At 41.8% G+C, this 58,369-nt stretch overlaps 1 protein-coding gene across 2 annotated transcripts; it reads right to left on the bottom strand.

Moving 5' to 3' along the window:
- Window positions 1-22,215: 22,215 nt before the first annotated feature.
- On the bottom strand, window positions 22,216-51,947 carry senp6a (SUMO specific peptidase 6a). 2 transcript variants are annotated; one of them, XM_085381685.1, is made up of 23 exons: window positions 51,809-51,947; window positions 46,193-46,286; window positions 44,250-44,313; window positions 42,981-43,087; window positions 41,422-41,565; window positions 38,780-38,850; window positions 37,858-37,949; window positions 36,247-36,643; window positions 34,585-34,829; window positions 34,352-34,492; window positions 31,683-31,716; window positions 29,643-29,831; window positions 29,350-29,543; window positions 27,868-28,067; window positions 27,589-27,705; window positions 27,356-27,478; window positions 27,174-27,266; window positions 26,740-27,071; window positions 26,359-26,447; window positions 26,187-26,275; window positions 26,010-26,078; window positions 23,080-23,230; window positions 22,216-22,978 (listed from the first exon to the last, which is right to left on the bottom strand). In XM_085381685.1, exons 1-23 carry the CDS (start codon window positions 51,837-51,839, stop codon window positions 22,742-22,744), a joined length of 3,303 nt encoding a protein of 1,100 aa, XP_085237811.1. In that variant the 5' UTR covers window positions 51,840-51,947; the 3' UTR covers window positions 22,216-22,741. The 2 variants fall into 2 exon arrangements, with proteins under 2 accessions (XP_085237811.1, XP_085237812.1); XM_085381686.1 differs by lacking the exon at window positions 46,193-46,286 and having other exon boundaries at window positions 51,809-51,946.
- Window positions 51,948-58,369: the final 6,422 nt, after the last annotated feature.

Below are 58,369 nucleotides of genomic sequence, written 5' to 3'. Positions count from 1 at the left end.
CTCAGAAAGCACCCAACCGAAGAAGTGGTTTAAGCATCTGACCGGGATGCCTCCCTAAGGTGCCACCCCAAAGTGGCCTCTTCAACCAGACCAAGGCCCCTGCCATGACACCCTGGAGAGAGTATATCTTTTGGCTGGCAAGGAAAGGCCTCGACTCCTAGAAATTAAGAAAATTCATTTACTGTGTGAAAGATCTCTCTCCTCACCCCAGCAATGATTCATTGGTCACACAGGTGTAGTAGGAGCTCCACCCGAGCCGTGCAGTAGTGTCCCGGCAGGTAAATAAAGCTCGCTAACCAAGCTCACACACCCACACATGAAGGAGATGCTTTAGGTTTATGCTGCACTGGAGGCTGTACGCTGGCTATTTGGGGCTGGTTTCTCGATTTTTAATCTCAGTTTTGGAGAAGTCGGGTTTAGCGTTACATGATTTGAAGTGTAAAATCAAAAATGCTTTCTCAGTCCCTCCCTCACAAATAAAGAGAACAATGAATACATTTAAAGATCAATCTAAAAACCATGCTCTGAAACATCTGCACATAGTGTGTCGTAAGCCACCTTACAGTAGCGTTAAAGTCGGTCTTTTATTCGGTGGAGTGGTCAGAAATGAGTGGCTGAGCTCGCGCTGCAGCAGCTGTGGCTCTGAGGACGCCGCTCTTCACGGCAGCAGAGGAAGCACTGTTCGAATCGACCTGCGGTCGTATGTGTGCCGACCCACTCTGCGCCGAGCCGACAAACAGCTGATTGTTGGATCTGCGTCGTTGCTAACTGAGAGCTCGCTGTCAGGACCGCTCGGCCAGGTCACGTGGTGAGCGCAGAGCCTGCGATGAATTCAGAGAACCCCCCGAGGGCAGACTGACAACAACAGAGGGGAGGAGATACAACTACACCATGATAGATTCTTTATTTGAAACTTCCAGGGAAGATGCTGGAAATCTGTGGATACAAACAGCCAAAATGAAAACCTTTCCTACTGAAGAGCCAATAACATTCCCTGTGAGGTATTCTTCAAAGCACAGTGAACCACATATGAAGCAAATATTATGGAAGTGTGCACATAAAGTTGAACAGCCATTGTTTAGCTTCATTTGACCTTGTATACTGTGGTAAAGAGAAAGCTGAGAGTCAAGGTGAAACTGTTGATTTAGCAGCCCATCTACGTCCCCACCCTCGCCCATGAGCTGTGGGTAGTTACAGGAAGCGTACAGTCATGAATCTGCATCAGCTCTGAACAGGACGACTCCTGGACATGTCCTCTGTGAGGCGTTTCATCCATCCCCAACTGGGAGGAGATGCTGGACATGCTGGAGAGATTATGTCTCTCAGCTGGTTTGGGAACACCTACACCACAGAAGAGCTGGAGGTGGAGGCTGAGGAGAGGGAGGTCTGTTTAGACTGCTGCCCCATCGACCAGCAATGAAGGGAAACTACTGCTAATTATCCAGTTGCACCGTTTAAAGAGTCGTGATAAAAAACAATCCAAACAGCTTTTAGACATCAGCAGCAGAGCTCCGTACTATGAAACAAGCAGGGCTGTTAGAGGCTTTAACATAAAAGCCCCGATCACCTAGAGACTGCTAAACAGTATGGCTCAGCATTTACTCCAATAGAGTTAGGTTTTTAATATAAACTCAGAAACTCAAGTCTCCATAATAAATACTTTCTTATAGGTAGCAGTACTTTTATTAATTAAACTGAGTTTTATGTGGGCCAGTAAAAGTCTGACCCACCGGCTTATATGGACATGGACAAAGGTTAATCAGCATAAGCCACCATAATAGACAATATGTGTATATTTTTAGGCTGGCAGAATTGTGAAAGCGATTCAAGCGAACATTAGATTATGGTTATTCCTACACGCCGTTTTCTCCATGACATGAAGTAAGGGCTCCTGATTACTAACTTTTTCAGCTCGTCCTGTTGCCATTTTCCTCTCTGGGAGATGATTAACACCAGCTGATGGGCTCGGGCTGTTCTCTAACTGTGCAGAAAATGATGCCGTGTTTCGCCCTCTCACAGCGCCGCTGAACTTTGCACAGCTGATAACGGCCTTCGTCGGGGTGTCTTTACGGGCAGCCGTGAGGGTTTTCTGCTAACGAGCATCACATTTCCTCCTCCATAAAACTGCAGCACGACATCGCTTCTGAGGACGTGATGCAACATTATCAGCTCACTCACATCTTCTTATGTATTTTTAAGGCTGCTGATTAGTAAGAGCAACAAAGCGTGGGAGCAGTTTTACAGAGATAGTTTAGACTGGTCTGTGGGGTTAGACCAGTCTTAACTTAGCTCATAGATTAATGTGATGCAGGATAGTCTGTTTCACATAACAAGGATTAGATCATTGTTAGTCTAAAAACAATTAGATGCTCAAAGCACTTTCACACTCATTCACTGTTGATCTATGTCTTAGTGCTTTTGTCTCCCATTCACACACACATACACTCTCTGATTTTCAGTGTCCTTCCCAGGGATATCTAAATGACCCACTTCTGGCAACTTTGAAAACCTGTCGTGCATTGCTTCTGTGTAATAGTATCACTAAAGGAGTTTTTAAATGGTTATTGAACTGATTTTTAGTCTCTTTGGGCAATCAATCCTTTTGTCCCCCCCACAGAGGGTCTCAGAAAATATACTATAACGTAGTCAAATCAGTCACCTACACCTGATGGTGATATGACCTCTTCCTGTACATCAGAGACTTAAATTGGTGCAATTTTGCAATTGAGACCACAACATAATTAATGACACTGATGCTCATTGAAAAAGCTAAACAAAAAACAGTTCTGTCTTTGGACTGTTTGCAATATTTATTTGGTATTGGCAATATTTAATTTAATGTGGGTAACACAGGTATGAGGGCTCAAAGATGTACAAAACTTTGAGCCTGAAGTAGCCGAGGTTAAATCAGCTAATCAGGTGAAAGACCTTCGCTGATTTTTCTATTATTCAGTGGTTAAAAGGAAACCAAACAATCATTCGTGCACAGCCATCTTTCCACTTTCTGCTGCCTAAATCAAACACCAAAGCTATCTCACACTAACTGATCAAACCAATCCGGATGTGATCTAAACTTTCTTCTTGTGTTAAGTTTTGTTTATTTAAAAAGTCACACATGAAAGTTACCCAGCATTCTTTGAAGCAGTTCACCGGCTGCAGCCGCACCCACAAGAAACATTGGTCTGAAAAGGGCGTGTCAGCAGGTGAGTCCTTTCAGAAAGTAACGTGACCTTCCCTGACACACACACACACACACACACACACACACACACACACACACACGTACTTCTGTACTTTCAATTTCTTAATCCCAAGCCAAACCTTAAAACAATGTCTGAAAACCTCTTCTGAAGCGGTCCTCACCGACCACACAAAAGTTCTCACTATAGGCAATTAAAACTGAACCGAGTCCTCACAAAGGTGGTAATATAGGTCAACACACACACACACACACACATACAAACCTGTGTGTGTGTGTGTGTGTTTCTGCAGTTTACATTTCTTAAACCAAATCAAACATTTAAACAGTCTGAAACAGTCTTTTGAAATAGTCCTTACTGCAGTGGATTAAAACTGAACCAGGTCCTCACAAAGTTGGTAACCCCACGCACACACACACACAACTTTGCACTTCTTAATCTCAAATCAAACCTTAAAACAAGGTGTGAGACAATCCCTTGAAGTGGTCCTCAGTCTGCAGAAAGGTCCTGACTACAGACAATTAAACTGAAACTTGTCCTCACAAAGGTGGTGATACACACACACAAACACACAGAAACTATTCAGTTTAGTGAATAAAAACTAGTATTTGTATTGGTTCACATACAGTACTTTTATCTGATCCTGTGCTCTGCCTCTACACTGTGACATAAATTAGAGACACACCCCTAATAGACTGCTGCTGTAGTACAGCACGCTCAGGCAGTGAACTTTATTGTTCAAGAAGTAAATCCTCTTCCTCAGTAAAAATATCTTAAATTAGCAAATTCAACCATCCAAAAATGTTCAGGAATATCAGGAATACTCTGTTATCCTATTTTTAAAACTCAGAAACATTACAGTTGGTCTCAAAGAGCATATCTGTCCCTTGCATGACCTGCTCGGACGCTGCTTCTTTGCAATTTCAGCCGACGTCTGGGCTTTCTGAAGTGCTGATCTTTTATGAACAGTTTGTAATCCAGATTAAAGATTGACAGGAGTCATCCTCCTCAAGTTGAAGTCTAACCCCAATAAAAAGTGTCACAAGAAGCTAAAAGGTGGTACATTAGTCAAAGAGCCGACTCGCTCTGAGCAGTGACAGCCCTGAAAATACTAAAGCCAATCCGCACTGATCAACAACCACTGATCAGCAACCACTGATCAGCGGGCTATCATAGTCATTGTGCAAGTGTACTCTTTATAAGGTTGTGGAAACCTGCAATCAGCTGAGACTGAAGAAGTCACTTGGATGATGAAACATTTCTCCCACTGAAAATGCTTCGTCCAGATGAACAAAATCAACTTTTTGGATGTTACCAAATAGATTAGCAGCATCCATCAAATCCAACCCTCTATTGTCATTTTTGGCTCTAAGAAGATGGCCATGGCCAAACTAGGCTGAAGTCACCTGGACAAGTGACTAAATGTTTCTTCCAGTAAAAATGTTATTTCCAGATAAACAGAATCAACTTTCCACAAATGTCCACAATCCAAAACGTGATGTCAGGGTAGTTTAGTCCACATGTTAAAAGAAGGCCATCTGGATTCTAACTGATAAGTGACTTACCTCAAATGATTCACTGCATTTGGCCTGGTTTTAACTACCCTTGATCTATCCTAAGCTCAATGGGATGGTACTTTGCTCAGGGGTACCTCAGGGTAGCTGTTCTAGTAGTCTTAGTTGCCTTTACTTCACCAAACCTGCTAAAAACTTTTTTTATTGTTTTAAATCCTAATTAAGAACAACATAAACATGGAAACTGCAGCCCGACTCAAAATGTCAATAGCAGTATCTTATCATGGAAGTCTCTGTAGTCATGAAACCCACAACTGGAGCACTCTTTGACTTCCAGAAATTGTCCCAACAGATAAAATACTCTAAGTGACTCTTGAGTGTGCTTCCTGTCACTCTGAAACACTTCTATGACCTGTCCAGCAGTCTTTTCCTCCATGCTGTCACTTCCTGACTGCAGATTATTGAATGGGGCTGACAGACGGTGATATCAGGCAAACGACTCACATTTAAAAAAAAATAAAAGGACAGGAAGTGCCCGGCTCCACAGAGACTCTGAGACAACGAGGACCAAAAGACAAGAGCTGCATCAGCTTATTTAGCCAAGAGCATCCTGGAACATAAACACACATACTCATATGTGTTCACATTAAGAAAAAAAACCCCACCTGAAAACTGTTTTTTCCTGAGTGTGGACGACGTACAGTTACATAACACATCTCATAGCAACAAAGTGTGGAGGGCCATTGGAGAGCTGGCTGTGCACCCGTATCGGCTAAATATAACGAGCAGGAAACAGAGAGGAATAAAGGCTGTGACGCCGTTACCAGTACTAAACTGGGCCCGAACCATGGGACCCCGCTTGACTCTGGCCCCGAACTTTGAGTCTGCCACTTGTGCCCAGCTACAACTGGAACTATTGGTGGAATAATTGATCAGCTGGTCAACACAAAATTAATCTGATCTCTCAGAAATAAATGTTTAGTGGCCTTCAAACCACAATGATGAAATTTTCCAATCAGCCACAGTGAGTCCAACAACAGCCAGCTGTAGTATTTTCCAACAGTACTTCACTCTCTATGTTAACAACCCAAAAATTAACAACTTGTATTAAATATGGGTTTACAAAATGTAAAATATGAATAAAAAAATTACAGGTTTGTGTGCTACTGTCATCTCAACATGCCACAGGAGCTTGTGCGTGCTATTAGCTTACTGTGAGTCATTGTTATATTCAGAATTGACATCATGTAAAAAACAAACAAAAAACCCCATAAAGTCAACATCACGTACACTGATGCGTGCCTAAACCTAAACTCCAGGGCCCGTATCCCTAAAGATTCTGAGAATCCTCTCAGAGAGCTCCTAAATTAACCTAAAAATTCCTTGCCAGGAGTTTTAGCTTAGAAGTGATTCCAGAACATTTTCAGTGAACTCTGAGCAAGGAATGGATGGAAAATCCTATCTTAGTGAGGAGGTGTGGTTGACCCCATTGCTAGGTATGAGTCATCATTTCAAAAGCCGTGATTGGTTGATCCTACAAGTTTGATGGAAATGAGCTTTTGGTGATAATGAGCAAAGGATGTACCCTCAAATCAATAAACATATTATATACTCTAATCTTATGCTGACTGTAATTGTAAATAATATTTCACATTCAAGAAAATATCTGGAAAATGAATAGTAAGCTGTAGGGGTTATAGCCATTAGAATCTAAAATATGTGAAAACTTAAACTCATTACACCCTGTTCAAATAATGATTCGTGTCTTATTTGCTCATATTAATATCCTAGCTGGCATATTTTGTACTTTCACTCCCATATGGACCCCGTTGAAAACAAGATGGCCTATCTCAAGAGGCTGTCCTTAATGAAGTAGAAATCACAACGGTCTTAACGAGGGTAACACGACTCAGCTTTTAGCAATGTCTGTGATTGAAGACCCAAGTCATCACTGCTGCATTGTTGCATTTTCCCGGTTGCCAAATACCTCGGGGTTGTGATTACTTTCGTCTCCGGTGTAATAGCGTTGTGGCGTCGAGTTGGTGAAGTAATTGCATCTCTAAGGAGATCCACCACAAACATGATTCCTGCACGATCCAATCTGTAGCATCTCAATAATTCCCTGTCATCCAGTGTTTGCAGGACATCTCTCCTGCCTCTTCTGTTGGCCATTTTGTGCAGCTGCTTAGGGGAACTCCTAAGCCACTAAAAGTCCTCTTCCCTGCTCTTAGCAGATCTCGCCTTAGGAGCCCTTTTAAGCGCTAGGAATCTTGAGGAATAGCTTTTATATTAACTGGGATTGTCGTGTCACTTTTAGGGGAAATTCTAAGAAAACGTCATGACTCTGAGAATTTTCTTAGAATTTGGCTGCTAGGAGCCACTTTTTGCACAAAGATTCTTTAGGGATACGGGCCCAGGTTTTTAATTAAATTCAGTTTATTGTGGCTAACAATTTCTCCATGTTAGACTATGAAAGACTAGCAGAGCTCTTGCTTTCTCCTGAAACCAGGATCTGCCCCAGATAAATCAGCAACCTAATTCACTCACGAAGGTCAATTTGTCCATGCTATAGATAAGATAACATCAAGCTGGACGTCGGGTTAGCTCACTGGAATGAGCAGGCGACCATATCCCACACGGCTGAGAGCAGCCGGCCCGGGTTCAAGTCCTTTGCCACTTGTCTTCCCCTCTTTCTTTCCTCCACTTTCCTGTCAGGCTTCACTGTCCCTGTCAAAAATAAAGCCACAAAAAGGCCCAAAAAATTTTTTTTTTTTATATATCTCTCTATATCTATATCTCTCTAGAGATAGAGAGATAGAGATAGAGAGATATAGAGAGAGATCGAGAGATATATATATATATAGAGATAGAGAGATATAGAGAGAGATCGAGAGATATATATATATATAGAGATAGAGAGATAGAGAGAGAGATCGAGAGATATATATATATAGGGGCAGGGATAGCTCAGTAGGTAAAGTGGTCGCCCCATGATCGGAAGGTCGGCGGTTCGAATCCACTTAACGGCTACCCTGAGGTACCCCTGAGCAAGGTACCGTCCCTACACACTGCTCAGTGGGCTGCCCACTGCTTCACTGAGTGAATGGGTCAAATGCAGAGAAAAACAAGTAATTTCCCCATGGGGATCAATAAAGTATCCATTATTATTATTATTATTATATATATAGAGAGAGATCGAGATATATATATATCTATATATCTCTCTCTCTCTATATATATATATCTATATATCTCTCTCTCTCTATATATATATATATCTATATATCTCTCTCTCTCTCTATATATATATATATATATATATATATATATATATATATATATATATATATCTCTATCTATATCTCTCTATCTCTATCTATCTATCTATATCTCTATCTATCTATCTATCTATATATATATATATAAAATAAAACAAAAGATGACATCAACCAACTTTAACAATAAGAAACACTCAACAAATTTGCATTTACTCAGAAATGTTGGCTAAAATTCGACCATAAACCTTATTTGAAACCAATCGGTTCTCGTAAAACTCCAGGAGATTGGTTTAACGAGCCGACCTAAACCACGTCATTATTTTCTGACATAGGAGATTGCGCAGTTTCTCTGTGTCAATGGGCAAGCTAGCATTAGCTAAAAAAACCCCAACCAAAAAAAAACAAAAAAAAAAACCCAAATGCAGGTCCTTACATAAATGTAACGCCCTCCCATTACTGCCCCAGTTTGGCCCCAACACTGGCCATACTTCTGTTTGACCTCCACAGGCAACACCAGGTAAAACAGACTCCCTTCAAGCTAATCTTGGCTAACAAAATAAAAAACAGCTGCACCAATGTTTTTTATTTTTCTGTTTTCGTCCTTGTTATAAATTTATTTCTATGGTTTCTTATTTAAATCTGTCCACAGGATTCAATAAGAGGCAAACGAGGCCTCATCTTTAAATTCTGTGACACTAACCAAAAGACCTCAGAGGAGATTCGTGGATGTGGTGAAGTAGGACATGCAAAGGGTTAAACAGCGTGAAACAGAAGCAGATGGTCCACTGTGGTAACCCCTAAAGGGAGCAGTCAAAAGAGGAAGACAAAAAAAAAAAAAAACAAACGAAAAAAAGCTTCACATTCACTCAGATGCAGCTTTAAAGTTTACATTACATCCGAAAACAGACCCAAAAGCAGCAGTTAGAAGTACAAGGTCCAGCACTGTGAAACCCTGGCAACAGCGAGCGCCAGTATTCCTGAGTCATTTAGATATTTAAGTGCTAAAGAGAGGCGGATTAATTCAGGTCAAAGTCCTCCTGGAGTGGAGCCACACAAACCTCATGAGCAGTGTGAAAAACCAGAGCAAGGAAACGCCGCATCAGAGGAAGAAACAGTGCACACATACACCTCTGCTCTCCGTGCTCAAGTCAACAGCAATACTCTTGAGTACTGACGGCAAGAAGAAAAACGTGCTCAGCTTTTTACAATCCATCGCTTTCAACAGATTCCTTTAAAGCTTAATAATATCCGACAACACCAGCTGTGTGCTTAAAACACAGTAACATGTCAAAGCAGCCAGCCTCCCTGGAAAAATACCCAGAATTCAAACATCAGAGCTGCCTGTCAGAGCGGAGAAAAGGCCTCCGTTACCAGAAAGGCCTTCGTATTCAAAGGTCACCATCAGCAGACAAATGGCTGCCCTCGCTGTTGCTGTGGTTACAGCCCCCACTACCATAATGGCGTGCTGATGGCCCGGGTGCATTTGCATGTTGACACATGACACAGCGTTTCAGTCACAGCTGAGCCACGGAGAGAGAGGAAGGAAGAGAGCGACTGAGAGTACAGGCGATTAAAGCCGACGGCAGCCGCTAAAAATAAACATGTCTAAAATAAACTAAAAATTAAAAATAGTTTGTCCTGACATAAAAGTACAACATGGAGCGTCGGCACCATCCTCCGACACTCTGCGAGGAAACAGAATAAATTGTTTTTAGCTTTAATCCTGCAGAAAATCGCCAATCATTGAGCAGTATTCACTGCAAATGAGCTAATAAAGGCAGTTTTAATGATATTTAACGCTTTAATTTGAGTTTTACATCTCTGTCACCTTGTTTGTTCATGTTTCAACAAGTAAACATGAACTCTTGTCACCATTCTTTATTTATCACAACCTGCCTTTTATTTTTACTTCTCACCCTATTTGGTATTTTAATACTCTGTTAAATTTACTGGTTTATATCGATTCAATATCTCCTGTACACATTTTTTTTTAGTTTAAAAAACAAACAAACAAACAAACAAAAAAAAAACATCATTTATTTGTGAGGCTTTTATTGTGAAATGTTTAAAACAGAGTTTGTCCTTCCCACTGTTGCCAAGAGTTTGCTCAAAGGTGAGTCAGATAAAGCTGACTAACATATATATTAACTTGTGATTAAACTGGTTTAGAAATTAGCCACAGCTCTGGTTCTTAAACGCACCTCACTACATTTCATTACTCGAAAAAACAAAAATAAAAAATGAGCATGTGATTACCTTTTTTGTGTTTTCAGAATTTACATATCTTGCTTTCTGATTCCATGTGAGTTCAAAGAGCCCCCTACATAACACATGGTGCACCCACTTTGATTGGGTGTCATCATCAGCACCACAGATATGAGTCAGGAGGGACCTTCTGCACCTCCAACAGATCAGAACCAACGGGAATAAAGAAGATCAGGTCAAAAAGGAGCCAGTCCACTACTGGAGCTAACATGCAATGGATAATGTTGTATTTACTGTATGTAATGACCAAGAAAATACAAACAACACTTAAAACCCATTTTTTTGGTCAAATTAGAGACCTGGCATATGTAGGAAACGGCAATAGAGTCATTTTATTTGTTCATGCATGAAATATAATCATTATTTTTTAAGTTCTCTCTTTCTCTTATATTTTATATAACCACACTACAGACGGACAAGCGCCTGTTTTATGCTTGTGGTTAGCAACAACGACGGTAAAACCCTCGTGTGTCCGCTTGTTTATGTTCCACATAAACCTTTCACAATAAAGCTCAAGATGCTGTTGAGACTTTTCAAAATAAACTGAATCACGTGAAAGAGCAGATTATTTACGGATGAGAAGTAAAAAAAGAGCCGCCAGGTGCTAAAAAAATAAACCTTAGACTCAAACATTAGAACAGGCTTTTCCCCGCAGCACGCCGTGTAATAAATACTGGCAAAGAAAACGGCGGCCTTTACAACTTATGTCTAAAAATGTGTAGTTTCATGCATCAGTTAAAAACTCAACTCCAGGTACATGACGCGCAGCTGGAAACACTTCCCGCAAGTCAAGCTGCCCAAGATTCACAGAATTTACAGAAAATGTTACATTTTTGTGATTTATATCGTTATCGGACAATAGAATTCTTATATCGGGATATGAGATTTTGGTCATATCGCACAGCCCTATATTTTGAACTAAACCAGAATTTCCTTTTAAAATTACACAAAGAAGAGCAGGCAAATGTTGAAGCTTTTGAAGTTTTTGGAGTCGGAAGGAAATCTGACCCAACTGCAGGAAACAACCTAAAAAGCAAAGGTTCATGGGTATATCAAGAGACAGATGCTGACATCTGATAGCCAGCTGTTATGTTTGAAAAAGAAAAAAAAGAAAGAAGATCTTTTCTCATTTTGTCTGCTTTGCTAGAGTCGGTACAAGAATTGGGAGCCATTTGTTCTGTTTATTTTGCATTACTGAATTCATCTTATCTACTTTAGCTCTCAGCTTTAGGGTTCTTATCTTAAAAGATCCAGAAACGGGGTTGTTGTTAGCTCCGAGGAAAACAAGTCCACGAGGCTTCTGTTTACAAGTCCACGAGGCTTCTGTTTACAACTCCTGCTTCGCTTGTGTGATTCATCAAAACACATAACAGTCACATAACAGCACGTTTTAGGTCCCACAGAGACTCAAAAAAAAAAAAAAAAACCAACAAAAAAACAAACAAAAAACAACCCAACCCTGGGGCAAGGCAGACGGCGTGTAAGCCGACACTCTTCATCATCATCAACAAGCGATGTGGTCTGCTCGGTGTGGCGTGACTAATTCAGCTCATATTCCCTTTATTACAAAGGCTGATGGAAGGTAGTGGAGTCCCACCACTGCCGCTACCACCACCATTAATATATCTCCATCAGAAACAAGATATGCATGAACTCTGCTGCTCCATCATCATCAGCTGCTGCTGCAGGCTGAAGAGGTTTGTCATGGTTCGGGAAGTCCTGTTTGTATGTAACGTGGCTTTTGGAGTGTTATCTGAGCCAATCAGTGAGCAGGTCCGGAGTCAGGATATGTGCCCGCCGCACAGTATAAACAGCAGACACAGTAGAGACAGTAGACACAGGGTCTTCCACAGAGTTCGATCATATTTTTAGCACCTAATCTCTCTGAAAGGAATAAGTAAAAAAATGCACAGTTTTCTGACAAACAGCTAACTTTGAACGACCTCGCCTGTCAGAAACACTATGAACTACAAACTGCTTTATTCTCAATTCCTCCAACTCTTTAACTGGAATCCTCCCTTTGCTGGATCTGGCAGTGCAATAAAGAAACTGAAGCATTAATGAAATAAAGTGAACAGCACGTGGAGCACAGGTGAAGTTCAATACTGTCAGACCAACTATGACAAGAGAGGCTTGAGACTAAATGACATCGCAAATCGCCACAACAGCGACCTGACCACCCCGTCTGGTGGGAAACGAGATGGAACCGACCGGGGCGAGCCAGGGTTGACCAGCTGTGCTTTAAAAATGAGACCACAGGAATAAAAAAATAAAAATGTCAAAGTAAATATGCTTTTCCAGCCAAAGAAAGTCTAATTGTGGGAAACTAACAATCAGCTTTGTTGCATTATAAAAGCAACCCATCACTTTGAGGTGATGGCATCAGCGCTCTCACCTCCAATTCACCTCGAATGCGGTGATGTCAAGCACTGTCACACTGAATTGCAGGTGCGTTGCTTTGCTCACATTGCCACAAATTTCAGCAATTTTAAAAGCATGTTTCGATTATTGGGTGCTGTGATCAGCGGGTTCACACAGCACTGAGATACAGGCAGCGTACCAGCATGGTCATAGTTTAACCTCGCCTGTTATCGTGCTCATTTTGACTGATTCCTGAGGCTTTTCTTACTTAGGTAAGTGGCAGGTACATCTCTAGTCAGCATCCTTAGACGAGTAAGGTTATAGTTATTATAGTGAAGCAACTGTCCAAACATGAGTTCTGACTGTGCCTCAAACTTCTAAGCATGAAATAAGCTGTCGGATTTGTAAAATACACAGAGCTGAGGTGATGACGAGGCAAAAAGAACAGAGCAGAAAAAGAAAAGAAAGCAACCGAAACAAAAACCGAACAGAAATTACAGCCATGCTGGAGTTTGACCAAACACAATCTGAAGTAAGACGAGGTGAGGTAAGACTTTTATATAAGCTCAGAGTGTAGAAATTCCCTCCGTTCCCTACAACATTTAAGGAAGGAAGTACCTCAAATTTCTATAGGAAAAATAAATGGAACTTTACATAATAGCTTCCCGTAACACTTAGGTTATCTTAAAGGTCTGATTGGTGGTAAATCTGCACAACTTTTCAACATATGTGCACCGTTTACCAACAGCTGTTAAAAAGTTCAAAGCGCCCAAATGGTGACGCGTCAGCCTGTGTTCTTACTTCATTACACTCGAGGCTAATACATCCTCAGATTCTGCACGTTCTAAACATTTCAGGATATTCCAGGGATTCCTGGACTGGGCAAAGGACAACTTCATTCCTTCCTATCCTCCCACCTCTCCAACTGCTTCCTCCACAGGGTGACAATGCAAGGAAAACACAACACAGCACGAGAGGTGTTTACTGACAGAAATTACACCCAGCATGAACATTTAAACCCAGTCTGCCGCCGAAGCCGTATCATGTCCTGAATCCTCGGCCTCCTCGTGTCTACGAGAGAACTTAAAGTGGATAAAGATGCACATAAACAGCTTATCGCGAATAAGACACTTGACCAAGAGCCATAGCACAGAGGATGGAAGCTCTGTAGCCAGAAATCAACTTTATCCAGACAGACTCTTTCTACTTAAGAGCAAGGGCTGAAGGGAGCAACATGTCATCCAACTAATCCAATAACCAGGCATAACTTTATTTACACAGCACCTTAGGAAGAACACAGATAACAAAGCACTTTGACAGACAAGCAAAAGCAGAAATTCAAACGGAAAGCTGAACAGGGACAGACAAGCTGTGAACAATTAGAAAAAAGAAGAAGCAGAACTATACAGCTTTTCTGATGTTTGGCTCAATGGTTATGGCAGACTGCGTCTGAACAAAAAACAAAATCTCTTTAAGTTGTATTGGGCTGCTTTAGAATGCGTAATCAGGTCACAGTTTAAGAAATGTCCTTTGTCACTGAGAATATAGTTAACATGCATATTCAAACTGCAGAAAGATCGTCATCTTCAATGGTCTTCAACCCACAAAAAGAGAGAATACTGCGTGATCCATGTTCTGTAGTCTCAATATGAGTTTCTGCCATCAGGCAGACAATTCAGACTCAGCAGTGCAAACTGATCTTTCTATCAGGTTGAACAATGCCTTTCTTCTGGCCAAGAATATATTGATACAACCACAGGTTGCACTGCAAAGCAATTCCAGACTGAGTGATGTCTCCTTCTTGTTTGTTTAGTATTTAAATCTGTCTGTTGGTGCTGTGTGTCCATATGTGTTCAGGGTTGTAGCTTTGGAGTCCAAGTCAGACTTCCCCATGGGGACAAAACAGTATCCATCTACCAATCATTAAACAATTTACCTACCTACTAACTTAATGATCCATCCATCCTCCAACCAACCGAACCATCTATCTGCCTACCTGCCAAGCTATCCATCTACACCCACATACCTGCTAACCTATCGTCTACCTACCCAGCTATCTACATATACATCTATCTATAAATTCCAGCCTATCCATCTATCTACTTATGTACCCCATCTACAACCTACCAATCTACCTACATACCAACGTATCTATCCATCTATCAGCCTACCTATCTACATATGTACCCGTCTACCTACTTACCCACCCATCAAAATGTTTCCTAGATTTGTGGATGCTAAGGGGCCTGGGACAGTTTCAGAACACTTGTATATAACTTCTGATTTTGAGGTTGTTAATTGAAGAACATTTTGTGCCATCCAGCTGTTGATATTGGTTATACATCTAAAAAAGAAGCTAGTCTTCCACTGGACATGTTTAAAAGCAGGAGGTGGTCAAGAGGACCTTGATCCATGACCTTCCTGCATTTTCCTGAAGGGAAGAGCAACTCACTTTACAACAAGTGTCATTTCCTGTTGTGACATAATGAAATTATACAGCAATCTGGCCATAAAAGAAAAGTCAAAGTCCCTTCGAAAATCAGGAGGTTCCTGCTGAAGAGGCCTCCACCCAAACTAAAGGCATACTATAACCTCAGAGCTCTATTATAAAAGGACCTGAGGCGTTGAAAACTTCATACATGAACAAATATGCAATGTGGGGCATCACAAATCGAATAAAATATGAGTAATTCACACAGTTTTCTGCATTTGGGGTCATAATCATTTCCACAACAGTGATTTCAAAGCAGCTCTAGGCCAACAACAACGAGCTCAGGAAACGCACAATAAAAGCTGAGTACTCTTATATAATCATGCAACACAGATAAAACCAGAGCAAAGCCTGGGCTCGTTCCCTCTCTGCATCCTGACTTTCCTGAAGATGCCACATTATCTTCCATCACCGCTCAAGCAATAATATCACAAAGACCGAGCCCACCGCCCACTCTGCCTTTTTTTTTCTTATGCAAAGCATTTCCATTGATGATTCCTCCCAGGCTCAGGAGCAGTGTGCTGAGTGTGCATTGTGCAGGCCGCAGCCCTGCTCGTGTTGTGAGATGTGACATATCGGTGCTGCAACACCACAGCCTCCCGTGTCATGTACGCACCACTGAACCTGCATCTCAACTGCCAGCCTCTTTCCCCTTTTACCTCCCTCTAACCTAACAAGGCTTGTGATAAATGTTCTAACGCGATCTCACGCCGGGCCGAACCTCGTTCAAAACAGGTGACATGTTGAATCGCCTTGCCTTTCACGCACGCACACTGGATATGAACAATGAGTCATCGTTTTTTATAATCCGAGAGACACCTGTTTTCATTCGGCAGGTGTATAAAATTTCCACGAAAATAATCCAACTTTTTGATCTTGCTGTTTCATCTTCTTACACTGAGTCCTGCCACCAGAACCCCTCCATCGGGTGGTAATGGCAGCGCATTAAAAAGTTGGAAGCTGTATTGAAATAAAGTGGGGCACAGCAGTTGTTGTGTAAGCCGAATTTAAGAGAGGGTCCTAATTATTCGAAATATGCATTGGAGACTGTAATTTTCGTACATCCCTCCTTTGGTCGTTACAGACACTTTAAATGGCCAGGTTTTTGAAGGTAGTGTGGCATCAACTCTTATCAACAAAGCTACACAAACCCAAGCATATTAACTCATTGTAAAAAAAAAAAAAAAAAATTAAAATAAAGATGGTGGATGCTGTTAGGGGAAAACTGCGCTAAATTCCAGTGGACTCGGTAGTTCCTCCCCCAGCTTTTAGCCCAGTGTCAACGGTTTTCGTCCCCGGTGTCTGGACTGCCTCCCCGGGTTGCTTGTTGCTAGCACCGGGACGCTGCGTCTCCTGTAGCCCGTCAGCTAGCTAACATCCCAGGCTTGTAAAGATAAAACCTCCCCGGTGCACGCCAGTACGACCTACCTGCTCTCAGAGGAAACTCCCGGGACTCCTCAGCTTGTTTTACAGAAGCAGGGTTTTAAAAAAAGAAATTTCCAGAAAAAGGAGCGCTCGTACTAGCCGCACAGTGCCGGTTGTCTCCAGATGATCCGCTCCGGCAACCTGGCCCACGCTCTCCCCGCCCAGCAGCCTCCGACTCCCGCAGCAATCCTGGGAAACTGGCCCCGTGACGTCACTGGCTGTGCCAATAATCTCCGGCGGAGGGGTCCGTCCTGCAGGGGCCGCTGTCCGGAGAGGAGGGCTTTATCATAGTTTCATTTTTTATGCTAAAAAGAAAAGCAAAATATTCAACAATTTCTGTCCCCCACTCCCCATTAATTTGAAAATAAACACTAAGACACACATTTATTGTGTAAACTTTGTAAAAAATAAATAAACAAATAAAAAAAGAAATCTATGGAAAAACATTTCTAAAATAAGTTATAAATCCACTTTTTCCTTCTTTTGTTTGGTTTTTGTCACATTTAATCTACAAATACAAGTAATATATATATATATATATATATATATATATATATATTACTTAACGTGGCTGAATGCATAACTTGTGCAATCCTGTTACTCTAATTTTAACCCGGTTCCCATATCATTTTTAATAAAATAATCACAAATGTGTCTCTTAGATTGAGGGGGGGCAAATCTGCTGACTTTGTAAAAGTTTAAATTTGAGCAAAGATTTGCAAATAAATGCTAAAAATTAACAAAAAAAATGTGTAACCGTTGAAAAATTGTTAAATGTAATTTTTATTAAATTTTATCTGAAATTGAATATTTAATACGAGGATGACCTTCAGCCCAGTGGCCAAGAGTTTATTAAAGAACATTTTTTAAATCTGGTGCATTTATAACAGGGTTTCACACAGCAACTAAAATATCTCATAAAAAGTCTGACTTAGGAAATGAAAATGTTTTTGGTGCTGTATTATTTATTTTTTGCAAATACATAACAGAAAATTAAAAAACTATATTATAAATTATAAAACCCCTTGCGTTTTAAACAAGAGTGTGAAAAACATAAGATCCCAGGAAGGAATCAAAGTTCTGAGCAGGAAGTCTGCTGTTGTTTGTGTACATTGTAAAAAAGAAGTGGACTGAACACGGAGCCCTGAGGGTCCCCCAGCCTGTATTTAAAGATGGATTTAGCCACCGTGACATCACTCACTGGTCTGGTTTCTACTGGTCGTATAACTCCAAATGAGAGGTCCAGCTCAGTGTTTTAAATTAGCTACAGTGAGGTGCAGCATCCAAATGGATGGCTCATAATAATTATTCATCCTTGTTAGAGATTTTATGAAGAGGGAAAACTACTCATTGTACTAACTAATTACTGTGGAAAGTAAAAATTACAGTGATTTAGTACTCACTAAAATGAGTTCAGAAAATTCATAATTATTCATTTCATAAATCACGACACGCTGCTCCCCTGTACATAAGCTGCCTTTACAAGTTTAAAGTATAGCTATTGGTAGTACTGGCCTGATATTTACTTGGTACTAGATCAAAACCCAAATTTGCAGTACAGCACAGCACTGGTGACTCTGGTCCAGCTTTTACGCTCTCTGTGAGGATGCACTCGCCTTTAGAATCAGCCTCATGTGGCCGTTAGAGGAACTGCAGTTTTTCGCTTCATTGTTTCTGGCATGTTCCCAGGAAGCTCATTTTCATGAGTAAAATCACTCTCCAAACTGGGACTCACAGAAGCATCTGAGACAAATCAGGAAAATCAGCAGAAGCTCTGACACGAATAAATCTGAAGTCCCACAGAGGCTGTAGAAAAATCATCTCCACTCTTTACACGTTCAGATGTGTGTGTGAGGAAGGATTAATAGGGATAATGTCAAAGACGACAACAATGGTGCTAATCTGTCTGCTGCCACACTCACAGCACACGACTCTCGGATGGAATACAGTAAAATACAGATGATCATTAATTAATCAGGTCATATCAATGAAGCTGTAAGCACCAGGTGAGATGCAGATGTTGCCTCAGCTGTCACAGGTGGTTGAGATGCTTGTGGAGTTTGTGCTTTGGTTTGCTGAGAGGACTCTTCTCGTCGCTCGAGTCAAAGTTGGTCTGTGATTTAAAGATGAGCCAAAATCTTCTGTGACGCGTTTTCTTTGTTCTGGACTGAATTTCTCACTATATCAATAAAAGAATAATTGAATAAAAACGGAGAAAAACTGACAATGTTACACAAAAAAGAAAAAAAAAAAGAAATATACGAAATAGTGTTTTTATTTCTAAACACTGGTCACAAAAAATCTTACATTTGTGTCTCTTCAGCGGTTCTCACAAAATGTTTTCATCTTTTTCGTGGTTATTTTTGCCTCATCGTATTTCACGTCGTTTTATTTTTGTAATCATTTTCCGTAGTTTGGTGATTTCTTTGTGCTCGGTTTGTGTTGTTTTGCAGTCAGTGCATAGATTGCTTTGTTGTTGTTGTTTTGTGTCTTCGAATTGTTTCATGACGTTTCCATATGTTTGTTTTTATGTTTGTTTTAATCCTTTTAGTAGTGTGTCTGTTTTTATATGTTTTTGTGGTGATGCGTTTTAATCGTTTGTTTCACATAGGAGTGTTTTGTCGTCGTCGTTGTTGTTTTTGCTATCATTTTTGTGTCTTTTGGTAATTTTTGTGTGTGTTGCGAGACAGTTTTTGTCTACAATCTTGTTTCTCTGTTACATAGGCGTTTTATTTCCTTTTCTTTTGCTCTGTCCATTCCAAGGTGTTTTTCTCTTTTAAGATTATTTTTGTCTTCTTAAAAGTGTAGAAAGTTGTTTCATGGTCATTTTATATTTGTTTAGGTAAATGTGTGCTGCTTTCACGTGGTTTTGTGTCTTCTGTAATATTTTGCATACACTTATTTTTGCCTACTCATTGCATGCAGATGCTTGAGTCTTTTTTTTTTTTGTCTATTTCTGGTAGTTTTGTGTCTTCGTCATTACTGATGTCTCTTTGTAGATCCTTTGTGTATTTGTGTTTTTTGTGTCTCTTTGAAGTGTTTTTGTTCTTGTTGTGGTTTGTGTCTATTTATGGTATTTGCCATCTCCTGTGGTGCTTTCTTTTCTCTTTGATGTAGATCTCAAGATGAGACCTGGGGTCTCCCGGGTTTCCTCCTCCGGGTACTCCGGCTTCCTACCACAGCTGTGTCTGTTTGGTGTGGATGCAAAGTGGATGAAGCATTTCAGGGAATAAAACAAAAAGATGCGTGAAAAGTGCTTTGAGTGATCAGTAAGAGCAGAAAAGCATCTGATGAGGTTATGTGTGATGTATTCAGTCTGTGTCAGTCAGAAACGCTAGACTCGAGTCTACGAGGCTTTATTTAAAGTTTGAAATAATAAGACTGTACAAGCTCAGGCTGTTAGAGCAGCTGGAGAAAGCCCTGCCTGAGTGGCTGCTCTTGATTTAAAAACTCTGGAAAGAAGCCAGGAAGTAAAGCAGGCGCTGGTTTTATCTTCTTAAAGACAATCATGATGAGGGCTTCGGCTTCCATCAACACATAAAACACTTAATTTATATTTAATGCTTTGATGCTGTAAAGGTTTCATGGTAAGTGGAAGGACAAAACACCGCAGAGGAGTCATGAATGTTTTATTGTCTGTAATGGGACGCTGGTTAGAAAACTGAAAGCTGAGAGCAGCGCTTCAAACAAACCACCTGATGCAGCAGGCGACCTTCAACAAACTGAACTTGCTTCATGTTGATCACTGCGAGGAGCCACACCTGAGTGAGGACACACAGCAGGTCTAGATGTTTCTGCTCACTGGCATATCAAACTAAAAGAATCAAACAGCTGGTTAGTCACCTTTCTGGACTTTCCTAGGATGGTGACGGGACCGGTTCGGTTTGCCTGTCTGCATGGATGTGTTTTTATGTGACGTGGGGCTCGATCCAATTAAGAAGAGAAAATCTGGAGTTGACTGGTTCAGACGTAATATCTTTACTGTTCCACGATTGGTCGAAAGTGGACATCTCACATCTCTTAAGAACGCTGCCTGCTAAAAAAAAAAACACATATATAAAATAAAGTCACCAGCAGGACTGAACAGAGCAAATTAGAAAGAACCTTCCACTGGATAATTACTACAGCGATTAATTTGGTTCAAGGGATTTAACACTAGCTGATGCAGCTGCAGTGAGCAACTCTGGTGGTCGTGGGAAAAGACGTTATACTCCGAGATTATCAGCCAAGAGCCTTTGTCATAGCCCAACAGCCTCTAACTGAGCATCAGAGGCCTGACATGGAGACGTCCACCTTCCAGACTTGAGCGTGAAATCCTGAAGATGAATTCAAAACTTGGATTTTTAGGGAGTGAACTAAATTATTGCTGAGGAAAGACCAGGCACTGTTAACACCAGACTTACTGTGAAGCATGGGGGTGATAGCATTATGTGTGGGGTTGCTTCTCAGGTTCACAGATTGGTCTGATATGAAGGGAACTAATTAACGCAGGTTCACACAGAGACGTTCAAAGTCCTCTCGGCATCTAGGCGGCCCAGATGAAACAGCCAGGAGTGAAGCAGCTCCTTAATCTGCTAGTTCAGGGGTGGGCAATTCCAGGGCTCGAGGGCCGGTGTCCTGCGGGTTTTAGATCTCACCTTGGGTCAACACACCTGAATCACATGATTAGTTCGTTACCAGGCCTCTGGAGAACTTCAGGACATGTTGAGGAGCTAATTTAGCCATTTAAATCAGCTGTGTTGGTTCAAGGACACATCTAAAACCTGCAGGGACACTGGCCCTCGAGGCCTGGAGTTGCCCACCCCTGGGCTAGTTCAGCAGCATCTAGAGCAGGGGTGGCCAACTCCAGGCACTCCTTGCAAGTCAAGGAAGACATTCAGGTAGATGGATGAGGTCACAGAAAACTCCAAACATTGGTGAAAACAAAATTCAGCAGAGTTGATGTTTGACATACCTGCTTCATTTCACTTACAGTGGCTTGCAAAAGTATTCGGCTCCCTTGAACTTTTCCACATTTTGTCAGCCACAAACATGAATCAATTTTATTGGAATTCCACATGAAAGACCAACACAAAGTGGTGTACAATCAGACATGATTTTCGTTCCACTTCGTTTTTAACAAATAAATAACTGTGAAGTGGGGTGTGTGCAATTATTCAGCCCCCTGAGTCAATACTTCGTAGAACCACCTTTTGCTGCAATTACAGCTGCCAGTCTTTTAGGGTATGTCTCTACCAGCTCTGCACATCTGAATGTGTACGGAAAGGACAAAGGGCATGTGAGGGGGCTGAATAATTACACACACCCCACTTTGCAGTTATTTATTTGTAAAAAATGTTTGGAATCATGTATGATTTTCGTTCCACTTCTCACGTGTACACCACTTTGTGTTGGTCTTTCACGTGGAATTCCAATAAAATTGATTCATGTTTGTGGCTGTAATGTGACAAAAGGTGGAAAAGTTCAAGGGGGCCGAATACCTTTTCAAGCCACTGTATATCAACAGCACGTAGCTGGGAGGATATTTTCCTGCTACATTTACACCCCTCCCACATCACGCTCAAACCAAACCTCCACCTGAAGCTGGAGCCCGGATCAGCTGACCGGCGGTCCGCGCTGTGACGGTGGGTGTCGATGTTGTGGCTGAGGAAACAAATGAGAAGCTAAGGCAGAGGAAGTGCTCTTGCATCAAAAGTTTTCTTTTAATGCTGAAAATTTATCCACTCCACATGGAAGAGACACAACAAGCACTGAACTACGACCGTGTGATTCACGAGCTGGAAATCAACTCTCCAAAAACTGTTTCTCTCCTCAGACGGGTGGATCCTTATAACTTAGACAGCAATTTTCTGTTCTTTTATTCTTCTCCTTCTGTTTGTCTACACAAACCTGAAAGCTTAGAAAATAACCAATGCGAGAGCGAGACAGTATCTTCTGCAGGGATCCTCCTGCAGAGAGAAGAACATCTATGAAACATAACTTAACGGGGCACTCCATGAATGACTCGTATAACAGTAAATTACAAAGGCAGCGGGAGAAACTCCGGCGTATTTACACTTCATCATTTATTCAGTACAAAGTTCAGGTGTGGTCTGTGGTTAACGGAGGGAGGTGAGGAACGTTTCAGACACGTCAAAGTGAAACCAGCAGCGTACAATCAGGTCCACGCCCCCCTCCCACGCCAAACAGGAGGGGGGTGAGGTGGATTCAGGGTCTAATGGGTATGTTTGGCAGTCTGCCGTTCAACCCAGATGTCTCTTCGATCTCTGGCTCCTCTGGGGAGCCCGGCGGAGCCTCGACCTGGTCAGACTCCTTCTTGTCCAGTTCCTGCTGAGCTTGAATCTTTCGGATAAGCTCCTTGATCTCCTCGCGCTTCGTTTTCATCCTCTGCTGAGGGAACCACTCCAACAGGTTCATTGGCAGGTGGAAGCTGGGAATCGGATTCTGTACGGAAAGGACGAAGGACAAATGTCACTTACAGAGCAGCCTGAATTTTCAACTCCTGACCAGAACTGCACCGATGTCCAACTCTATAAAGCTCTCACCTCAAAGAAGCTCTCCACATACTGCAGGATGTAAACGCCACAGTCGCTGAAGTTGTCCTGCTGAGGGACGCGTGGGCTGGAACCCTTCATGACGTCCTTCCCAAAACTCCTTTGAGTGCCTTTACGCACCTCCCACTCTACCTCCAGGTACCTAAAACAAACGCAGACGCAGTCAGACGCCACGAAACCCACAGAGCAGGTCCGAGTAGCCTCAACGTTAAAGCATTTTATGCACTCCAAGCAGATTACTTCTATGATTGATAAATGGAGGCAACTGATTGGTCGCTGGGAAGATGCGTCAGCACAGGTGGTGTGTGTGTGTGTGTGTGTGTGTAAGCAGAGGACTGCAGAATTCGAATAAGTGATTTTCATACAGTTTGGGTTTCTCATAAATATTTATGCTGACATTCTTGATTAGGTTTAAAATGTGTGTTTAACACAGTAATGATGATTTTGTGCAAACAGCAACAGGTAATCAAATAACTGATGACTGTGCAGCAGCTTTTTAAAAAGAAATCTTCTGCTATAAAAACTGTAAATTTTACAACAAACAATAAAAACAACTTTCTGAACTTTCCAGCCATGACTCCAAGTATTCGCTGGTATGTGGATTTTTTTTTTTTTTTTTTTTTTTTTTTTTTAATTTCTCCCACACCATACAGGGAGAGCAGAATTATTAGGCAAGTTGTATTTTTGAGGGATAATTTTATTATTGAACAACAACCATGTTCTCAATGAACCCAAAAAACTCATTAATATCAAAGCTGAATGTTTTTGGAAGTAGTTTTTAGTTTTAGCTATTTTAGGGGGATATCTGTGTGTGCAGGTGACTATTACTGTGCATAATTATTAGGCAACTTAACAAAAAACAAATATATACCCATTTCAATTCTTTATTTTTACCAGTGAAACCAATATAACATCTCCACATTCACAAATATACATTTCTGACATTCAAAAACAAAACAAAAACAAATCAGCGACCAATATAGCCACCTTTCTTTGCAAGGACACTCAAAAGCCTGCCATCCATGGATTCTGTCAGTGTTTTGATCTGTTCACCATCAACATTGCGTGCAGCAGCAACCACAGCCTCCCAGACACTGTTCAGAGAGGTGTACTGTTTTCCCTCCTTGTAAATCTCACATTTGATGATGGACCACAGGTTCTCAATGGGGTTCAGATCAGGTGAACGAGGAGGCCATGTCATTAGTTTTACTTCTTTTATACCCTTTCTTGCCAGCCACGCTGTGGAGTACTTGGACGCGTGTGATGGAGCATTGTACTGCATGAAAATCATGTTTTTCTTGAAGGATGCAGACTTCTTCCTGTACCACTGCTTGAAGAAGGTGTCTTCCAGAAACTGGCAGTAGGACTGGGAGTTGAGCTTGACTCCATCCTCAACCCGAAAAGGCCCCACAAGCTCATCTTTGATGATACCAGCCCAAACCAGTACTCCACCTCCACCTTGCTGGCGTCTGAGTCGGACTGGAGCTCTCTGCCCTTTACCAATCCAGCCACGGGCCCATCCATCTGGCCCATCAAGACTCACTCTCATTTCATCAGTCCATAAAACCTTAGAAAAACCAGTCTTGAGATATTTCTTGGCCCAGTCTTGACGTTTCAGCTTGTGTGTCTTGTTCAGTGGTGGTCGTCTTTCAGCCTTTCTTACCTTGGCCATGTCTCTGAGTATTGCACACCTCGTGCTTTTGGGCACTCCAGTGATGTTGCAGCTCTGAAATATGGCCAAACTGGTGGCAAGTGGCATCTTGGCAGCTGCACGCTTGACTTTTCTCAGTTCATGGGCAGTTATTTGGCGCCTTGGTTTTTCCACACGCTTCTTGCGACCCTGTTGACTATTTTGAATGAAACGCTTGATTGTTCGATGATCACGCTTCAGAAGCTTTGCAATTTTGAGACTGCTGCATCCCTCTGCAAGATATCTCACTATTTTTGACTTTTCTGAGCCTGTCAAGTCCTTCTTTTGACCCATTTTGCCAAAGGAAAGGACGTTGCCTAATAATTATGCACACCTGATATAGGGTGTTGATGTCATTAGACCACACCCCTTCTCATTACAGAGATGCACATGACCTAATATGCTTAATTGGTAGTAGGCTTTCAAGCCTATACAGCTTGGAGTAAGACAACATGCATGAAGAGGATGATGTGGACAAAATACTAATTTGCCTAATAATTCTGCACTCCCTGTACAAGGTCTTCATCAGGCCCCATCTTAATCACCTTATAGTACCATATCACCTCATTAGAGCTCTTCGCTCTCGCTCTGCAGGCCTACTTGTTGTTCCTAGAGTATTTAAAAGTAGAATGGGAGGGAGAGCCTTCAGTTTTCAGGCCCCTCTTCTGTGGAACCAGCTTCTAGTTTGGATTCAGGAGACAAACACCATCTCTTTGATAATGTTTGTCTCCTCTAAGATTAGGCATCAAACTTAGCTGACTGCAGCATCGGGTTTCTTTGGTTGTGTTCTGTATTAACTTGAAGCTGCGGTAAAGACACACTCATTGTTTTGGTTGCAGAGTAGCACAGCTACAGGTGAGCAGGTCCAAGATTTTAAAATTACATTTTTGTCAGTTTACTCCTTTTAATTAACCATAAAGACTTTATAATACCATTTTATTTAATTCAGTTAAGTTAGGCATTTATTAATGCTATGCAAAAGTAATGAGCATTTTAGGCTACAGTGCTAAAAGAATATATTAGTAGAAATAACATAATATATAAATAAATCAGTGACTGTAAAAATAAATAACTGGATACCTAGAGTTGTTTCCTGTGATAGAGGGGGCTAATCGTGTAAGACAAGCTATATAGAAATGATCATTAGCCTATTTTCATACGACATGGACTTAAACAGTGACGAATACCAGGAATGAGCCAGATGTTTGTCAGTGCAGATGTGGACACTCACTCTCTCAGAGTTTTGACCACGGTGGATCGAGCCGGGCCTCTCAGGGAGTCCATGATGAGAATACAAGGCCTGAAAGAGAGAACACACGATTGTGTGAGCGAGGGCTCGCTCTGCTCTTTGCTTCAGCAGGGCAGCGGCGCCCTCTGCAGGTGGAGTAGCAGCAGTGCGTGCACTCACTGTTTGCAAAGGCTCTGTTTGGTTGTCAGGCTCGAGGCGTCGGAGCCGAGACCATCTTCAGCCAGAGTCCCGTCCTCGCTGCACTCGTCCTGCACAGACACAGAACTCATTGAGTGTGTGTACGCACACACACACACACACACACACACACACACAATGAAGGCTGAAGCACCTGACAGGAGCTCTGGTCATCGGAGAAGGTGTAGGGGTCGTCGTCCATTTTTCCTGAACCGTAGCACATACTGATTCTGTGCAATCCGCCTAGAAATCGCAGAAACCAATCAACAGATTATTAAACAGAAGAAAACTTGAATACAAACTTTCATCAAACCCTCAGCAGGGTGAGAAGGGTGTGATGAAGATGCCTCTGTGAGGCAAACTCCCTGCTACGCCGTTGTGTGCAACATGTAGCTTTGTTTTCATTAAATGCCTCTCGAGAGACGAACGTTTCAAACTTCACCACATTCTGGTGTATTAAGTAAGTTTAACTACCCCGTGTTTCTCTGAAACGCCCTTACTGAACCACTGGTCAGAGCCCCGGTGCTCGACTCACTCGTGTATTGTTGCTCGCCGTTGACCTGGCCGTTCCCTGACATTGCAGAGGGCTCTTGCTGCCCACCCTCCGTGAATGCAGGGCTTTCAGTAGCGAGTTCGCCATCAGTCAGATCGTCCAAGGACCCCTCCGGAGCTCCTCCGGGTGAAAGCTGCTCCGAGGAGCTGTCCAGCCCGTCTCTGTCGGGAGACAGAGGCCGGCAGTGGTCCGGGATGTTCTCCTCAGACTCTGCGGTGAGGGTGGCGGGAAACAGGCTGTGGTACAGCGGGTTCTGCTCAAGCACCGGACGGTCAAGGCCCGGGAAGCAGATAACGGCCAGGTACCAGTGCGCTCTGAGGAAATAGAAACAGAGCTTCCGTCATTCAGCATTTCAACGGCTTCACAGGACCAAAGCTTCCCATGAAAAACAGCCGAGTACAGATCCAGACACTCACGACTCATTGATAGGAACGAAAATAAAATCCTTCTGGAATAGATCAACATGTCGAGTCCACGTCTTTACCCTGTTGTGCTTCCTTTTCTGGATGCTGGGAAACCAAAAGAAGTCAGGTTTAGGAGTCAAACCGTCAGACAATTATCTTTAAAAACATCCGGTGCAGGCAGAGGCGACACTCACGGCAGGTTTGTTGTGTCCGGGGCGTTCCTGCGCTCTCTCTGGTTCAGCCGTTTGTAGAAGAAAGAGCTGAACACATGGATTTTTTGTGCATCTTCTTTTTTTAACTTTTCTAAAACTAAATATCTAAACAGGACAGGAAGAAAATGTCACCGAAAATGATCTCAGCCTTAAAAAACAAAACAAACAAAAAGAACCCCAGAATGATCTTGAGTATAGACGACATGAAAACTTACTTTAAATAAAAGTCTATGATAACATCGTTAAGGAATTCCCCATCATTAAGGCAGTGCAGGTCTTCATTAGTGACGGTTATTCCACCTTTGGCTGGAGGAGGAGGGTACACCATTAACCTGCAACACAGAGATGAGGGTAACAGCAGCGCCATCGACAGGGCAAACAGTTAAACGACTCCTGATACTGAAAAGTAAACGTGACGCTGTGATTTAAACTGCAGGATTAGTTTTGAATTGAACAGGTCAACAAGCCCTGCAGGGGGCAGCAGAGGTGCTCACTTGATGATTGGTCCGGAGAAGGTGGGCTGCAGGTCGGTCATGTCGTCTTCATCATCTTCAAAGAAGGCGCTGGTCTGCTGTCGGGTGGCCATCCGCGTGCGCACAGGCATGCTGACGGATGCTACGGGGGAGACCTGTGAAGCCTTGGTTACTGGGGAGGAGGCGGGGGTGAGTTTGGGTGGGGTGTGTACCGGCGTCACCTGCAGAGAGCAAAGAAGAGAAGAAAGAAAAAAAAAGAAATAAAAGGTAGCGCAATATTTATAAAAAAAAAAAAAAAAAAAAAAAAAAAAAAGGAAAAGAAATCTGGCTTTTAATCTTAAACTGTTTGACCAGCTGCAGTCACTGTGGTATAACACAATACCACATAAATATGACCATATAGATAAATTGATTATGGCGTGTTTTTATATATAAAAACACGCCATAATCAATTTATTTTTCAGCCCTGGGGGTGGATAGTGGATATGAGTCATCAGGCGTTAGGGATGGGTACCGGTATCTGGTGCAATTATGGCACCGGTTCTGTCATAAACGGTAGTAACCAGACCGAAAAGCAGCGCACATTTCGGTGCTTTATTTCGGTGTTTTTTTTCCCCCTGAGATGTCATACAATTTGAATTCTAGCCAATAATTTTACCTTTCCGAGGATAGTAGGCGGGCCCAGGTACGTACGTTCTTTTAGAGCAGAGCTACAGATTAAAAATGCCCAAAGCAAAGCGGTCAAAAGTCTGGCTGTACTCCACAGCAAAAGATGCAAACTCAGCAGCCTGCAACAAGTGCTTTAAGCTGATACTGTGCAAAGGAGGTAACGCCTTGAATCTCATGAAACACCTGGTGACGCATATCAGGGTTTTTTAAAGCCGAGAAATGCACCGTATTTGGTAGCTTGCTGCAAGAACTCACACCGAGCGCATCTACTGCGGGTGTGGTGCCTGTTATCGGACCCGGAGTTAGCAACATCCCCCAAGAACCCGAAGAGGAGAGTCCTGGCCCCTAGCCCTGCCAGTGTAGCAGAAATGATGACGGATGATGATGGCAGCAGCAGCCGTTCTTCTCTGGGCGAGTAGCTTAATGTTGTTCGTGTGTAATTTACGTTGAGTAGGCTAACCACGTTATTACATTAATGCATGTAAGGTGAACTAGCAAACACTGTCGTAGTTACATGCGGCTGTCTTCTTGTTTGATGGCAGATACTCCCTTCACCCTGGCCAAAAAGGCTAAAATGACCAAAGAAAAAGTGGGAAACAGCTGAACATGAGAGGTTTAGGACAAAGTTTGTGTTCTCCATTCTTTAAGCACTGGTTCGAGCACAGTTTCAAAAGTACCGGTTTGGTACTGGTATCGGATAAAACCTAAACGATACCCATCCCCAGAGGGCGTCCAGTTTACTGCATAAATGTAATACTGGTACATATAAACGTTAACCTCGAACATTACATAAGCCCAGTTTTGACTTTATTTTGAGATCTGCAGGTTTCCCACCTTCTCCTCCCTCTGCTTTGTTGCCTTGTTGTAGTTGACGAGTCGGATGTTGGCCTCCTCGAAGGGCAGCTTGGCAGGGAAGGGGATGAGTTTGTTGGTCCTGCCGATCTCGCCCAGGATGTCCTCCAGGATCATCTGCTCCTTCATCGGCAAGCCGTTCTCGAAGATGAGGACGATGTACTTCTCGTCCGACTCTGGCGGCGAGAAGGGGTAGCGGTCTGACTTGAGTTTACTTTGACTCAGCGTGAAGACACGTCAATGCCACGCCGCCAAGGAAACATTTGTGTACTCACCGTCTCCTGTGCAGTCGTACCACTGGCCTCCCTTCTCCTTGGACATGTTGAGCTGAGTGCGCAGGCGCTGGCACTCCTGCGGGGTCGTCTGGAAGAACAAGACGGGAAGTTTCCGCACGTTGCACCACTCGCAGCTGATCAGCTCCGACGCCTGAAGGCACACCTTCTCTACAGTGCCGCGCTCTGAGCCTGAAGGTGGACAAATGGACACATTTCAGGAAAACAAACAAAAAAAAAACGAACAGGGACGCCATGAGGGTGCGTTTGCGTAAACAACAACTTTATTTTCACGTTTGCTGAAGCTCAGAGTTTCTGTCCTCCACATGTTTTCATCGGTTTATAAAAGAGAGATCACAGGTTCATTTAAGTGTTATTAATTATTAGGAAATGTACACCAAACACCTGCCCCTGACACCCTGCGGGCTTCCTCCACCCTGATGTCATGTGATTTATTTAATCATTTATCTGATCAGTGGCAGCGTGCTGCAGTCTGCTGCAGTTTCAGGGTTTTTTTCTCCCCCTAGTAACAGCTCTGATCTCTGCTGACGAGCACAAAGAGGAAACTGCACAGCTGCATTTCTCTGAAGTAGAGCTGGGCGATATGAGATTTTTTCATATCACGATATGTTTTTTTTTTCATTTCAGGCGATAACGATATCTATCACGATATAAGCCAAATAACTATATTTGTAAGATTTAAATGTGCCGTTGCTCACAAGTAAAATGTGAAATAATCAGCAGCTTGTTTTTATTTAAATATTTATTTCCCATAATAAGTTCAACAGGGTAGATGTACTTAAGGAACATGAGACTTTTTCAGATAAATAAAGGCAAATATTGCAAACTACACAAAAGGCAGCCGCTAAAGCGTTTAAGTTTCAAAATAGAACAAACGAAACAGACTAAATTGTCAATTCCACTTATTCTAAAAATAAATCTTAGTTTGTTTTACAGAAGAACAGACAAAACTGACTAACTTTTGTCAGTATCAAATAAACTGAGAACTAAAAGGAAATTCTCAATCTCTCCTTGTTGTATAGCTTAGCTTTTCAAACAGTTTTAACAGTTACTTTAGTCTGACAAAAGCCGAATGACGAATTAGCGCTTCCAGTCAGAGACTGAGGCTACGTCCACACGTACACGGGTATTTTTGAAAACGGAGATTTTCCGTTTTTGTTTTAAAAAAATAATCCCGTCCACACATAAAGGCAGAAATGAAGGGAAACGCTGCTATGAACATGCCAAAGCAGCAGGTGGCGCTAGATTCCTAACCGTGCAGAAATGTTGGCCAATCAGAAGTCTAGAAGCCTCGGTGGGAAAAAGTAAACAAAGCTGGGGCATAGAAGCAGAACCAAGTCGTATGTGTGGACGGACAGTAACTGTGTGTATATGTAAGCATTTAAACACTGCAGAGAGTAGAATTAACAGTAACAGTATTGTAGAAATTCATTTCACCGAAACAATAACGTGGCGCACAGTGTGACGCATGCACCAGTTTATTGTATTTCCAGACTTGCTTTCGGCACAATTTACAGTGCACGCTACTCTGTTTTTTGTCAGACTTGAAATAGCCGAAATACCTTCACACTACGGAACTTCTATGGCTCTTCCGTTCGACAATCTCTCCGGCATTGGAACCATCATCTGTTTTCTCTTCGGTCACGCTCGGTTGATTTTTCTAGTCGGCACACTCATTTCCTCCATTACCCGCTGGCTGCTTCCCAAACAAACACACGTGCGGCTTGGCACTTGTGCTGTACGTAACAAGTCACGCGACGTGACGCTGCGGCTGTGATTGGTTCGGCTCTGCGCTACTTAATTTGGATTGGCTGACCTTTTTTTTTTTTTTTTTTTTTAGGAGGACAAGAGCGGCGAGGTCTATCGCGATAGCTTAATTTCTCTATCGAGTAAAAGTTATATCGCGATACATATCGTTATCGTACTATCGCCCAGCTCTACTCTGAAGCAATGTTCAGCGTCCATCATCATCTTCCTCCTCTCTGCGAGTTATTTAATGCCATCATTAGTGCGGCTTCATACCTTCGGTCTCCAGCTGGATGTGCTCGATGGAAAACTGAGGAGACAAAAGAACAAGACAGACTAATTTATTCTCACCGGACTCAGGATTCGATCAGTTTTTAAATTTGAGGCTTAAATCTCAGGTTTTAAAACATTTTTATTTTTACATTGTACATCGGTAGAGGCTAAGCCTACGCTTGAAGCCACTGAGGTGTTCGATGGCAGGGGTGACGCGATGCCACCGTTATGAATTTTCTTGTCACAGTCCAATAACTCCAGTCGTACTTATCGCATCTGTTTAACATCTTTATTGCATTCCATCGGTTGTTTTAGTTATTCAAACTTTCTTTATCCAACATCATTTATCATAAAAATCACAACAGTGCAGCGGTCACAAACTGTTTGTTTCTTCTGACCAATAACACCTGACACCAATTACCCGTGTCTACCTTAAATGCAGTTCCATAAACACGCCATACCTTAACACACAAAAAGTGACCCCTAGCGTCACACATAAGGTAACACCACAAAAAATGGCAACTACAATTACGGTACATCTAATTAAATCTGTTTAATTAATCTGCCAGAAGTCTAAATGTGTCATCTTATTTATTATTTATTTACCAGCAGATTTGTCTACTGTAGATCCTTATAACTCTTCTAATACAAATTCAGTCATTTTTCACATATCAGCAGTTTATGTCTTGCTGCTGGTAAGTGTTTAAAACTCTTCTTAGAATACTAACATAAAAGATCATTTAATGAAAAATAGACCCCTTCATCCCCCACCGCTGATTTTTTTTTTGGTTTGTATAATAGCTTACACTACAAAATTCATACTCTGAAAATCATCCAAGTTAAAGTCCCTGAGAGAACACAGAAGTGGAGTGAAAGTATAAACACACTCAAGTTCTGTGTAAAAACTGCAATCGAATTAATTTCTCTTTATCAGGATTTAATTATCCTAAGCTAACCCAGAGGTTCCCCTGTGTGCTCACATGAAAGAGCAGCATCCCAATCACAGTTATGGGTAAGTGGCTGTTTTCACAAATAACGTGAAACTGCACTACGAGAGTGACATGCTAAAGGTGCATGCTTAAGCTCTTTGGTCAGTAAGACATCACTAGCTGTTTCTGGGTCCAAATTCTGCTTCAGGTCCCAAAGTCAAACAAACACTGCAGCATCACTGACAGTTACAGACGGTCTACTTTCTTTCATCTGTAATAAAGTGATCAGTGTGGCTGCTCTACCAGGTGCAACAATAAAGTTTAACATCCAGACATCCATGAAAACAGAATTTATGAAATTTAATGGAGTTAGAAGTTAGCTTTCTAGTTTCCACCTAAACATATTAGATACAAGTTCTGAGTTTCTGACTCAGAGATTTCTGACAAAATTAAAACGTACAGCTCTGCCATCACTTCAAATATAAATGGAGACAGAAAACTAAACAGCAGTGATGTTTGTAGGGTTACTGAAGTTGGGCTAGCTCATATATAATGCTGTGCTATGTGGTGGCTAGCTACACAGCTATGGTTAACATAATATAAACACATTTAAGCTGGAGGATGAACGCTAACTTTTTTCCACTTGATAAAAGTTAACGTGAGCGTTCTCGGTGGTCAGGGACAAATGCAATCACATGGCAGGATGCTGTAAACGGACCAAACATCAGCCAGGAGAACAACTGAGATAATCCATCCACAATCTGACGTTAGTCATTCATATACTGCTGCATAGGCTGGGCTGTAGTTACATCATAAGGTTTTAAAAACTGAGCTTTAAAACGTGCTGCCGATGAATAGTGGTAATAAAAACAGAGGCCGACGGTGATCACTGAAGCTGTAAGCTGACAGACTTCCCAACATCTCAAAAATTTGACTAAATCAGCGTAAGAAGAAAAGTGTTTCATTTTCATTTTGTTTCAAAGGTCTGACATTCAATAATACAAATAAAAACCAGCATTAAAGTGCAGGCTTAGAGAATGTCAGCAGGAGCAAAGAGCTGGTTTAGGATCAGGTATTAATGCTCATAGGAACAACTAAACTGTTTGTAGCCAATTGGAAAAGATCAAATAGTAAAGCTGCATCTCGGAGTTCTACTTCTTATTGATCGTGAGGGAAATGCAAAGACATCAGACGCTTCACGCCCTCCTGCTCTCTACACACAGATCCGAGGGATCTTCCGGGAATGGTGATGCTATTTTCTGGAGAATTGATTGGTCATTAAGAAAGTGAATACATGGGCCTTAAATGGAAAGCACTCTGGTTGATATGACGTTTGAAAAGGCACTCTGACGTTTTCTCCAGTGAATCATCAGAAAACACACAAAGCATCTTAATTACCGAAGCTCGTTCGTGTTCCTCTACATCACAGACGTGACGCAGGTTTAGACTGTGACTCTAAGTGGGTGAAAATTGACTTGGATGCAGTTTGTAAAGCTTAAATGTGTTTTTTCCAGCCCTGAAAATGTAATGATTCCAGCTTCTGCACTCAGAGGGCTCAAAACGTGAGAAAAATGATTAAGAAGCACCAAATCTGAGACCCACCCTCTGTGAATCTTAACTCTGAAAATCTTCAAATCCTGCACGGTTTCATCAATCAAACCAAAGGTGGTGTGCTGACACAATTCAGCTGATCCTGATCCCGAGACTGAAAACTACATTTCTATAAAAACTGGAGAGACTCACGACGACGGGCTTCGTCACCATCCTGCGTAGAGATCCCACTCTTACGCTCCGACACTCCAGGATGATGCTGTCGCACAGGCTGGACTCAATTTTGGGTTTCTTCGTCCTCGGTGAGAACTGCTCGGGAGGTTGATTCCCAAACTGTGGAAGAAAAGAAGGAAAAGCATCAGTTATCTGCGGTGAAGCTACAGGAGGAATCGGACGAGCCCCAAAAACATCCCACCACGTCTCACCTGATCTTTCATCCGCGCTCGCCGAGGTATCGTGATCTTCGTGCTCACCATTTCTTCAAAGAAGTCCAGGTTCACCTCCTCCTCCTCTGCGACGCTTTTCACTGCCGCTTCCACCCTGCCTCCGGAGGGCGCCGGAGAGGAGTGAGCGGAGTCGGCGGGTCGAGGGGAAACGCTGTCCAGTCTGTTGACGCTTCCTGTGCTGGCGTTGTCGGCCTCTTCCTCCTCCTCATCACTGGACAGGACGACTGAGGGGAACATGAAACCCTGTTAAACGTCTCTCCGCTGGCTCATTTTCAGCTTTGTGCCTGAAGTGAGCGGAAACCTTTCAACCACACGACATTACTCATATGTGCAAAAAGCAAACCACACAAATCTGGACCTGCATGAGGAGTGATGTAGATTTTCAGGTTGTGTCTTTTCAAACACGGCAGAACTAGAAGCACATAATTTTTCTAGCTTTTTAAAAATGCACTTCCACTGGTGGAATAATTACTGTACATTCTTGCTATAAGCCTTTAAAATGTCAGCTCGGTCTCTCAGCGTCTCCGGTTGATACGAAGCCTCCGATGTTTGAGCTCTGTGCAGCTCTAGCAGCCAAACACGTGGACAAACAAAATGACTACGAATCTGATCCCTCGATGAACTTTAACTCTGAGAATCTTCAAATCCTGCACGGCTTCATTAAACAAACCGAAGGTGGTGTGCAGACATGAATCGGCTAATCCCGATCGGTCACCAGGCGAAAACTGCATTTCTGTAAAAACTGGAGACACTCTCGACGACGGGCTTCAAGCACGAGGACAAACAGCTACTGAAAATAAGTCTGAGAGCTTTCAATCACCGAGTTTCTATCAAACTAAAAATATGAGAGACGTGGGATCAACTTCAGGACAGGCAGTTAAAGTAAAAGCCCAGAACATCTCATTTAATCAATCAAAAGGACGCCTTATCCCAGTATGATAAACTATGCAAAACCCAAAAGTAAACAGGAAGCAAGTCGACAAATTAATTGGTTTTTCCATCCTGAGCCCCCAAAAATGTGGAACTTCTAGGGGAAGTCTTTTAAAGCTTCTATCTCGGAGAGAAAAACAGGAAAGGTACTGGATATGAAAATATAAAATGGTAAATGGCCTGTATTTGTATAGCGCTTTACTAGTCCCTAAGGACCCCAAAGCGCTTTACACATCCAGTCATCCACCCATTCACACACACATTCACACACTGGTGATGGCAAGCTACAATGTAGCCACAGCCACCCTGGGGCGCACTGACAGAGGCGAGGCTGCCGGACACTGGCGCCACCGGGCCCTCTGACCACCACCAGTAGGCAACGGGTGAAGTGTCTTGCCCAAGGACACAACGACCGAGACTGTCCAAGCCGGGGCTCGAACCGGCAACCTTCTGATTACAAGACGAACTCCCAACTCTTGAGCCACGATCACCCGAAACCAAATCCTTCAAAAGCAGAAAAGCCATCTTAAATTACAGAGACTACTTGTTAATCTCATTTTACTGTACTTACTTATTTGCAGTTACTTATTAAATATTTTTTACACTTTCCTGTCAACATCAGCCACAAAGTGATGCACGACGAGTGAATTCATCATCTCCACACTCTGCTTTACCTAGAAGCTCGATGAAAAGCTCGGATGCTTTACTCACTAGGATCGTTCAGTTCGTGCTGCTGTGCCGCCGTCGCCGTCCTCGTAGCTTTGGGTGGGTTTCTGGCCGCGCAGCAGCTCGACGTCCCTGCTAACAGGGGTGTCCTCCCGTTGTTCAGAGGCAGCAGGGTCCCCCTGGTGGTCGCGAGCCGTGTGGACAGGGCGTCCCCGCGGGGAACCCTTGCGGTCACGACCGGTTTGTAAAAGTTTTGCTGCAGGCTGTTTGGTCCAGAGGAGGGCTGGGATCTGATGGAGGGCCGCAGGGCCGGGGTGGGCAGCGTAGTCTGCTGGCACGGCGGCGTCGATAGATTGTTCCCACAGTTCTGACACTTGCTGCTGTCGTTACTCGGTTTGTTGCACTTCACACACATCCTCGAGCAGACGGTCGACCGGAGAGGCTGCCGACATAAAACACTCATTAGAGAGGCGATAAAAGGTTTTGTTCTGGTCACTACAACAATCTGAAAGTTACAAGCAGATGATTTAATTACAGATTTTCTTCTTTATTCCACTGAAGACGAGAGTCTGTATGAGTGAGAATTAATGAAATTGTTTCAGCTCCAAAACTACGAGTTAAACGGGATCAGAAGGAAGAAGGTGGACAAAACTTAAAGAGGCTAAAAAAATAAAGTTATGTGCAGCAGAAGCAAGCAGTGAACATAACATGGAATCAGATATGGTGACCTTACTAGGAAAAACTGTTTATTTACCCATTCAGGAATCTGAGTCAGCATCTTAAACCAATATTTACTTTACAACTCCTGTGACACATAACAGCTGCCAAGCTCAGCCTCTTAAAGCTTTTTTTCACACATGTACTCCGACCTTTAACCGCCAAGACTAACATAGCTGCAGTTCCTTTAATGTCCACCAGAGGCTCCAGCAGGGGGTCAGCCCCATAGAAATAAAGGTGTGAAAACTCGCCTGTTCATTTGTGTTCAGGCTTGATGTTTAGTGGACCTGTCTAAAGGATGTGTTGCTGGAGCCTTTTGAAGTACTTTTACTGTGCAGTTAGCAGTACTAACAGACTGTCTAAGACACCTGTACTCCAGATTTGGTTTAGTGCTTTCAAAACTGACCAAACACCACATTAAATAATTTGTCTTGATTCAACTGAATCATCCAGGTCTGGAAATGTTGATTCATGTGGATGTAGTGTTTGGTCCTCAGACTGAGGATGAGTGACAAAATGTTTTTTCCCCACTGAAAATGATAAAACAAACCCCTCATACATGCAATCACCTCTGTTACTGTTGGGTGGTGTCGATTTTTGTCCCCACAGTCGATTATTTCACAGCCAAAAGTCTGATTTCTCGTTTAAATGATTGTGTTGCAGCCCCTTCTGTGTGCATGAAGCTTCAGCTGGGCAGCAAACTGTACAGTCATCACTTTCACAACATAGTTGACGCATTATTATTTAAAAATAAATAAAATAAATAAATCACGGATTTTAAATGAATGAATTCATCTAACGTCTTCCACACGGGATGGATAAACTCTGCATTTGTTCACCAGCTCTTCACTCTGTTAGTTTAGACCGTGGCGAATACCCACTTCCTGCCAAACATTCATCAGTTTGTCTGACTGTTTGCCGAGTGTTGGGTTCCCTCACCTCTGCTGCTTTGACCTGCGAAGAAAAGCTGCATCCCTCCAGCGGTTTCCTCTTCTGCTGGACACGACGTTTTATGTTCAGGGTCTCCTCCTCTGTAAGATGAACCCATAAAAGGATCAACAGGTGGCATCATTCTGAAAACCTTCCTGGACAAAGACAAGGCAGCGTGTGTGCAGTCTGGGAGGCGAAACCCAGGGCGAACTAGTGCAGCGGGCACGAGCTGCCGCGTACTAACAGTCCCACATGATCTTATTAAGTGAGACTGGAGAAGTGTACATTTTTAAGTGGAAATGCTCGGTGCGCTCACAGGTGTCCAAATATTGATTCATAGCGTTTTATTATGAGCAGTGAAACATGCCTCAGCACGTAACGAAATTCTTTTATTCTCTCTGAGCTCCTTTAATCACTTTAACTGGCAAAATTAAAACTACTGATAAGAAAACCTTCCTCTCCAAGGTCACACTTTATTTTGAAAATATCTTTTGCAAAATAACCCAATGGCCTTCAGAGCCTGGCATTTATTAGCTCAGCAAATGTTTTTCTAAGTTTCCTGCATCTGCCGGGAGCTTGGAGGATTAATGTGGGAGGCCTTGGGTCTCCTCCTCCTCGTCCTCTGGCAGGAACAAGGAGGAGGCTGAGCCCAGATCTGTAGCCCTGCAGACGCTGCTGGCTGTCACACTCAGCGAGCACACACACGCAGCCCGCTTACACAAACGTTACACAAATACAGACACCGAGTAGCACTCATCTTACACACACAGATGCCGAACACATCACGCACACTTTTCTCTGCAGGTAACGGGAACACAGCATGCCTGTCGAAACTCAACACCAGCCAACTGCCTGTAATCGCCAGCAGCCTGATCTCGGGAAAGTCTTTAAAAACATGCAGTGCGATGCGCTCAGTGTGCTGTGAGGTTACCTGGCATCTCTGGGCAGGTGAGGACGATGTTGTCTACCTCGAGAGTTTGCTGTGTGGTGGAGAAGTCGTTTCTGCAGGAGAAGGGGACCAAAAAAAACCAAAACATAAATACTTTGGTAACCTCTGGCAAAGCTGGCAGTTCATGTTCTCAGCAAATCCAGATCTTCACTCTGACTTTCAGACATTTTTTTTTTTCTGTAAATTGAGAAACTTTAAAAATAATCTTGATCGTGGTGGAGACACCGCAGGCTAAATAATTAACAGGCTGAACACTGAGAGGCTTAACCGAGCTTAAAATAAACACAAACCTCTCACGGAGACTGATAGTGTCTGAAGCTAAAAATCACAAGAAACAGATGCTGCCATAAAAATTAAGTCATTTATGAAGCAATTAATGATAAATATTTACTGATTCCAGGTTTTCTGATGAGAGCACTTACAAAGAGTCTGTTGTACAACTTTGCAAACGGAACGGTTTGGCACTCTGGCTGAAGAAAATTCGTTTTAGGTGTTTGATGGGATATTTACGATGGAGACCGAGCACTAGAGGCATGCAAGTAAAGCTTCCAGAGCCGTTTACATTTGATTTTGTCCCAGTATCTTTGGATGGGACTGAAGTTCTTCATTTTCCCCTCTCATAACCGTCCAACGGCACAAAACAAACAGTCAACAAAAGGCTCCAAGAACTAAACATCTTAGAAATATGCCGAGTTTCATGAGTGCTTCTTCAATGTGCACAATTTCTCTGATCATCAGCTTCACAGGGGTCCAATTTTTTTAATTTTATGTATATATGGGGAGTGTGACACGACCGCTGTAGCTGGTAGCACTTTTAAATGGAATTATGTGACAAAGTAATTCCAACACAGTGTAAAACAGACCATCCAGCAAGTTTGGCTTTCAGTCTGGTATTTTATGGAGGTTGAGATCCTTCTTCATTCAGAAAAACCTCAACACTTCACACCGTTAATGAAACAATAACTGTGAAAAACATGCCCTGAGTAACTTTCCTGGAAAGAGTGTTTCCATCAAACAGTCATGAAACTTAAGCAAAGCAAAAACTGACAAAATGTGCTGAGCACAAAAACAAACAAACAAAAAACCTTTAGAAACAAATGAGAGGATCAACGATCCAGGGCCATGAAATGAGCTCCGGTTAGTTCGGATCAAAGCCTTACCTTTCCTTCAAATCAAGGCTGCTTGAAGATGAAAATCAAGAGAGAAAAACATCTCACTAATGCAATCAAGTCCTGCACTGTAATTCATTTTCTGCAGCTGCAGTTCAATTAAACTTATTTCTCTGCAGCACACTTCCTTTTACACACAGGAAGACTATAAAAGGAACCCGAGCACATCTCTTAGATTCAAATTACTTTCATCTACTGTCAAGAATATCTCATGCTTATCAAGCATCAGCTTAGTTTTATCTAGTTAAGGAACATTTACGCAGCCTGTTTCCCAACAGTGGAATTATAGGGATGTAAAAGCTAAACGGTGGTTTTTCAGAATGACTCCAGTAAGAAGCAGCACTCACTCTGAGGCCGGTAACACGATTCCTGAAGTCATAGCTCAAGCAAATTTCACACATAAACAGCAGTATCGAGCGTGCTGGAGACGTTCGTGATGTGTTTATGGGACCTCGGAGGCGTCCATGCATCCTTTCGATGCAGAGGAGCAGCGGCTGTATTCTGAGCCCCCGCTGACCAAGTGTCCAGACACCCTTCAAAGAAAACTCTGGAGGGTGCTTGTATCCACGGTTCGTGACGACGGGTGAGGGTGGGAAACAACTAAACTGAGAGCTTGGCTTTCATGCTCCACCACCACAGAGAGGTATAGCATCCACATCAGCGCAGATGCTGCAAAAATCTCCTGCTCCCTCCTCTAATCACAAACAAGACCCCGAGATACTTAAACTCCTCTGGCTGAGCCAGCAGCTCCCTCACACTGGGCACTTTTCCGTGGCATCATTTGCCGATGCTCCTCCCAGCCACATCGCTCTCAGCTACAAAGTGAAGCCAAGAGAACTTCATCATCCACAAAAGACCAGAACCGCTCCATCACTGGGCTGCACCAGGAAATTCTGTCACACAGAAGTTATGACCAGAGTCACCGACCAGAGGCAATGTAGAACGAGTCTGAGCCTGTCGGCATCAAAGCAAACCGAGGACTCGTTGTAGCTGCGCAAGAATCAAACATCACGTTACCACAGGCCTGATGCCGCACACTACCACAGCACCCCCCACAGGACACACTCAGGGACGCAGTCCAAAGCCTTCTCTGTATGAAGCGCTCTGGGTGCTCAGGTACAGTAGAAAATGTCTACATCCATTATTTTTTGCTACAGTACTTGAGTGACATGTATGCACATATACAAGAAGACTGCAAAAGGGAGCAGCTATCATCCAGGTGAAACCACTTCACGCAAGTCGAGTTGCCCGAGATTCACAGAATTTACAGAAAAAGTAAAAATGTTGTGTTAAATATCGTTGTCTGGACGATAAAGGTCTTATATCAGGATATGAGATTTGTCATATCGCACAGCCCTATCTCCAAGTAAGCCAGAAAGAAAAAAAAAAAAAGGAGAAAAATAAAAAACAAATCTGCAGTTGTACAAGAAGTTGCTCGGACTGGCTCTGTCTCACCTTTGGACTGGTTTCCTTATTGCGGAGGGCAGTTGTGCGTGCTGAAAGTGGCGCCCTTGTATAAAAATTCCTTGTGAAGGTGCAGACGTTAGGCGTGTGGGTCCGTTGGACATGGACGGCACCACGACTGTGAGAGGGCCCTCACTGCAGGAGAGACAGAAAGAACACATTAACCCTTTAACACAAAGACAGAGACACAAAACACGAATTCACTCTGAAAATATTTTTACCCACATTCAGCCCCAAAGATTCTTTAGTGTGCCTGTAGTTTCAAGTAATGAGACTAGGGCTGGGCGATATGGCCTAAAATCAATATCACGATAAATTGAGCAGTTAACCTCGATAACGATAAATGGACGATAACCACCCCAAGTGCCAAAAAAACCCAAACGTTTTGGTTTTTTTTTTTCATTTGATGGGGCTGTGGCAGGCAGCATAATTCCTCTAGTTATTTTGATAATATTATTCCCCCTAGACCTATTCATTGCAATTATATTATTACCACTTTAAAGGACTGTAAAATGTCACTGAAAATAAATGAAGACAATAGTAGTAAGTACTTTTAGTGGTTAAGATTTATTAACTGAACAAAATAAAAAGTGTAGGATACAATATGTAACCATGCTCTCTAAAAAATGTATATCCCTTGTAAACAAAATAGTTTAATAATAAATATGTTTCACATTGGCTATTCACAAAGTAAACAATGATTGTGCAAATGTAATGCCATCATGGACAAAGGCCTATCTCTGCTAAGGCCTTGAGGTACTATAACTTGTAAACAAATAATGTCACAAACACAAATGTCAATTGAACACAGAAAAAAGTATAATAAATACTAAGCACTGCCATGTGACTAGTGAAAACTATAAACTCTTAAACAAAAACTTGTGCTGCAGGTGGTGGAAGAGGTTGGTTGTGTTACCTTGACTTGACGCAACAGTCTTTTTGCAGAGTTTACATTTAACAATTTTTTGATCAATATCATCCTTGTTGAATCCAAAATGTTGCCAAACGATTGATGATGCATTTTTTTTGTTAACAAGCGTCTCCTCTTCCTCCTCCACCAGCTCTACCTCCGTCGTTGCTGCTTCAACATTTAAATCGTCCTCCATTTGTTCACCCGTGTCTCGTCTTGTTGCTGGCAACAAGTGAAGTCAACAACTGTAGTTCTGCTAACAGCCACCTGAGGCTCCACAAGCATCCAACTTTATATGTTTACAGCCCACTACAAGAAACTATTTTAGCCATTATTCACATCACACCAGCTGCCAAAGGGGTTAATTCTATGTTAATGACACACTTATACTTTATTAAGGCTTACAGTCTATCACTGAGGCCTGACTTCATTTCAGAGAATTCAAACCACTGACATGGTCCTTATTAATCAGACTTTGTGCAGTTTGAGACTTTGAGCCTTTTTAAGGGATTTATGGATGCAGGTTTATAACAAACCAAGCTACAATCATCTGATAACCTAATACTCCGCCCTCTGTTGTGGTCACTTCTGACTCCATTGCCTGCAAACAGAGAGCTTATACAAACAGCACGCAGCATACCTGAGCCTTTTAGGTGCCAGCCTGGTCAGAGGCTTCATGTGATTATTCGTCCGGTTTTCATACGTCCTCAAGGAATCCGAGGGAGTGAAGTGCCTAAGAGTGGGAGACTGGAGAGAGGAGACGTATATTATTATTATTACAAAAAAAAAAGAAAAAAGGAAGCCAGCAGTTTGAGACAAAACAAGATAAACAGTCAGCCTACAGACAAACCAGTAAACCTTAAAGTTTTGCACTTTTGTGAAACCCAATGCAACAAATTTCCTGCCACTGAGAATTACATCACTCGCTTCCAGATCTGAAATGTGAAGCAACACGGAAGTGCCTTTAAACTGCATTCTTTCTAACGACCAGTAGGGGACAGCAACTCTGGGTTCAGGAAGTTCACCTGTATAGAAGTGTATGGGAAAACCACCCAACATCTCAATTCATTTCTGAGATCAGTAAACAGTCTTCTGATCAGTGCATGATCCAAGCTGCTAGTTTCAAATCTTACTGAATACAGGATAAATATTATTTTGTAAATAAAATGCACCACCAACCAACCGGGTGGATTTGTCAGTATTTTACTGACAAATAGTGCCACAGATAGTGCTGAAGACACTGAAATTTAGAATACAGTTGTGGCAAATCTTTTGAACCTTTTAGTACAAATCTGTGTTCCCAGTCATTTTTTTTTTTAGCAAAAATCAGTCATTTCTCTTAATTTCAATTTTCTTAATGTTCCCTTTTAGCATTTTGGATTCCTGGTCAGAAAAAAACATTTAAAATGACATCAACAGCAGTTTTAAACTGATTAACAGACAGTGATGCATTTAATTATGATTTCCTGCATTCAACCTCATAGGCTTCATTTAGTTTTGAAACGGGCATAAATGAGCGCTGTTGTAATGAAGACAATGTTACACACAAGTCTCGAAAATTAAAAAACATCCAGTTGACTGCAAGCTCATCCTCGAGAGAATCACTACAGGCCAACGCCCACCAAGAGCTCACATTTTCCCCAACAACATCATCATCAGCTGCCCTTAAAATCGACTCCCACGACGCCCCGGCAGCCTGAGCTCATAGCTCGCCGGGCGCCACGCCGGGCGCCAAACAGATTCTGGCATCGTCTGCTCCGACTGCAGGACTGGGAGTCCACGCCACCGGCGGGTGGGAGTCAGGAAATGCGACAGGGAGAAAAGAGAGAGAGAGAGAGAGAGAGAGAGAGAGAGAGAGAGAGAGAGAGAGAGAGAGAGAGAGAGAGAGAGAGAGAGAGAGAGAGCTTACCTTTTTCCCCTCAGGGGAGCTCAGCGGCTGCCGGTCCATGTCCTCCACACTCACCACACTCGCACTGAGAGGAAAAGAGGACATGATGAAAAGCATGTTTATTCTCGGCTTTAACATATTTTAACACTCAGCCTGTCAAAGGCTGTTCAATGTGTCCGTGTGGGTATAAAATAACACGTTTGCACTTTAATGGGGACAAAGTGGGTCGTAGGGTTTGACCGATATATTTTCATTACTCCACTATTTGTATTCCTTCATTTTAGCACAGACTGAGCAGAGATAATTAAGAGGCAGACAGAAAATTTATTAGAAGCTATTTAAAAAAAAAAAAAAGTTTAATCAATGAAAATCTGAAAACATGAGCTTGTTCCAATTTGACGCTTTTGTTCTTTTTAATTTGGGCTACGTCCACACTAATGCGTTTTCAAACAAAAACACATCGTTTTCTCTCGTTTTGGCCTCCCGTCCACACTGAGACGGCGTTTTACCTGAAGAAAAACGCTCTTGAAAACTGATACATTTGAAGACTGTGCGTCTTCAAATGTATCAGTTTTCGAGAGTGGACGCACAACTCTGTGAAAACAACTGAAAACGCTAGTGTGGACGAAAACGCTGTTTTCAAATCTATCCGGGCTAGTGTGGACGCAGCCTTGGTGGCTACGTCAATTCTTCCAGGTGTAATCCAACCTGCAACTAACATTTCACCATTTTTTATTTATTACATTTTTAATTTTAAATGGGTGTGTTGTTTTAGGTTGTGGACCTCAACTTTAGACAAGTGATCTCAACACTAAAGGCTGAGTTTATTTTTACTAGATATGCCAACTAATAATAATAAATGAAGAGAAACTGTTTTTATATCTGGGATGAGATTTGATTTCTGAATCAGCATTGGTAACTTTAAAAAGAAGGAACTTTAAATAAAACTCAAACTCAAATTGTTAGAGCAAGCAGCAATTTTAGATCAAATCTCAGTCCCAGGGATGGGCGTATGATCCCTCAGATGCAGACAGATGGGACTTTTGGCACCCAGTTTGGTTTTCAAATTTGACTAACAAATTTTTCTTCTTTTGCATGCAAAGTGCAAAAAAAAAGGCACAAAATGAACCAAATGTAATCTCAAAACCATGATGGTGGTTTAGTAGAAAACCAAGTCTTGTCTGGAGATCCACAGGAAGCTGCCCCCCCCCCCAAAAAAAAAAATAAAATAAATTTGCCCCATGCCTCCCAGAGGGTCGGCTGGTAAACTAGTCAAAAAATTAACATTTTAGCCGCTGCTATGTTGGTTTTTGGAGCCAGAGGTGACTCTGTTTTGAAGTTAGTCACAAATTTTTAGGCACTTTAACATTCAGGACCCGCTTTACTGTCCCATTCTTCTTGTTGGTGCTTATGTATTTGTGCCAACTCCCATTCTACCTGCCATCTAACAAGGACTTTGTAGTTTAGCTTAAGTCCTAAAATGACACTAAAGAGGAATGCTTCGTGTTCCTCTTTAGCGTTAGGACAGTATATAGTATACATGGTGGCTGTGTTGTTTTTGGACTACTGCCCATTCAGATTAAGACATTAAAAGAACATCTGCTTGGGTTTTAGAACATTAAGCAATTATTAAATAGAAATTAATCATCAGTTGCTTTGATGTCCTGCTTTTTACATTCCTATTATTGGAAGCCTTTACAAATCTGCGACCCATCCTGGTCGCTGATGTTTAATATTAGCCAACATATCGGTCCAACCCTAGCAGGCGAGGATGTGCACGCACGCAGAGGTTTACAATAGCACACTGCTCAGGTCTGCTGCGCTAAAACACCACTGAACTCATAATCAGTGGGGAATAGGCTGCTCGTCAGCAGCAGGGGTGTCACTGGGGTCTTTTTCCTGTATGTGCAGTGCAGTGCAGCGCTGATGGTGGTGCTGAAAACGAGGGCTGGAGAAGTGCTTACTCATGTCTCCTTTCCTCTTCACAGTCACCAGAAAGAGAAAAGCTCCAGTTGTGCTTGTACCCTCCATCTCGCCTGGTCTCTGATCTATCCAGGGCTTGAATTGAATAATAAATCAGACTCATGTCAGTGCACGGAAACAAGACACAGGCATTAGCTGAAATGACCATTTACAGGATGCCCCGCAATTCACGGGCTGATCCTTTCACCTAGAAGATATGAAAAGCTTGGTAATAATCAGCAAAGACGGGAACCTGCTGCAGCGTGGCGACAACAGGAATACACTCACGTCACTGCAATGAAGTGTGATCAAACAGCAAATTTCTAATCATTTTACAGACTTAATTACTGCGTTAGCATCAATGAGAAAGTGTGACAACGATGCCAATTTGTGTCTCTAAATAAAGATTATTAAACAGATGCCAAATGTGATAACCTGTGACATGAGAGTAGAATTCATTCATTTTACGAGCAACTGGAAACTACATTCAAATCAGTGGGAATAACCTGGAAGTCCTGCAGAAGATGTCTGACATTTCCTCCAACAAACAAAACTGCTTTTAAATGTTTGTACCAAGTCTTGAAGGTAAAGAGGTTTGTAGTGCGTAAAGACGTCACTGATGTCTGTGAATGTATGAATGAATGTCAGAGGCAGTTTAATGCCTCCAGCTAAGCTTTGCTGTGGATTCATCATCTCAGGATGGACCTTCAGCGGTCACTACATGTGACAGTAAACTCAGCGAGTCTGATGTGTGTTACTGACAGAAACATATGCAAGTAGTCTGTTACCGGTGACCTTAACTTGACAGGTTTCATGTGATAAAACACAGTGAGCAGCTGTCCATGCTCTGCATTATCCATGAGTTATGGGGTTAAAATAAACAGCTGCACAATCATATTTAAAATGAATAAAAATCTGTTTTTCCAGGCAGCCTGGCAAACAGAATCTGGGAGGCTTTTCAAAGAGATTTACTGTTCACAGAACACATTTTTAAAAATACAGTACATACTCTGAAAACTGAGTTATAGCTCAAATTTTTCTCAGAAAGGTGGCATTTTGAAAACAAGCGGCTGCTGGTTAGAAAGGTAACCGGCTTAGAGCCATCTTTTATCCTGGAACAGTCACTATATCCTTTAACAAGAAGCTTAAGCCTCAAGCAGCGTCCAGCTTTCTCCACGAAGTCTCATTAAACATGTGAATACCCATATTAAGTTTAAGGGGAACGGAGCTTCTTTTATGTCAGCTGCGCGTTTTTCTTCACCTTTGTGTTTGTTTTGTTAAACTCGCGCCTTCTCTCTGTCATGCTGTGACATGCAACCTTCTTAGGAATTAATACCTTATTTTGGTGTTTGTGTGTCCCTAAACCTCCTCAAGGGAGAAAAATATTTTTAAAATTTGCATATTAGTTTGAATCACTGACCAAAAACAAAAACACCGGAGACAAATACCAATGCAAAAACATCTGCTGGATATCGCCACAAACGCTTGACTTCCTGTTTCCCTCCAAAAATTAACCGATTTACTTTGAAGTGGATTTCAAAACCACAGCACCCAGCAGGGAATTCAAAAGGTGGAAGAATTTTACTTCAGTAAACCAGGAAAAAACAAACCTAACAGTTATTAAACAGGCTGCATTTCAGCTGATTTATTCCATCTAGGGGTTCAGAAAGTGGACAAACTGATGGCATCATGTTAATGCAGGTTATCCGTCTGGCTGCAGGCCCAGCAGCTAAACAATTAGGTCCCCTCGGTTCATACAGGCATGCTTTTTTAAAGCTCTACCGCCAACAAACACTAATTCTGAGGCCACTGCCCCCCAAGTGTCCCGCATAAAACTTGAGGCCAGGATTAGGAGAGACAAGCAGCTGAATATTTTCATCTTGTAAGGAAAAACACTGCTCTATTTTTTGTGACTTATCCATTTTATGGGTCTTTTTAAATGACTAGGGGGGAAAAAAGAAGCTAAAATTCAAATGCACATATTACATTACTCTTCCAGAGCTCCCCTGCCTCAGCTGCCTCTCATCTAGTTCAATCCTGCACAAACCTAATTGAGCCTGTTCCTATCTCTTCCAGCTAATAGAGACGACCCCGCACACACACTCTGCAAGCTTCACATTGGCTCCGTCTCCCAGCTTCATAAATCACAACAAATGCCCCAGAAAACAGGGAGTCGAGGCCGTTTCAATTCTTTGAGGTTTACTCCGCTCATTTATCTGGACTGCAGGGGGTCTAACAGTAGATTTCCTGAAGGACAAATCCACGATAGAGGGTTGGGAAGCATCTTTGTCACACAGGAATTATCCAAACAGATGTTTGAGCAGCTGACAGCTTATTATCAATCATAAATGAGCTCAGAGGGACCCTCCTCCCCCCATAATAAACACCCAGTTCATTCACCTGAAACACTTCAAGCACAGTCCTGAAATCGGTTTCTACAGATCCACAGCATGACATCAAATCCTGGCCTGCAGCTTCAGGGTTACAACGCTTGCAATTCCTCTACTAAGATTGAGATTTTTTTTAAGAACATGACATTTCCCAGATTAAGCAGGAAGGGAGGGAATATTATTCTGATCTTGATTTAAAAAGCCAGGTGGGGTATCGATGCTAACAACTCTATTTTCCTACGTTTACCTGTATTTAGTATTTGCGTTAATTTTTATTTCATTTTGAGTTTGTTTTCAGGCCAGTTGGGCTTCAGTTGATGCCTGCAGAGTTTCTCTTTTCAGTTTAGATTTTTTTTTGTTTCTGTGCTAGTTTTAGTCTTTTAAATTACAATATAGGCTATATTTGTATTTAAATAAAAAAAAGAATTACAACAGTTTGTGGGGTAGTTAACTCAGTCTCAAAAAGCTGCACTAACAGAGATTAAAACTAAAGCTGTTTTTAGTGTAAACAAATGTCTTTGCACTGATCTGAGCACTTTCAAACTTTTTGTTCTACTTCTGCAGCACTTTCTGGATTTCCCATCTGTCAACAGATGCATACCCCAACTCCATTGTTCAGTTGCACAAAAAGCAGGTCAGGGTTTCCACCTGCTTTTAAAAACGCCACCCTGCCCCATCTAAATGTACCCCCAGCAGGTCGCAGTTAAAAGACTGAAAAACTAACTCAATACAGAAAGACCTGAGAAGCTGCATGAAGGTCCAGGATGAGATAAGAATGAACTGGGAGTCATGAAGGCCCAATCTTAACTTATCTGCAGCCTTCAACATCTCTGGCCATACCAAACTCACTGACAGATTACAGAACTGGTTTGGCATCTCTGACATTTTTTCCCCCATCATACTAGTGAAAGAAGAAAAGAAAAATTCTGAACTAAAATTAAGGTTGTCATCAGCATCCCTCACATGTGAACAACACTGTTTTCCTCGTATATGTTACCCCAGGACAGTTTCAAAGACAATTTGCATCATTTCTATGCAGATGATACATAGCTGTAATTTATTGTTAATCCAAACAACCTTAAGAGACTCTCCTACCTCAATCACTGGCATTAACGACTGAACGTCTTCAAATTTACTTTTTCTCAATCCTGGCAAAACTGATGTTCTTCTGCCCCCTCGCCAACAAATCATCTACTTAGAACCTTGCTGTCATTTTTAACCAGAAGTGCAAATTTAAAGCTCACATCTCAAGGCTTATCCAGTCTTTGTTTCTTAAATGAATGAAATGAATATCACTAAAATCAGTCCTTTACTGACACCAAATAATCTGAAACTTCCAGTACACGCTTTAATTTTCTCCCATTTCGATTACTGTCTGTTTGACATGCATCTCTCAGTCCTCCTTAGCTCATCTTCAACTGGTCCTTAACACTGTAGCTCGGCTACTAACAAGAACTAAACAATTATTTTATAGGTTAGCTTCTCTTTATTCTTTTGTCCATTGTCTACGGCTTTTGTTCTAATGTGTGTGTGTGTATATCTAACAATGACTGAAACACTGATAATTTACATATATTTGTTAAATATATTTTTAATCCAAACCAAAGCACTTTTTAGCTGAGAGTTTTAAATCATGCTACACAAAATAAAGTTATTATTATATGTTTGTTGTTCCTTGACAGAGTTCTTGAAATGAAATCATTTAAAAACAAATGATCTGGTTTAAATACCATTTTTGGCTCAAGCTTAAATGAACTTGCCACATTGTTTATGGGAGTTTGACTGAGGATTCAGAGAAGAGCTAAAGATGAACGACGTTAATCATCTTATTTTAATCACTGTTGGAAGCCAGTTGAGTTTGAATTTTGATTGATTGCAAAGCTTTAATCGAAACAGTAATAAGGTTTTCCCTGTAAACAGAAAATGTTGCTGCCTCCCAAAGATAAAGGAAAATCACCAGCAGGGTGCTTTTTGACCTCATTTACTTCAAAACAAGGCCTTTTTTGTTCATCAACGTCCCCAAAAGCTGGAAAAATCCACTTTTTTCAGCACATATTTCTGTTTAACAAAAAGGTAGCTCAGACCAACTGCGCTTGCAGGTGTAATATCCCAAGCCCAGTAAAACATGACCAATCAGCCCCTGAATGCCCACGAGCCAAGAAAAACAATGCCCCAAGCCTGCGGGACTAAAATGTGATTTTTGGCTTTTATGAAATGTTCTCCTAACTCTCAACAATCGACCAAAATAAACTTGCTGAGTCTATCTGAATTTTATTATTCACTAATGTAATTATCCCTTTTAAACCTCAGTCTTTTCAATGAGAAAAAGATAACAGCAAACCTCACGGGCCATATGTAACATACTGGATGGGCTGAACAATACATAAATAAATGCCCCCAATAATAACAACAAAAAGATATACGTTTTAATTTTTGTTCCAGGGTAAAAAAAAAAGAAAAAAGAAAAAAAAGGGCTGCTTCATGAGGAGACAGCTTAACTGCTTGGCACCACCTTCAGATAAAATCTGTTTTGTGTGGTTTTCAGAAAGCCGGTGAGCAAGGCATTAACCGACATATGTAAACCACCTGGCTGTGAGTGACGGGAGCCCTTCAGAGTTCAATTTTCAATCTGAATTTAAGCTGAAGGGCAGAGAGAAAGCACGGTGGGTTAATGTTTACATTTTTTTAATGTTACAGTTAGCATGCTAACATCTTGGGCTGGTGTTACCCTGCTAGGTTGGGCGCTGCGTGTGTCATTTTCGCCGCTTTTCTGTGTGTCACTCGGGTGTTTTTGCATCTTTCTCCTGTTGTATTAACGTGTTGTTAGAGCTAGCTGCCAAGCAGAGACAGGAAGGCCTGTCGCTGAACACTGCAAACCCAGCTAACGTCAGCGCTAACGAGGGGGTCGCTAGCTCAGACTGTGCAAGCCCAGAGTCCAGTAAAGCCCGCAGAACTGAACCGAACCGGACTGGACTGCACGTGTCTCAACTTCCCCCTCTGGGCCCCGAAGTGTGTCTGTGCCCGCGGCCTCGCAGCGCTCAGTTCAACCCCGTGTGTGTGAGGATAAATGTGTTTAAACAGCGAGCTAATGCTAGCCATAACTCGCTGGTGTTCCACACGTAATTTGGACCGATGGTGTTCAACGCCAGAGCGGCCAGAACCTGCCTCTGTGTGTGGGTAAAAAAGCTGCTGGGCGGCCGGAGCACGGAGCAGAGTGTCACGGCTTACCTTCAAAGAAAAAGCTCTTATTGTGGGCCATGTTTAGTCCATGATCCTCCTCGGATGATAGTGTTGCTCATCAGCGCACTCAATAGAGCAGATATGTTGCTGCCTACGATCAGCTCGGAGTTCAGGCTGCAGAAATTCACCTCGGTGCCGGAAGTGTGCGTAAATGCTTTCAAAATAAAATATTCTAAACAAAATGGAATATAGTCACCACGGTGTACTAGGTATAAATAAATACACGATTCCGTAAAAAGGATGCGAATTTCACAAAAAACAACTTTTGCTTCTGTGGAAAAAAAACCTCACATCGTTCAAGCTTAAAGTTGTAAATTTACAGAATAAAAAAGAAATTCACGAGAAAACACGAGAAAAGTTCTTTTAAATTAAAAAAAAGTTAAAGAAGTACATTTAGCAGAAAAAAAATACATATTTATGAGATAACATTAATTTTTTTAAAATCAGTTTTGTAAATTTACAAAAAAGTGCCAAAGTCATGACAAAAAAAATTAGAATAAATTTGTAAATTTAGAAGATAAAAAGTGTAAAATTCAGCAGGAAAACACTAACAATTTGTACGATTAAAGCTGTAAATTTACAATAAAACAAAAACAAACAAACCCCAAAACATTTAGGGTTATTGAGGACAAACGGTGTAATTTTACAATGAAAACATTACATTTTCCACTGAAGCTGTGGAAACACATTTCCAAAAACACCACACAAATTGATCAATTTTCCACCCAACGTTCACCAATGTTACCCTGGCCAGCCACCAAGAGTTCTCATAATAATAATAATAATAATGGATTGGATTTATATAGCGCTTTTCAAGGCACCCAAAGCGCTTTACAATGCCACTATTCATTCACTCTCGCATTCATACACTGGTGGAGGCAAGCTACGGTTGTAGCCACAGCTGCCCTGGGGCAGACTGACAGAAGCGAGGCTGCCATTTCGCGCCATCGGCCCCTCTGGCCAGCACCAGTAGGCAAGTAGGGTAAAGTGTCTTGCCCAAGGACACAACGACCAGGACAGAGAGCCCAGGGATCGAACCGGCGACCTTCCGGTTACAGATACGCTTCCCGCAGTGCTTCCCGCGACCGCAGTGTCATGAAAAAAACACTTTTTCTTTCTTTCTTAATGTGACAGAGATTAGTTCCTGGATAGTTTTTAAAGCTCTCTGTCTTCTTTTACTACCAAGGAAGAGAGAATTTCTGAGTTTCAAAAATCTTTAACTAAGCATCTGGCTTATCTTGAGTTTTACATTATAAAAGAAACCTTTGAGCCAAACACATAAAGCCTGCGTATTTTCAGTTTTCTAGGCAGAAGTGGCTCTACAAAACCAGTTCCTCAGTTAGAAGCGGTATAACTCTGTGGTGTCACACGGGTGGCCAGAGTCGTATCATTTGTTATTTTGGTGGTGGCACATAAACAGATTTTTCCCTGCTGGAAATTACTGTGGACCAAGTAGTATATTTACATATTTACATACAGTAGTTCATATAGCCTATTTTATGTATTTTCTATATAATCTACATTAATAAAAAATCTGAAGGAGCTGCTAAAGTTTAAAGGTGTCAATAAAGGTTCTAAGATTACAATTTAAATGTACTACAAGAGCAGTTGCTGTGAGATATAAGCTCTAAGACCTTCCATCCGAATAACAGGCCAGTCATTGTGAGGTGGCCAGCATTTTCCAAGTTTCTTTTCATTGTGTTAGTTCTCAGAAGTCTCTTTATAATCCCAACATTCTATAAAAATTGTTATTCATGATTTATGCTTTTGTTTTGAAGGGGTCAGGGTCAGAGGCACCCATGGCCACCCCTTAGCTGCGCTTCTGGCCAAACCGGTGCAAACAAACTTCACTTTTCCAATATTTAACAAACAAATGAGCCAAGCACTTCTGAGCACTGCTTTGTGAAACAGGATTCTGGCGTGCTGAAGTCTGTCTTTATACCTCAGTGTGGTTATGTTTGATTGAGACTACATGTTGGACTGAAAGATTGCTATAAGACAAAGTTTATTCAGCCATTAGTCAGTTCCAAATTTAAAAAATATCCTTTCTTGTGCTGAAATTCAGGCTTTACTCTCTTCTTCTTTCTTTCTTTGTTATCTTAAACAACACACACAAGTACACACACATATGCATATACATACACACACATATGCATGTGTGTGTGTGTGTGTGTGTGTGTGTGTGTGTAGCTGCCTGCTGCTGCTGAAGTTCTGCCTCTGTTTGCGTGTCATCATGACCTGAGCTTCTAACTAAAGCACTTGCAGACTTTGTGACCCTGTCTCTGGGTGTGGATGTACATTTGTAAAGAAAGGTTACAAGTAAACACATTTAATTACATGTAAAAGTGAAGATTAGATCATATTTGTGGCTTTCTGGTTGTGTTATTAGTTCTTTAACCACTGTTTGCAGATTTTTTTTGCTTCTGGTCAAGTACAGTTGTTCTTTTTAAATTTGAGTCACAAAATTATCATTAAAATATCACTAACTCAAACAGGTGAGTTTGAGTTGCTTGAATTTTGATTTTTCAAATAAAATAAAGTTTCAGTTGTTATTTTTGAAAACAAAAAATGTACAAGAAAAACAATTAAGTGTATTTACATGCATATGAAGAGACGTATCTTAATTTTACACGCGTTTGATCACTTCTACTGAAACACCAAATGACTAATAGGCTGACTTTTATTTTGAAAGTAACCTACGGATGTTCAGCTTTCCATTATTTGTGAATTGGCCGACTGCTGACCTACACATATATCGACATAAGCAAATACAACTTTTTTCTTTTTTTTAAAAGGCATTTATCCTGAATCCGTGTTTTATAGATGTTCACTCACAGATTACCACTTAGTAAAAATAAAAGTAATGAATTAGTAATAAAACAATAAAATAAAAAAAAACCCGACAGGTATCCCAATTTTAAACAAGGCAGTATAAAATAAAAATAAAACAAAACAAAACAAAATAAAATAAAATGATTGCAATTCTGAAACCAGAATTTAAGAAAAGAAAAGCTTCTAGACTGAGGTAATGTGACAAAAATATGACTTCATTTTAAATTTCTCTAACAATTCTTGTCAGAGACAGGTGTGTTGATTAATGATTTATCCTGATAGGTCAAAAGATAAGATTTCCCGCTTCCCCTTTTATTCTTCATGCTGTGCACTCTGTAGTTTCATGCACTCTGTAGTTTCATGAAGAGACGGCGACGATAGCTAGATGGCGATGTTCCTCATAGATCTGAGACAAATTATGATGTCATTGCAAAAATTCCTGCACAGTGATTTCACACTCTGCCGCACATACAGTCAGAGGCACTTTAAACTCCTCGTTTTCAGATTTAAAGATGTAGCTGTATTTGACTATAATACTAATAGATTTTCAAAATAAACTTTACAACCCTCTTAAAATTAAAATAAATAAATGTCGTGACTGTGAGACCTCTCCTCTGTGAAATTTAAACAGTAGAATGAAGGGAAAAGAGGCAAAAGGTTGCCCATCCTTCCATCCAGCCTTTCATCGATCCAGAGCCGGCCCAAGGTTTTATGGGGCGTAAAGCAGAAACTGATTTTGGTCCTGCTTCTAAACCTACCATCAGAAATCTACCCCAGCACTACCAATACGTGTCAAGGGCTGTGTGCGGCAGGCAGGAATGGACCCAAAATGCAGACTCCAGGAGGCAAATGTGAACTCAAATTTAGATTTATTGCTACACGGCAGAAAACGAACTAAACTGTGACTACAAATAACTAAACAGGCAGGCTGGCAGACACAACACACAGTTTAGAATGATGGAGATTGTGACACAGACCAAGGAAAACACAGGGCTTAAATACACAAAGTTGGTAACACAGCCTGGACAAATCAGAGCTAACAAGACACATGAAGCAAAGCAGACTTAGCTGACAAAGGACAAGGACTATCAAAGTAGACAGGAAACACACAGACTGAACCAAAGACATGGCTAGACACTGAGAGAGGTAAAACTTAATCACTAAATGCAAGGAATAAACAACCTAACATGAACCACTCAGATAACCTAAACTTGGAATATTCCTTTAACCCACTAGACAAAGAAAACTAGAACATAATGAAATAAACAAAATCAAACAACCAAAAACACGAAACACTGGGTCGACGACCCAGGCAACCTAACAATACAGATCATATGTACTGTTAATGCATTACACATCAAACACAACCGTTATCATGGATGACTAATGAGAGAAATGAAATAAACCTGAAGATGATACATTTTAAAAACAAGTTCACTGTTTTAATTGTTTTATGAGTGGTGGAAAAGACAGAAGATCCATCCAGGAGTTTGAGCACAGAAACCCAGGCTTCCCTCACCCCGGGCACCTCTTCCAGCTCACTGAGTCATTCCCAGGCCAGTCAAGACATGTAATCCCTCCAGCGAGTTCTGGGTCTTGAAGCTCTGAGTCCCAGCCAACTGAGCTCCTAATCTTATCTCTAAGGGAGAGTAGGAAACTAATTTCAACCACTTGTACCTACGGTTTAATTTTTAGTCACTACCCAGAACTCATGACCATAGGGGAGGGTGGTCCCCCCTGTGAATCGCCACCTTATTGGAGTGGAGGGGTTTGTGTATATTGTCAGAGGCAATTTGTCCTTGGCAGGGTCTTCAAAGGCAGATTGAGATAAAGTTCTTTGTCTGGGTGAGGGGACAGACAAAGAGCAACTTATATCACCCAATGAAATAACAGAAAATATGAAACTAATTAAAAGAATTTACTGACTGGATCACTAACAGGAGGTTTTAAAGCATAATGCCTGTGGTTTCCATACAACATCACCTGAGCTCATTACATGTTCAGTGAACTGAAGGCATGGTTGATGCTTTTGTTGAACTGATTTCATGAGACTTAATCTCTCCAGCTGAACAAACCCAAGCACTTCATCTAAGAGGCTTCCAAAGGGCATCTTGGACAATTTCAATTTCAATTTTATTTATACAGCACCAAATCACAACAACATTTGCCTCAAAGCACATTATATTGTAAGGTAGATCCTACAATAATACATAAGACAAAAACCCAACAATCATATGACCAAACACTGGGTGGGAAGGAAAAACACCCTTTTAACAGGAAGAAACCTCAGAACCAGGCTCAGGGAGGGGCGGCCATCTGCCACGGCTGGTTGGGGAGAGAGAAGGAAGACAGGAAGAGAGTGGAAGAGAGCCAGAGATTAATAACAAGTATGATTCAGTGCAGAGAGGTCTATTAACACATAGTTAAAGAAGAAGAAACACTCAGTGCATCATGGGAATCCCCCAGCAGCCTACACCTATTGCAGCATAACTAAGGGAGGATTCAGGGTCACCTGATCCAACCCTAACTATTTGCTTTAGCAAAAAGGAAAGTTTTAAGCCAAATCTTAAAAGTAGAAATAGTGTCTGTCTCCTGAATCCAAACTGGAAGCTGGTTCCACAGAAGAGGGGCCTGAAAACTGAAGGCTCTCCTTCCCATTCTACTTTTAAATACTCTAGGAACAACAAGTAAGCCTGCAGTGTGAAAGCAAAGTGCTCTAATGGGGTGATATGGTACTACAAGGTCATTAAGATAAGATGGGGCCTGATTTTTTAAGGCCTTGTATGTGGGTCAGATGTTCAAACCACCACAGCTGATGTGGAGAAGCAGAATCTGTACTGTGAGCTTGTACTAATCACCATCCTATGATGGTGCAGTGGCTTGTGTGCCTGAGTGTTCCCTGGAGATATGATGTCGTGGGAAATTTCCCCCTGGTAGAGTCTTCCAAGGCAAGATGGGCCTCGGTGAGGAACCCAGACTAAGCCAGTCCTGGTGGTTGTTCCTGGCCAGCTCAGTCTGAACAAACAAGGGGGGTGGCATCATCCGTCCTGTGGACCCGGCCTTACAAGTCATTAAGTGTTTATTTTTTTGTTTTATAACCACATATTTTATCTTTTATTTTGAGACCAATACCATTTTAACCCAAAGCAAAGCAATATTTGCTTATAATATACACAACATTGTGTTTTCTAAGCAAATATTTGCTAAAAATGTGTAAAATGCAGCAAAAATTTCTTTGTATAACTGCATAATGTATCCGTGTGCTAGTTTAAGAAAAACAAGATGATCAGTGAGTTTCGGTTGGTGTCATTTCATGTTGGTTGGACCTTACTGTGAAACTGTTTTTGAAGGATATTAAAAAATGTAATTCCCAAAAAATGTTCCAGCAAATTTTGATATCTCCAGCTGTCCTGCCACGATCCTATTCCTCCTCAGGTGAAAAAAGAAAAGGTTATTACCTCAGTCACCTGAAGTATATTTAGTCCTCTGCAGCCCTGGTTATCCACAGCGATGTTCAGAGCTCATTACAGTAAATTGAGTCACTGCCTTCCTCTGTGTGGAAGCAGTGAGATGATTATCACATGGCAGCAGTTCTCTCGTTCATCTGCGGTCCCCGCAGAGGTTCAAATTAATGGAACATTACAGATAAAACACGAGCTGTGGCACCAAACTGTGTGAGTGCAGGAGGAAGGTTGGGTGTGACGAATGAGTGAGCGA

This window comes from Rhamphochromis longiceps, linkage group LG15 (genome assembly GCF_057381845.1).
Source record: "Rhamphochromis longiceps isolate RC_006_pf linkage group LG15, R_longiceps_female_GT1.1, whole genome shotgun sequence".
Lineage (NCBI taxonomy): Eukaryota > Metazoa > Chordata > Actinopteri > Cichliformes > Cichlidae > Rhamphochromis > Rhamphochromis longiceps.
The sequence above is the reverse complement of the archived record's forward strand: the minus strand, read 5'-3'. Positions and strand labels throughout refer to the sequence as shown.

Bases quoted from the DNA above. Each gene is read 5' to 3' on its own strand.
- senp6a (XM_085381685.1), bottom strand. From the start codon at position 51,839: ATGGCCCACAATAAGAGCTTTTTCTTTGAAG. The intron at 43,088-44,249 runs GTAAGCTCTCTC...TCCTCTCTCCAG, and splicing joins GCTCCCCTGAGGGGAAAAAG to TCTCCCACTCTTAGGCACTT. The intron at 27,267-27,355 runs GTGAGTGTCGCC...TTGGTTTCCCAG, and splicing joins CCGGACACAACAAACCTGCC to CATCCAGAAAAGGAAGCACA.